Here is a 67,232-nt window from a genome sequence, read left to right as displayed (position 1 = left end):
GGGGTGGCTGTGGCGCCGGTGGGGAGCGACAGAGATCTGGCCTAATTAATTCCTCTCTCCGCCCCCAACACCCCCCCCTTGAACAACCCCTACCTCCAGTGCTCTCTGATAGGCTGGTGGTGACTTTCACCATAGAGTGTGAAGGGCGAAAGGAGAATTCCTCAAATCATAATCCGCCCGACTTTGAAGGAGAAGGGATTAGTCTAGCAGTAGCCACATCAGCCAGGCGAGGCCACATGCATCAGCATCCTGTGCCTTTTTTTAACCCTGTATGTCATCGTAGAGTAAAGACGCCAGAGAGAGAGAGAGAGTAAACACGCAGGTTATGGCAGCGGAGCAGTAAAGGTGACGGCTTCACGGTCCCTGTGAAATGGTGTCAGGCCAGGGAACCACAAATCAAAGCGTCATCTCCCCACTTTCACCCTCAGTGCCATATAATGTGATCTGCTGTTGGCTTTTATGATGCCAGACACTCGGGGTTTACACGCATTTCCTATAAAGTCAACACCCCGTGTTTCCTCAATCGCTCCGACCCAAGTACCAAGTGCATGGGTGAGTGGTGTTTCCCAAGTGGCCTGCACAATTATTGCCCAATCTGTACACCAGTGGTCACGCAGGGAGGAAGGGCCCCGGCATTCAAAACGCATGCTCCGAACGCCATCATCCAAATGACAAATGACTGTGAGTGTTGGTGACGCCGTCATGGAGGCGCTGGGGAGGCGGAGGGCAGGAGAGCGCATGGCTGGGAGGAGTGGGGGGGGGGGGCTCTTGCAGCGACAACACATGCCCCCTCCAGCGCATCGGGCACAGGGCTCGAAGCAAGTGCGAGGTGATTGATGGCGGTGCCGAGACAACATCTCGTCAGGGGCCCGGTGGACGAGTGCAGCCGGCGGAGCAGTGACGGACGAGCCCGTGGACACTAGCTAAAAATCGAACCCGGCATATAGAACACATTCCCAGCTACCTTTCTTAACCTGTAATGTATAGTGATAGAAATTTGTTTCGCAGTCCATTGCCGCGGACAGTGATGGATGCCAAAAAGAGAGAGAGCGCGAGGGGGTGAGAGAGAGAAGAGTGTGTGTGTGTGTGTGTGTGTGTGTGTGTGTGTGTGTGTGTGTGTGTGTGTGTGTGGAAGCGGTGAGAGTCTGCTGTTGAATGATGCACTTTTTGTGTTTGTCACTCATTCTTACAAAGCCTATAAGAAAACAACTAGTGTCAAGCAGTGCCAGGGTGCAACGATCGTTTTAATCTTTCAATATAACTTCTCATTTAAAAACATTTACTGTTGATTAAGTGGGATATAAAAGCATTATCCCGGAGAGAACCATTAACCTTGTATTACCCCATGCACCACATGGTGTTTGCATGTATTTGCATCTTTGTAACGACTCACCAGACAATGTCCACAATGTTTCAAGATGGCACATTTCAGTTCATGTCATAATCTTCTTTAATGTCGCCTTTATGGTACTTACTTTTTACTATGTTATTGTTTTTTAACATGGTTCAAGTGCTCCCGGACGGGGAAAAAGTCAAGTTAACGCACCCACAGCGAGGGCAGGGCAGCTTCATCTGTCAACACTTAAAAGACAGACTTAAAAGCTCAGAATAAAAATTCCAGGAGCAGAGGAGAAGTCTGAGATCACATGATCCACGAGCGCACAGAGGAGTAGAGCAGCTGAAGCTGGGGTGCAGGATGTTTATCCTAGAGACGAAACATCAGAGTGCAAGGGCACAAGCAGAGCAAGTCCAAGCACAGGGAGGGGCTGTTTGAGTGAGAGCGTCACAAGATCGGAACATGAAATCAACAAGACCTGATCTCAAACAGAAAGACCACGCTCTTTAATGAGACATGAGTGATGCTGGTTTAGAAATAGATAACTGGGGGTGTTGTCATGGGTGTGACATACAGGAGTTGGCCATACCTTTACACGGGAAACACATGGTGTACACGTGTGCTGCTACATGACCCATCATCACATGTCATACTCCGCCAAACACACGCATTCCCTTAAAGACTTGAGTAAGCCTTTATGAATTATAAACTGTTCTTTATATTGTGGTAAATTTTAAGCAAATCAATGTGCTTCAAGAAATTAACGACATTTCTGTTTGAAAGGCAAAATGCACATATTGTATTTGCATTTGCTAAATAATGGTTGTAAGCTGTAATTTATACATTCATAGATGTATCATTTATCTTATTCATAGATTTTTTTTTCAAATCAAAATCTGTTTATTGAAGGATTTTCGATATATATAAGTGCAATGCTGAATGGACGTTACAGAGACAGGAGGTAAACATGAGTACAACAATCAACACCAATGTGTCCAGACAGACATGGATTGGGCAATATAACTTCAGGAACAAACCAAACAAACAAAAAAACACAAGGTAACAACAGAAAAAGAAAAACAGAAAAAACAAAACAAATGCAACGTTATACAGAAAAGAAAGAAAATATTTATCAAATAAAATCTTCGTAGATTTTTTTTTAAGTGCTGTATAGATGAATTCAACTCATGGTGCCATCATGCACATGCCCGACCATGTGTGTGCTGCTTACACCTCGTTAATGCGGACTCACACACATGCATGTGCACACAACAACACGGACCCCCTCAGTGCATTGTGGGCCTATCAAATCGACTTGTCCTCGCCCATCTCCCAGTAGCTGATGAATATTAGATGGGAGCGGATAATGCCTCGACAGAGGAGGCCTCCCCCCCACCCGCCCCCCCCTGCCAAGGAGAGCCGGGCTGCACACTCAGCATTGAGGCGCTGCCCACTGAGACCGAACCAAGGCTGCTGAAAGAATCCCTCGCAGTTGTGAGCAGCAGCCTGTGCTATTGTGGGTGGATTCCATGTAACAGCGAGAGGAAAGTGTGTCCATGTGCGAGTGTGAGTCCGTGCTTGTGTGTTGGTGTAACAGAACGAAAGAGAGAGGGGTGGCAGAGAGGAGCGTTCTTCTCCATCTATCTTCATAAACCTCCAATTGGATTTTACAGCTGTTGGTTCTTCATCATGAGCCGCGATGGATTGTATTCCAAAGCCGCGGCAGTGAGAGGAGGATTGCAGGGCTTAGGTTCTTCTTTTTGTTATGTTTGAGAATGTCAAGGAGGAGAGGAAAAGTATGTGTCCGATTCTGAACATACATATTTATGCATGGTAACGGAATAGAATCCATGTGTGTGTTGGGTTGTCTGTACGTGCACATATGCAGTTGTGTGTATGAGGATGAATAATTCCATTTAGAATTACTCAGCATATATTTGTCAGTTGGCATCTTTGTCAGGTTTGCTCATTTCTTAAAGGACTAGTACGTGATGCAACTGTAAAGGAATAGGTGACCCAAGGACGAAGAAGTCAGATATATAAAATGATTAAAAAAGTAAATCTAACTCTTAAAGTTTTCAGATGCTATAAAAGGTCTGATTTCCTGAAGTGTATTTATGAACTTGTGTTGAACAAACCTTTATTTTTTGTCCAGATCACCAGTGAACAGAAAAAGTGTTGGTTTTACATCTGGAACTCAATAATGGATATGAAAATTATTGTATATAGTCCAAGAAATGACTGATTGGGACTTTAAGAGAAGAGTTAAGGATTGAGGTCGTTTTGACAATGTTCCCATTACGTCAAGTCGGTCCTTTTTTTAGAAGCTGACTAAAGCTCTTGCTGGAGATTTAAAGAGCTGGTGGTAAAACTGTCAGAAAACATGGATTGAAACTGAATCTATGCACTCAGTTATTTATTTAACACAGTGTTGCTAAAGTTTGATTTGTTGACATCATTGCTTTAATTTGCATCGAGATCAGGGAGGTTTGGACGCGAGCAACTGACGCTGATACTCTGCAAGAGTGTTTCACTGTATTTGACTGACAGGTTCTGCAAAGTATGATGCAAGCCCCATGTTATTCACCCATGAGGCGAACAACTTGAACCAGTTTCCCCCTTCGCAGAAGGAAGAGGGTGGACTGATCACTACTCTGCACTAATCCACATCAGTCCAACATGACTGTGGCACTCTGAGCAGAGCTGTGATTAAGTTGTGTAAAAAAAATCATTATAGGACTAGTTCAACTTTTGCACATATTAACCATCTTGCTTCCAAACTTGCAAAATGTCACAATATTTCAACCCAATAGATTTTTTAAAAATGTGGATAAAAAGTTTAAATAAATTACATTGTGTTTTTTCTTTCTCTTACTTCTTGGCGTGTGGTCTATTAGGAGCTGTAGAAAATCAGCTTGTTCCTATATTCAGATTAAAACATCCTGGCATCAGATTCAGGGATGCTCCTCTTTTATTATTGTATGGTCCATTGTTTGTTGTGTAGTTTTAATTTCATTTTAAAATAAGGGCAATATTGTTTGTTCACAGGTAGTTTCCAGTCATATAGAGCAAATTTCCTAAGTGAAAGCAACATGAATTTAAGTTTCACATAAACACTAGGCATCCAAAAATGTTGTCACAGGAAACAGCAGAGTGGTGTTACATGTTTGTAGTTCAAAGAAGTAGGTGCTCACCACAGGCATGTTTGTATATCAACTGAAGGCATCTGTAAATCTATCTGTGACATATCAGATCCCCCTATTGTAGATAGACATGATTTCCACAACCCAATTAGCATATCGTTGGATCTACCCAACAGACGGTCTTGGACTATATTCAAGGCTTGGCTCAAATTAGTGCAATGGAAATGTCTGACACAGGAACTGCCTCTCCCTGTGCTCATGGCTACTAGATACATGTCATAATCATGAATAAACACTGATCTGATCTCCATTAAAGGTTTTCTTTGGACAGGCTCCAGTACAGTAAAGTTAATGCTCACATTTTAGTGCACTTGCTATACATTATGTCGTATTTAGCTTTATGTCTCAGAGGGGGATTATGACAGTGGCCGTGCCAAAAATGTTATATGCTTTGATACAGTTCAGACACACGGAACGACTTCATCACGCCTATGTAATGAATCACTGATATCCAACCCTATGCCGGCTATGCCTGAGCAGCCAGGTACATTACCAGTTTAAATCCTATAAAGCCGAAAGCTGGTGACGGGGCCACCAGTGGGTCAGTGGTACAGTAGCTGCTGGAAAATACATTAGCTAATAAGAAGCACAACCTTGTGTAAATGTAATATAACGGCAGAGATTAACAAAATAGTCACCCTTAGTTTCCAGGGTCAACATTAACATGAAAACTGAACCTGCGATCAAACGTGAAAAAGACAAGTACATTTTGACAAGCTAACACAAATCCCTACAGACAGGGAGGAAACTGATGTTATACATCAAATTCCTTATTAAAATGTATAGAAACAACTAGACATTCCTATTTGATGTATCGTGTTAACTTGTGTACTTACAATATTCAGTATGTTCCCAACAATTGTACTTTACGGGGGAAACAACTAGACCAAAGAAAACACACAGCGAGCTATTTAGTCGGTCGGCAGTTGTTTTTTTCCTTCCATCGTTTCCATTAGTCCCTCATAGTGGTATTGTTATTCATTACCGTATTCTTCGTAAAGTGAATACAACTATGATGCATCACTTTATACAGGAACATTATTTGTGCCATCCAAGTAGATTTTTATCTGCAAAGGAGGAAAATAACAACTCCCATGATCCCACGCTGGTTACCGATGTCATCAAACTACGTCTTTTGTCATTGGTTTTATTGAGAGGCTCCTAGTGGCCGAAGTTACTTATTGTACCTTTGAATGTCCAACAACCTCCTGGTAATGAAGCCAATAAGCCGACCCCTCAGTGTTGCAGTAATGGAGTGTCACTGGATTAGTACCTGTAATATAAATACTGCATTTTTCTTGATCCCTTACACTACTCATGCTACTGAAAACAGTAATCACATTACCGTAATGGGATACTGCCCAACGCTGTCCATCCTATTCAATTTTATTATATTATGATTGACAAAACGCAAAAGCTATACTTTCAAAATAACCGGTTTTAAATGAACAGAGTGAATTAAAGTGCAGGGTATTTGCTTTAAAAGATTAACAGGTGGAAGCTCTCCAAGAAGTGTGTCAGAAGCTCAAGATTTCAAAAGTGATTAAAATATTTGCCTCGTATCTTAGGTCAGTAACTTTTTTTTTTAATTTACAAACATTCACACTGATAGAGCGATAAACCACATGAATAGATAATCTGGGCATAGATTCACTGAGGAGCCAGAATGTGGGAGTGAAACCGATCAGACCAGCAGAATTTGACCCCGTGTTTTTACTTGCTGAATAAATGAAAAAGACATGAAACTGAAGCAAAGGAGGAAGTCTGATACTTCAGACTCATTAACATGATGTTGGTCAGGCCCCAAACATCACCTCGTCTGACGCCGAGAGAGAAATACGCTGGCTGACGGAGCTCCTGCATTGTGTATTGATGAGCACGACTGGATAGGATGACAGCGCAAAGTGAAACCAGAGACCCCCCCGCAGAAGGAGGCAGGGAGGGAGGCGGTGACAGTGGCGGCTGCGCTGGTGTGATTTAGCATTTTAACATTATCACTTAACAAGACAGGCCTGGCACTCAGCCCCAGCGGAGGCCCGAGGAGAGCAACAGGTGGAGGAAGGAAGGAAAGAGGGAGGGAAGTGAGAGAAAAGGAAAAAAAGTCCAGCGCTCCCGGGCCAGCTTATACCTTCCTTACTCTCGGGGGGAGCAAGAAAGAAAGACAGGATGATGTGGAGAGAAAAACGGAGAAGGAGAAAAATCAGAGAAATATGGAAGGTGGGCGGGGGGGGAGGGATATACTTCTACACCCAACTTAATTATGCATGGTAGGTTAGCTGGAGCAAAAAAAAAAGAGAGGGAGAGATGGATGGAGTGGGAAAGAGGAGAGTGTCCACCTACACAGAGGAATGAGGCGGCAGGTGGAGAGGAGGGGGAGTCGGGAGGGCAAAGGAGATCAAAATGAGCAGGAGGTGGTGGTGGTTGGGAAGGGGGGGGGGGTATTTCTGTCATGCTTGAGGGTGGATGTAGGCGGTGGAAGTTGCAAGTAAACAAAAGTCGTCCTTTTCGTGGACGGCGCTGCAGGTGGCTCTGCAGTAACTGATCATCTGCTCAGAAAACAGAAGTAGTGATATTGGCTCATTTTCCAGCGTCTGTGATGACGTCAGACATCTTTGCTTTAATAACATAATTTGTATCGTGACTAGGGCTGCAAAGGGGCGGAAAGTTTCCGGTAAATTTCCAGAAACTTTCCAGAAACTTTCCACGGGAATATTAAGCTCGGGAATTTTGGGATTTAAAAAAAATATATATATATGCAAATTAAACGCTGAGCAATAAAAACATCATTCAAAACTCTATTTTAAAGATGTATGGAATGCATCACACGCTGCACATTGAATTTCAACCCTCCACTGTGCATTCTTCCATCACATGCACAGATAACTCCCAGCATCCTTCACACTACAGCAGGGCTGATTGAGGCCTGCTGTAGTGTGCAGGACTAGTCAGGTAAATTTCCATGATATTTCTGGGGAAACAGACTATTCCAATTGTTTGGCTAACTATTTATATCTCTGGCATTGCATTAGGGTTTTTTACAAACTTTTTCTCATCTTATTCTACAGAACAATGCCACGTGCACTATCTCATGTGTGGAGGCATTTCACCCCATCCAATGTAGAAGGAAAGTCTGTGTTCATTTGCAAATACTGTGCAAAGACCTGTGTTAATGACACAACGATGCAGAAGCATATAGTCAAGTGCCCAAAGTTTCCTCAGGGCTCAAATCAGCCTATGACAAAGCAAAATGTCTATATTTATGTCTGTATATGACAAGGTAAATACAGTTAGTATAAATTACCCACAACATTTCCAGTTAATTCCCGTTAATTCCCGTATATTCCCGTTAATTCCTTTTAATTCCCATTAATTCCCATGGAAAGTTTCCAACTGTGCAGATTCCGGGAATTTTGCAACCCTAATCGTGACACGTGAAAGTTTGCAATACATAACATGGTGGAAAAATAACCATGCCCATATGTATTTAAACAAGACTACAACTCACTAACTAACCAAGTGTAAAACTACATATATCCATTAAAGTGCACTTAAGGCTACACTGCCCCCCCATGATTTCCTGTGGTACTGCTTTGTTTTGATTGTATCGTCCATATCTGGAAGCTTTCAGAAGACGTGGATACATATGCAGAGGATTTATTCTTTCTACCAGTGTTTAAATCTTCTGTAAGGCTCAGATTTACAATAATGTGACACAAATGTCAAAAATGGGTCAATAATCAATTTCAGTGGAGCCGCCGTGATCATCGCTTGTTGACATGAAATGCATTTGTGTTGATCTGTTGCACAGTTTCAATGTATTGACCTCTGGCAGTTGAAAATCGTCTTCTCAGTGTTGACCTTTCGGGGAATGGAGAGTCCAACATGGAGGATGCATATTAGTTTTACTGCGTGATTCAGTTTTGTATAACCTGGCTCTATAGAGCTTTCCTCTTCGGATCCATTTAACCACAAAACAAACCAGTTACAACCAACAGGAACCACAGCTTCACCTTTACCAGGCCACTAGTGCCAGATATTTTCACAGTGTGTACAAATTGATTTAACTGTAGTTTTTGAGGATTTAACTTGAAAGCTAAATATGAGACTTGAGACTGATTTAATTGATTTCTGTGAAGGGAACATTTAGCTCCAGTACGCCACCCTCTTGTTTTGGTTCAGGCACATTTGCCACAGAAGAGGCCGAACCCTGAACTATGAAACCTCTGTATTCACTAATGGTTCCACTTACTGGAAGTGACGGAGCAGCTTTTCAATTTCTTAAAAAGCTGCCTAACTGCTGTTGTTCTACTCCTCTGGGCTTAGGTATCCCACTGAGTCACACACACAGACACACACACACACAATGGGAGAGAGAGAGAGAAGCTAACAAGTGTTCTACACAACAACACACATGCTGTGACAGTCTCGACCACACACACACATGCTTTGCCAGGAAACCCGTGCACCCTCTGTCTCCATCACGCACTCGGATGGGGTTGGAGAGCGGGAAGATACACAAGCAGCTCAGCCCTGATTAGGTGAAGTGTATTGAATGGACTGCTCATGTTTTAACAGCAGCCTCCCCCTGAGATGCACCCGACTGATAACAGTGACAGGAATATTGAAGGAGGCAGCGGGCGCCTGTGTGTGTCGAATGTATGCATGTGTGTGTGTTTTGGGGGGACGGAAAAAGGTTTTTCTCATGTTGAAGGGACCGAAAATAAGAAAAATCTGTAAACTTGAAGGTGAAGTAATGGTTTAAGGGGATGATCCTGTTAGCACTATGCCGATGGAGAGGTGGGTGAAGTGTTTGAGTCCACAAAACACTTTTGGAGTTTCAGGGCTAAACAGCCTTGTAGCCAAATCCAATACAATTGAAGTAAATACTGAAAAAAATAGTGACTACGTTTACATGATGGCAGAAACCCGATTTCGGCCGAAATCGGGTTTCTCTATCCATGGGGGGTTAACTGCTCTATCTCAGGGTACATGGCACTGAGAAATCCGACTCTCGTCCGAAAGCATTTCATACCTCGCTACGATAGGTGGCGCTGTTTTCATTACAGCTAGTGGTGATTAGGGCTGGGCGATTTTTCGATCCCGATTCGGGATCGCGATAAAATTTTGATCGATTTCGATTATCTCCTCGTGACATGTATTCGATCTCACGTGGCAAAAGTAAGCGCAACAACAGTGTCGGAGTCTGCCGGCTGCAGTTAGGACACGACACGCCCCCTTCCCATCGTGAGAGCTGCTGCAGTTGCGAGAGAGAGAACAAGAGAGAACGAAGTTGGAAAAAGGAGAAAAAATGAGTGAAACTGAAGTCGGGGACAGCGAAAATAATGCCGAATGTGAGAGCGACATCACTACATCACCCGGAACCGAAGACATTGTCGAAAAAAAGCGTAACGCGACGTCAGTTGTGTGGACGTGGTTTGGATACGGCTAAAAGGATGAGGAGCAGACGAAGCCGGTCTGCAAAATGCCGGCGGTCGGTACCAGCCAGGACGGGAAACACCACAAACCTTTTCAATCACCTGAGACGGCACCATCCCAGTGATTACACAGAGAGTTTGACTCTGGTTTGACTCAAGTTTGCACGACACCAAACAAAGAGACAGGCAAGACCACTACGTCTCCCGTTAGCATCGCTAACGTTAGCGATGCTATGTTAGCAAAACAACAGTCCATCCAGTCGTGTTTTGCAGCCATTGCCCCATATGAAAACAATCGAAGCGGGGAAAAAATATAACGAGCGCTATTACTTATAGCTTAGCTACAGATATGATGCCCCTGAGCACAGTGGAGAGGGACGGCTTCAGGAAACTGATCAAAAACTACATATCGTGATAAGAATCGAGATCGATCAATATGGAAAAACATATCGTGATAACATTTTTTCCCATATCGCCCAGCCCTAGTGGTGATACAGCCATTTCCGCTTGACCTCGTCACCACTAGCAACCATAAACAACAACAGCCTTCAACTCAGCATGCGAGAAAGATGACGAACGGAGAGCAAGGTGAAGCTACGTCCCTCTACATGATGTTGTGCATGTTTACTCTAGGAGTACTGCGAATGCGAACGGCGCATTTGATTAGAATGGTAATGGCGAGTGCCGGCTGGCACCAGTCAGCGACATTTTATCTACGTGTCGACTTCCGGGTCACGGCCAGGGAGGGAGGGGGGGCAGGATCTCAAGCATGCGCAAAGACGTCATCTCCAGTTGTTGTCTAGCTTCCAGAGTTACATGCGCGCGTTGTCCGATATACGGCCAAATCCGATCTACTTATCTGGGGGTGGTTATCCGACTTCAGTCGGACACAAGAAATCTAGATTTGTGGAGTTACATGACATAGATCTTCGATTGAAACCGGACAACGCCAGAAATCGGGTTTCAATCGGACACATGTAACCGCAGTGAATGTGATGTCCTCTGAAGCCTTGGAAACCAAGAAGAGTGTGACCCCGTCTGTCTGTACTCGCAGCATAAACACCTTGTCAGGACCAAAGCCCAGTCCTAATGAGACAAAACATCATTGGTTGAGGGTTAGATGTGAATAGGTTAGGTTGAAATGTATGAATTGGTGATGGTTAAAGTGGAATGAGGCTTTGGATGAAAATCAGTGCAGTGTCCTAACAAGGATGGCTACACAAACGTGTGTGTATTTTCCTCCTCACTTGCATGAGCCATGAATATGTTTGATTTCACTTTACAATATTTATTGGGAGTGTCAAACTAAATAAACCTTTTTGAAATGTGTGACACATGAAACAGAAAGTGATGGGTGTATCAATAAACACAGTAAATCCTCCACAACATCATTTAACTAACAATGTTTTGCCATCACATCAAATGGAATCCTCCCCTACATCTTCACAGCAGCGTCTCCAAAGTGCCAGCTACAAGCAGCCCAGTCACACATGAGAGTGGAGGGGAGAGATGGAGGGGAGAGATGGAGGGAGTGATCGACGGAGAGAAAGAGTTGCGACGGCGCAATTTGGAGCAGCTGTGAAAGAGCAGCTGGAGTAATCGTTTTTCTGGACCTGCCCACTGCTGTCTCTGCACCGTCTAGTTTTTCTCCTCTGCGCTTTTTCACCCACACCCACTCCCACCCACACCATCTTTATCAATTCCCCCTCATTTTTAAATACACTAGCTTTCTGTTTCATTATTAATAGTAATGTTGTCAACTAAAAATGTGATATTTCTTCCCACGATGCAGATGAGACAAAATCAGGACAGTGACCAAATATTTAGATTTGCAGATGAGAAAGTAGAATAAAATGCATGAATGTAAAACATTATAGGAAAGACACATTCTCTCGTTCATTTAGCGATCAAGTAGCTTGTAGTGGCTTGTATGTAAAATAGTTCCAAATATTCTCTTCCAAAATCTATTTCAATTGTAGTGTGTGAGCCAATATACACACTAACTGTATGACACAGTCTAGAACTAAGCCGCTACTACGGGCTCAAAAGTTTCAGAATGAAATCAACACCTTTCTGGCACAATCCGGACTAAACTGAACACGGGCAGCATCACAGGGGAAGTGTCATCACATCCCAAATATGATGTTACACATAAAGAGGTGCTGGAGACATGAAACCATCTAAAAAGTTAAAAGTGCGATGTAAGTTTTCAGCCTCTGGCTAAACACAGTGACAAATATTTGTCAAATCTGAATAGTCATAAAAAAAAGGCTCCAGAGTTACTCAGGTCAGCAGAAGTTGAGAAAGAAAAGATGCAAAAATCTGATTTTACCTCTCTGTCAGCAATTAATGCTGAAGTTTAACTAATCTGGATTTTCATTTATATGGTTGGGAAGAGGTAAAACAGCAGGAGCAGAAAAATATGCATTTACATTATATTGACATTATCTTGAGTCTAATCTAGAAGGTACAAACTCACACACAACCAGTTGTGTAAAGGTGACATCTTGCCTCATCTCAATAATAAACGTTATTATATTGAAATCAAGCCATCATTAATCAAAATAAGAAACATAGAGCTAAAAATGTAATCATTCATGATGATTAAGGGCAAATCCTTGAACACAAATTATGGGATGTGCCTGTTTATTGAAGGTTATCAAATTCGTAATATCAAAAATACACCTTGGACTAAAAGCCAGTTCTTTGCTCTGATTAAAATAAAATGTTCGCTTTTTGAAAACAGTGTTTTCAAAAATTTTCGATGGAGTACAATAAATGCAGTGTGGTTCAAACACAAACAAGTTAAAAGCTGTATCTTGGTAAAAGTTAACTGCAATTAAAACATTTTCCAAATATCCTCATAACCGTCGAGAAAATCCAACAAAACAGTCTCAGAAAATGCATCAAACTTTAGATTCTCCATAATTTAACACAACCATCCTCAGATTTGGCCGTAAGCAGCAGAACAGAGCGTCACATTACTTGCGCTGCTCGGAGGCCTCGAGCTCTGCAGCTGCAGAACACTCGCCTGTGGTGGGTGGAGCTGCTGCTGCCACACTGCCCTCTACCAGCTCAGCTCTATTAGTTCAGCTCCACCACCTCCCAGTGGCCCAGATGTTGTGACAAAGTGATACTTAATGTTTGTGTGTGTGCTGCTTGCGTGCATGTTTTTATTCTTTCACTGGACAAAGGAAGTAGATATAAGAACATGCACGATGAACGGTATGGGGCAGAAAAGTAATTAAGAGAAACCAACAGCTATGTTCAGTCTGCAGACATTTCAGTTTTAGTCCAACTAAGGAAAAAAACTGCAGTAGAGGACAAACATTTCAAAGTGCCACATATGTATCATACAAAGTGACAAGAGTGTCGTGTTTTGTGTTTCTGGCAGAACAGGTTGGTGTGGAAATAAATGCAAATAAGCAAACTAAAAGTCCCATAATAGAGCAGAGTGTCACTCAGCAGAGAAGATACCTCGGCCAAGGCCCAACAGTCCACCATGAAAATACATTTAAATTCACTGGTTCTAGATTTGAATTAGATCTGCAACAAATAGCGCACTCACAGAAATCTGTCCCCTAAATGTGCTTTTTCCACATGAATTGTTCTCTGTGAATTTAAAACTGTTGAAAAATGTCACCTCATTATGTTAAAGAAAGTGTATAGGTGTCCTGGATCAGCCTCCCGATCCTGATCTACACAGCAATTTGTATTAAATCTTCCTCGGGTCATGTCTCACCCTTGCACATAGTGAAATAAATGCTAACTAATAAACACGGATGAAAACATAACCTGCTTGCTGAAGATAAAAACAACTACAGATGGCAACAAACCAGCAATTCAGGGAGAAAGAACTGAAACATAAGGAAAGAGAAGGAGAAGAAAACCAACCAGCAAAACTGCAGCACGTGGAAATCCAGGGAAGTTAATGCACCAACTGACAGAGGAGAGTGGAGACTGGAGAGTGAGAGGAAGCAGGAGTTACTGAGCTCAGGTGAGAGACATGGAGTCAGGTGATGACAATCACAGGTAAGGAAATGACACACAGACAGGAAGTAAAGTTAGAGAGACACAGGAGGAAAGAAGCTTCAAAGTAAAACATGACCATCTCAAAGTACACACAAAGATATAAATCCTAAAATCCAAATATACAAAGTCAAATCACAAGGAGATTATAAATCCAATCCAATTGAACTATTAGTCCAGCACAAAGGTTCACAAAAATACATCAAAAGTCCAAAGACAAATCTAAATCAATCAATAAGACTCAATAATATAAACAAAATATAACCCTAATGTAACACCCAATTGAAAAAGACTCAATAAAACCAGGAGCCAAGGAAACTTTATCCTATTTCCACATAAGCAACTGAAGAGAGACCTGAAAAGAGACCTCCCCCTCCCCAGCCGACCAGCTCAGGCCCGAGCCCTCCAAACAGGAAGTGAAAATCCTAAGTGTCTATTCAAAAGCACAACAAGGAGCCGAACCATAACAAAAACTACTGTAAAATGGCAGAATAATTAAACTAATGGGCCAATCACTGAAGAGAAAAGGGATAAAGTAAAAAGTCATCTGTACACTGTGGCCACAGTATCTTTTTTATTAAACACAAGACACACAGTACAGAGCTTTTATATATGGCTGTAATACAGATTTATTCTAATAATATAATTTAAGAGTCTCCATAAATTGCGGTTTCTCCTGGCAGCCGCTAATCTATTAGATAATATAGTATGCTTTTAAAGTAATGACTGTCTCTCACAAAGTGTTTTCAGTCACTGCATGGCTGGAATACAGACATCTGCAAAAATAGGATTAAATATGTTGTAGACGATTTTTTTAAAACAAATAGTCATGGTGCTAAAGATAGCGAGCGGCTAATTCCAGCCATGCAGCTTCATGATGAGAGGAGATCAAAGCACGGGAGGAGACAACAAGAGAGAGAGCTCCTTTGGAACTTCTGTCTTCCTCCTCCTCTTCCTCTTCCTTCTCCTCTTCCCCTGGGAGCAGCATCTAAGCACACAATGCTCCTGAAGCTGTCACTGCTGGTCAGAACGCCTGCATGTTGTGGAGCACAGACAAGGACAGACTCCTCACGTCACACTGGGAGATGCTGCAGATGGAAAGATGCAACAATATAAACAGGATCATGTCAGGAGACGGTTTACTAGATCTGGATAAAGAACGTTCAATCTGAGGTGTGATGTTTTATTGAGTCGAAATGAGCTCATGGCGTGCCCACGTGTGGTTAATGTGAAGATCTGGAGTCACTCTTGAATAATGGAAGCAGATATCCCTGGCCCCTTGTAAAGCTGGTGCGCCAGCCGGAGGGATTCCTCACAGCCATCAATATTCTAGAAGTTATCCATCCATCCTTTATACCATTATTCAACATATAGAGAAAAGCAAACATCCACACTCACATGTAACCTGCATGTCTTTGGACTGGTGGAGGAAGTTGTGTGTTGTTTTTTGATATAAGAGAAAATAGATTGATGTTAGCTTTTCTTATAGTTGAAGACATTTTTGAAGATGACAGAGGATCAATAGAGATCAATATTATATTAGAAACATGCCATCTCTACAGAAACTACATGAACATTATTGACCAAACAAACAGTGCAGCAGCAATCCACTCTGCCTCCCTCTGGCTGCACTTTGAAAGAGCACCAGGTGATTCCCAAACACTTGTATTTGTCACCAACCACTTGAAAACGTACGATAAATCACATTCCCAGCGTGAAACTTAAGAAGGAAAAAGGTAAGGAAGTAAATACAGTTTATTTGTATTTTGTATTTGTATTTTTGTTGTTTAGGCCCAGATTTTGCCCACACTGTCACACTGTCACATACCAGCACCGACAGTAACAGACACACAGAAACACACATCCTCATCATCACTTCTGCTGCCATATGCACATGTAAAGATCCCCTGAAGTGTACACCCACTAAATAATAAGTTAATAAGTTAACCAATTATATAGTGGGAAGGAGATAAAGAAGTTGTGCACACAGAGTTAATATCTGCTTAGTTAAGACATGACTGGCCGATGCTTTGCAGACAACAGTATGTTACATTTGTAGCTATTGAGAATTTGATAATTTCTCAAGTATTGTGTTTAAAACCTGAAATCCCAAAAGATGATAATTTTTTTTTATCTTGGTGGGGACAAGTTATTATGTTGTGGGAACCCCAAAGAAATCCCCTTTCAGGACTTCAGGGATTCTGTACCCATGTGCTCACTGGTTGATAAAGTAAAACCTATAATCAGTTTTGACTTCAGATGGGTTTCCCAGTGTTGCACGCCCACACACACACACCATTTATGTAGTACGCATGCACACAGCACTCTGTATTGTACAGTAGAGTGTAGAGTGTACAGAGTGTAGAGTGTACACATGAAAACATGAAGCACACACACATGCATACACCAAATATAGCATCTTTAGCCTTGATACTTTTACTGTTGGAGACCAGCTCTGAGAGCCATTTAATTTACATGCAAATTGACACCCACCAGTCCACTCTCCTCTCTCTCTCTCTCTCTCTGCTGCCCTGCATGTGTGTGTGTGTGTGTGTTTGTGCGTGTGTGTGTCCGTGTGTGTGTTCCCAGTGTTTGTTTACGTGTGTTCCTGCATGTGTGTGTAGCCGCTCTGCTGGCACTCAGCGAAGGTGCCATTCTGTCCTGCTGCTTTCCTGCGAACTGGAACTAACCACAAAGAGATAGAAAGACAGATAGCAGCTCTGATTTGGTTTTCATTATTCGCTTTAGCAGCTTTTCAGTTGAAACAAAACAGGCACAAGGAGGAGAGGCCCATCAAAGAGGCCTTGTCTTGTCATCTGGTGTCGGGACTGAATTATGATGGGCTGAGGCCTGGAAGTGTCCTCTGATCGAATGTCTCTTGTCACGGGGAGGTAAAGGATCAGTGAACGTGATTGAGCATTTTACAGTAATGAGCTTTGAGAGAGTGATCATCACGGCAGGAGACAAACGTGGAAGACATAATAACTGGAACGACTGAACTTGGTACAGAAGCAGTGAAACCTCCCGTGTTGGCAGGAGGAACCAGCTCCTCAGTGGTAGGTACAGTAAGTGCTACTGTCATTTAAAATCAACTATCTGTCACTCTCTGCTGGTCTTTATGAGATATTGCATCAAATGTCTAGATCTACATTTTGTCTATTGCATGAGCATGGCTTTAATGGTTTTTATCATGTACAATATTATATTTGATTTATTCTGCAAGTGTTTCATTTTAGCATTATTTGAATTTTTTTCTTGGAAGTATTGATGTAATTTGGCTCAAATAGAGGAAAACATGTTGCTGTGAATATAAATCATAGAGGATTTGTTGCTACTGAAGGAATTACCTGGAAACAAATGCTGAATATTAAGATTTGACAGTTTCATAAGGTCGTCTGACTAAAAAAGTTTGAATTTCAGAGGTTTTCGAGGGAGAGACATGAGGGGGTGTGAAGTGTCTGGGACGGATACAAAAACCAAATTATAACAAAACCAAAATAACCCTGAATTTCAATCCAGAACCATACTCCTTACACATATTCTTATAATCAGTGTGACTTACTTTACATCTGATAATATTGTTTTCTCCAAATACTCTTCACTAAATACTTAACTTGTCTTTTTTTTTACTGCAAATTCCTATTTGTTTTAAATATAACTAACTAATAAATAAATAAAGGGCTCAAGTTGTACATTGGACTGTAAAACCCTTGTCTATTTTACACTACAGCATGTAACTTAATAATTATTAGTATTGTTGTTGTTGTTGTTGTTCTTCTTCTTCTTTTTCTTCTACTTCTTCTTCTTATTATTATTATTATCAATTAACTGATTACCACTATACAGAATGAATGGACCAGGGACAGATGTGAAGTGTGTATAAAACCTGTTTCCTGTTTCAGTTTTCCGACTGTTGTATTCTCCAAGTATCTGTAGTTAAAAAACATCTAAACAGAATGTTCTATTTACGCCCTGATCTAAATTCATCTTGAGGGCTTTGTGTCTGATGATGCAGCAAAATAAAAGCAATATAACCAATCAGTCACTGTGGGCTGATTGACTTCTGCCATTAGGAGTCATTTAGGAACGTCTGCAGCGTAGAGATGAAGATAATCAGCAACACATTTGATTATCCATTGAGAGAATTATTCAGCCCTCTGCTGGCCGGGCTACAGAGATCATTTCAGAGCTGAACGACTCAGCCAATGGCCTCAATCCGATTTAGTGCAACATAGAGCGGTAAACTGCACTCACACTGTCCCATCATTCAAGTGTGTGTCTTTAAAAGCACTGTTTATACCTCTGTGTGTGTGTGTGTGTGTGTGTGTTACATATGTGTTTCCATGTGTTCATGCTTGAAAGTGTAATTTAGTTTGATTAGGCCATTTGCTGTTTCAAGGTTAATTTCTCTGCAGCTTTAATTATACAAGTTGACACTGAAATATCAAAACATTATTGATAAGTATTGATTTTTAGCAGAATTGATGTTGATTGGTTCTGTGTTGGCGGATGTGTGCGGACAAGAGGCCCCAGAGATGATGGATGTAACCTACGACTAAACTGTAAAGTTCATTTGGATTCAGGTACATTTCACACAGTATGAGCACTGACAACTTGCCAATGTGTACATCGTTGTCGTAAGCACATAGTGCAATGTGATCATTATCTAATCACCGTCTTTGAGGTAGTCGTAGTGAATGAGAAATCCTTTATCATGAAGGTAATGGACTGAAATATTATGACCTATTGAAACAAAAGTTACTGGTTTCTTCCCCGACTCATACGGCATCCTTCCAGCGAGTATCCCAGAAATCCCTCCTGTAGTTTTTGTGTAACGCTGCTCACTAACAGACGAACACTGATGAAATCCATAAAATGCAGATAAATCACAGAGAGCCGATAAGATTTCATAAATAATCATCAAAAGCTTTATTGCAGTCTAGTGTGAGAGCAACACATATTTTGTTCTACTGTGATGAAGAGAGAATAAATTATTTTATTACAAAATAAACAGAAATTTCAATTTGACAGTCTTGCCATGAAATCTGTATACATTGCAATTTTATCTTTTGCCCTGGGATGAAAATAAGTATAAGTTTCAGCACAGACCACAACATTTTAGGAATTCTAGTGTGTGACAGGTCAGAATCCGAATCTAGCAGAACTGTATCAGCTCTTTCAGGCTGCATCCTTTCTCGCAGCAGATCTCGGATATTGTCCCAGCAGTCCGTCTGATCCGGGAGGACAGGGGGTACCAGTGAGGGGCCAGGGAGAGGACGTCTCTCTTCTCGTCAGCCTCTGGGGGGGTGTGGACGGCCTCTGCAGCCCAGAGCTCCTCAGGGGCCGCATCATGGTTCCCTGTGTGGATGAGAAGCAGCGGTATGTGGAGAGCAGAGAGGAAACAGACAACAAATGAAAAGATTAATCAGAAACGTATTGTCTAGGGTTAAAAACCTTGAGGTGTATGTTTCTGAGTGGTCCCAAACAAAGTTGCAGGCACACCGGTCAACTTTTACTTAATTTTAAATTTTCCACTCCTGTTATTATACAGCAATTTGTATTTTAAAGACATTTTATTCTGGGTAATGAAGTTGTCTTCTCATGTTTCATGTATTATATTATTTTGTGTGTGCTAAACCAACTGAAGATACATTTTCAATAGCGTCTTCATTATTTGATAATATTCTTCAATCTTGAAGTTGGAGTGAACTGAAAGTAGAGAGATGTAACCTAAAGTACTCACCGGGAGGAGTGATGGTCTGATGCTGGCCCGGCTCCGAGTCCAGGAGGCTTCTCCTCAGACGTGAGTTACCACAGGTGGAGACGGCCAGACGGATCAGCTCCCGCCCGCACATCTTAATCCTCTCCTGTGCGTGAACGGCACACTCTGCGGCCACGAGCACGACCAGCAGAGACACCAAGAACTTCCCAGCAGCCATTGCAAAGCGAGTCACTTCTCCTTGAGTTGGTCAGGAAATGAGTGTGGTGAGCTGTGGTGTGAGGACAGGATCCGTGATGACTTATGAGGTGAACTCGAGGGGGTTTATATAGTGAACCAGCATTGCCCATTGTGGCAATTTTTAAAACGCAGAGGCCGCAGGTTCCTCTAAGCATGTATTCGGCCTTGACGAGGGAAAAGTTTGTCCTGATCCAGAGCTCGGCATGACAGTGATGAGAAGTCTGCTCAAGGATGAAACTCTCGTAAAAAATCTGCTCTTACAGTCACTAGAGCTTGTTTAAAAACATAATAGGCAACATTATGGGCAAAGAAATACTCATTAGAGCCTCGTATAAACATCTGGATCCCAACAGAAGTTTGAGTTTGGGCCTTTACGAACAAATGCCGATTTTGGGTTGTTAATTTAATATTTCATTCCATATTTCAGAATCTACGTGTATTTGTGTAAGAGTGGTCATAAATCATTTGGTTATGGAGAACTCTTTCCCTTGAATGTGAGTGGCTTTAGCACCTTATCAGGACACATCTTGAGGGATGGGAGCGAACAGAACAGCGTGCGACTGGCGAGAAGATGTCAAGGATATTGACGCAACACTTGACACAAACTTGCTCACCCCGGATAATACAGAAGTATCATAAACAGGCCAAACAAGAGCAGTTTAATATGCCCGACACCCACGTAAAAAACATAAACGGTGGCACTTTCATGTCCTAAATGTTCCTGTGGCGATGCCTGGCTTTTTAACCTGCTGAGTAGTGTTTGGTTTATTGCTCTCAGCTGCTTTGTGCTTAAAGCAAGATAAAGAGGTGAAAATGTCTCTCACGCTTCTCTTATTTATTTAGGGAGTTAATATTTATGCTGTTTATTAGCATTAGCATAATATTCAAGATAGTGCATTTGCATATTATTTACAGATGTTGAATTACATACACTTATGGCTCATCTGAGTCCAGGAAAATACTGGACAGATTATCATGAGACTGGATGGATGAATGTGGAATGGATCAGGGAATAACTCAGTGGCAGGAAGCACCTTCTTTTTCATTAAGAGGTAGTTTTCAACATTTTTGTTGATTTCCCAGAGAATAACTCCTTGATATTGATGAAAAAAAGGGGACTGTTTATTTATTTTCGTTTTCAAATAAAAACCCAAAAATCAAGTGAATTCAGAGGTGGTTTCATGGGAGGGGGGGGACTGTTGGGCCTTGGCGCAGGTATGCATTCAGGGCCATTCTGTTAAAGATGGTAAAGGTTAAAGCGGCACTTCTCGGTTTATGTGTATAAAGAATGGATCAAGTGGCTGTAATGTGGACGAGGCCTGGTCAAATCAGAGTATTATCACCCGACTGTGCAGTTTAAGGCTCTTTTATACAGATCCTGCTGTATTCTCGTGAAGAAGATTTCTTGTTGCCCCGTCCTCGCTTGTTAACACTGAACTAAACCAACTGGCATATTGTCGCCTCCATGTGTGATACTCCATAAGAAACACACTGGATGTGTAAGATTACAGCATCTGTCCCGCTGTAACGGCTCAGCCTTTTTACACAGACTTGCATTTGGCTTTTTGACTTTCTCCTCTGTCGAAGAACGAGAACGTCCTGTAATCACAATAGAGCAGCTAAAGTGCTACACATAGAGGTTCTGGCTCTCAAATCTGTATAGTTAATAGTGCAGACATTCCTACAGCCTGTGTATACAACATCAGGTCTGTTATATGCAATATTCTCTCTCTCTTCTCTCTTTCTCTCTCCCTCTATATATACATATGTGTTTGTGTGTGTGTGTGTGTGTGTGTGTGTGTGTGTGTGTGTGTGTGTGTGTGTGTGTGTGTGTATGCATGTCCCTGATCTTTCCCTGAGGTTTCTTAAGTGCATATATTCCTGTCCACTCAGTCCTGCCTGAGTCACATGAAACAGCCAGAACTTCTCAGTACTGTTGAGTTTTAAAAGACTCTGACGACACAATTAATCCACTGGCATCTCTCCCATAGACCTTATCCTGTAACACTATTAGACAGGCAGCGTCCTCCATCAGACAAATGAGACAAGTGTCTGTTACTATACACACCGACAAGTCTCTTTGTATTCAAAAGGAAAGAACAATAAAGAGTGTTATGAGGAGATTGTTTTTATTATTCAGAAGGAAATTCATTTTTGAGAATGCATTTCAATGCATAATAAAGATCAGTGTTCAAACTCCTGTCCAGACTGTGATGTATTTGTGTGTGCTTATGCACAATAAATAAAAAATAATGACACATTTTACAGCATTATTTACTTACATAGTTACTGTAATACACAGATTTCAACTCTGATAACCAAAATGGGATAAATAATACAAGATTTGCCTATAAAATAAAATATATATCATTAAATGTCTTTCTTTTGACACCTTTTGTTTGCCCATGGCAGCTTTTACCACCGTCATACATTTACACCCACCCATGTAGGAGGGTGAAAATGATCCACAGATTTCACTCTGTGACACTCGGTTGCATCAGAGGAAATGTAGATAGAAATCAGACAAATATATCACTGTGAGGAAAGCAAGGAAGCATTTGTAATGTATTGGGAATTTGTACAAACATTAATTGAACATACATAACTGCTTTTAATTATGTTTCATATGGGTGAAATAATGTCTTTGACCCGATGCATTGAGAGGTCAACACAACACTTAAACACCTTAAATTTGTCTGGTCTCTAAAGAACTGTTCTGGGACTTGTTTAAAGGGGCCAAATATGACAAATACACTTTTTGTAAATAAGAGACATGTTGAGAGGAACTCAGAGATCTATATAAACTTAATAACAAGGTGAAAAGTATGGGATCTGTAATGAACGTAGCAATAGACCCAGCAGTCAGAGACAGACCATGACTGATCCAACACCATGGAGCTCTATTCTCACTCCCTGCAGGTATTGTGCCACACTTACATGCTCAATGACAGTTATAAGCCCCACTGTCTCTTATCTCCATTTCCTTGCTTGTGAGACTTATATAATAAACAAATGGCTGTCATTCATTCATGAGAGTGACTTGTAAGCACGTTGGATGCGTTGGATGAAAATAGCCCCGGACATGATCTGCTTCTGTTCCTGTCGGACCAGGCAGGAGGCGCAAGTGCAAATCCTGGTAATCCCTCACAACAGAATTACACTCATGCTCTTGACACGCCCACAGCTTCATCTCTGCTCCCACTGAGGGACAGTCAAGGAAACACTTAAGTGACCGAAAATAATAAGAATGACTCAGGAATGACACTTTTCAGACATATAACTTTGCAAATGGGGTCTTTGCATGTTGGTGCATGTAGATCGGAGACATTGTCATTGCTTGTACACTTATATTTCCTTAGTTTACAGAAAGTGGGAGATGGTAACTCACAGTCCAGCTATTTGCCAGAATCTTAAACAAGCCTACTAATCAGAATTGTCCTATGTATGTATCAGGCATTGTCCACAACAGTTCATGAATAGCACTTTGAATAAAAATATTTCTTCCCAAGCATCTTGCCCCTTCGAAGTGATCAGTACAACATTGCTTCCTTAATAATGTTACTGCTTGACCTCCTTATGTCAAACATCTATTCCGGTCGGGTCAGAATTAAGCTCAGCCACTTCCTTTTCTTAGAAACATATCACAAGCTGTCCTGTGGCAGCATCATGTCTCATCCGTCAGAGTCATCTCCCATGGCGTGCAAACAGCAACCTACTGTAAAGTCAAGGCTTAAAGCTTATCTCAACTTTAATGCTGCTGCCTCCATTCACTCCGCTTAGACTCTTTATCTTGAATCACGCCCACTCAGAGTTGGAGGCAGATGGGGTCTTACACTTTCCGGACCCATGAATGATAAGGCCATTTAGGGTTAGAGCGTACGCAACACTGCAGCTCCTCTCACTTTTCGCTCTCATGGGTCCCTTGCCTTTCGCAGGGCCGGTAGTGGACCTCGTCCTCCGAGTCCTCTGGCTGTGGTTCATAGCAGTTGTCAAATTTGCGCCTCAGACGTTTCTTGAGCTGGAAGGTGCGCTCCGTGTGGGAATACGTGTACTCCTGCTCCTTCAGTTTGGCGTAGTAGTCGGAAAACTTGTTGAAGAGGATGGAGATGGGCATGCCGTTGAGGATGATGCCGAACGAGATGCAGCCAAATGCCACACAGCGGCCAAGATAGGAGATGGGGACGACATCTCCGTAGCCCACAGTGGAGATGCTCACCTGCAGGAAGAAAGAGAGGAACAGGAGCCATGTTGAATGAGTGATCTGTACTCTGCTGCTGCTTTACTGTTTGAATAAAACAAGTTGGCACAACAAACTTTAAACTCCTGTGCTCACTTTGGATTTTTAACATAAATAAATATGGAACACGATGGAAAATTTCATTGGAATTTCTCATCCTCGTGGAACTTTTCATCCTGCCCCAAAAACTTCCTCTGGCTTCAAGACAATCTGATGATCAAAATACGTTGTTAACTGATCATTGGGAGAGTTGCAAGTTGAGAATGAGCCAGATTAAAGAAACTCCCAGGAATGTACTGCAACACTCTGACGATCTCTCGAATGCAATCACTGTGTTTGGCCGAGAACGAGACGCATTAGTGGAATTATAGAGGATTAGACACATATCAGTTGACAGCTGCTGCCAGATAAATAAAAAAAACAAATGTCCTTAAATGAGAGTGAAAAGAAACAGAGAAATGCTGATGATGTATAGTAGCACTGAGGCCAAAATGAAGAAAGTCAAATGATGTAAAAGCTTTGTGGGAAAGAACACATTTGACTATGGACATAAATTACTGAAACACTTACTGTTAGATGGGTAATAATCATGTGTTCACCTTTTGAGAGACTTATGTTAAACTCTGTTTCGCCAACTATTCATTCACAAAGTAAGATTACACAATGACTCTTTATAATTCTATCATCAATGCCTGAATTGGAAGATCCACAGAAATAGCCCAGGACATGACTCTGTGCTGTCCTGTGCACTCTTGTCTTGGTCTGACTAGGCAGACAGCAGCGAATCCCGGTAGGCCTAATCCTTGACACCTGAAATCCACCGCACTGCCTAATCATGCTCACACACCCCCGTGAGTCTCTGCTCAGTCCCTGCAGCCCATTCAGGTGTTACCAGGCATTATATGAATATGTAGTTTAGTGCACATTAAATTGGACTGTGTTATATCAACCATGGCGTAATCCCATTTGTACATATTCAAGGTTAAGGGAAAATGTAAAAAATGAAATAAATTATATTGATTATTTAATATTTGGATCCAGTTCATTAAAAAGTGACTAAAATCACAGGTCTGAGGTCTGACCACAGTCCTGATACCATCACATTCCTGTTACTTAGAATTTAGGAGAAAAATGGTGAAGTTTCTGGCTCTCACCGCAGCCCACCACCAGGCGTCTGGTATGCTGCTGAATGGTGTCCCAGGCTGATCCATCTCCACAGAGTGCATCAGAGCAGAGAAGGTGAAGATGCCCATAGCAATGAACAGGAACAGACAGCATACCTGAATAAGAACAGAGGAGTACATGTCAACAACAGTGCACATCAATATATTTATAAATCTTGCACCACCAATCAGGTCATGTGATGATTTTACGGTTTATCACAGCAAGTTGGTTAAAGGAAAAAGAGCAAAGCATCTGGAGTTCTCACATTAGTAAATTAAATCACATATTTGATAAATATGCTTAAAATGAGTACTCATCCACTCAGATGAACATCTAACATGAGTTTCCATAAATCTTTGAAGGTTACTGTTCAGCCAAGTTGCCAATGTGAACACCAAACCTGCATTAACTGATTTTTGGCCACAGTGGCAACGAGTTAAAAACACAACATCCTTTTACAAAGTTGATATGGTGAACCTGTTAAATTATATCCACTTAGAGAACACGAGCAGATGTGGAACAAAAGACGTATTCATTTTAGAGTAATTTTTTAGGGCATTTGGGGCAGCTTATTATCTTTACCAACTGAGTGAAATATCAAAATAATTTTTCTTGTTATATTGCGACTTCATCCTTATAATATTACAAATTCATTATTAAAATCTAAAGATATTTTTTCTTTAACATGGCCCTAATAACACGTCATAAATATCTGTCTCTTTAGCTGCTAAATGCTAAATTTATCAGCTAGCCAATAACTAACTAATAATATTTCTATGAAAATGCTAAGGAAAAAAAATGTATACAGAGAAGGAAATTTGTAGTTTAGACACACAGTCATCAGTGTCCACTTTCATACACAATTAATCCTGTGTTAATATAAAATCCAAATTTGTTCCACTGTTTTGTGTGTGTCTTAATTATCCAGTGAGTATTTTTCATGTATCTGTGTGCTGTTCCTCTGTACCTGCTCAGAGCACTGGCGGATGGTGAAACCAAAGGCCCTCATGCCGGTGGAGTGACGGGCGAGCTTCAAGATACGGAAGATGCGCATCAGCTTGACAACCTTGAGCACCTTGCTGACTTTACTGACCCTTGCCATGGTCTTCAAATCTTCCTGTGCGCTCATGTCCTCTGCATCTATAAAAAACGTTTCGAACATGAGCTGTAAGAAGTAGGGCATGACAGCCACAATGTCCACAAAGTTGAGGGCACTCTTCACGAAACGCTTGATGTCGGATGTGGTGAATAGTCGCAAAAAGTACTCAGCCGTGAAGAACAGGATTGAACTAATCTCCACCCACTCCATGTAGGTTCTGCCGCCGAGCTTGTACTCCCTGAGTTCTTTCACTGTGTTCATTGTCATGGCAACAATGGAGATAAGTACAAAGAGGCTGGAAAACACAGCAAATGCTTTGGCTGAAAGCGAGGAGTAGGGATTCTCCATCAAGTCCCAGAGGGCCTTCCGAAAGTTTCCAAGAAACATGACCTTGTAACCTACTTCGTCCTGGTGAGGTTTAATCTCATCAATAAGCTCCTGGTTGACCTTGAGTTGATCTCGAATGTCATCCACCTTCTCCTCAAACAAAATACGGCAGCACCTGAGCAGAGGAGGGGCAGATATAAGAAAAATTCTCAAAAATCACATTTGAAATACACAAACAGTAACAGACAACGCTAAACAATCAGCCTAGTGAGTACTTAATCATGGATCTGCAGCACACCTTGGAGTGTCCTTCAGTTTCAGGCCCCAGAATGACATCTCTTGCTCAAAGTTGATAGGACAAAGGCTATCCATCACCCACAGGACATTACTGCAGTAGAAGTGGAAAATGTAGTGGAAAAACCTGGGGTCCCTGTCAAAAAAGAACTCGTTGTTCTGAACATTGTAATCGTCACACAGCGTCAGTCGCTTGACTGGATCATCACACAGGGCAAGGACACCTATCCTGGTTTTTGGGTGTCGGAGGACCAAATGTTTCGGGATTTGAAACACCCTTCCACCCACGTTAAGCTTGACGAAGTTTGATTTCCTTGGGTTCTGAGCCTCTTTTTTCGGTTCTTTTTTTGGTTCTTGTTTCTCATCAGGAGCATCAAGGTTGTCCATAGACGTCCATGGTTTCACCGAGCTGTCCTGCGAAAAAGGGAACTCGCACTCCTGATCTTCAATGCTTTGAGAAAAACTAATTTCCCGCTTTATGGTTGCAAAAAGGCTCGAGCGGCGCTTTTTCAGCACCTTCAACTTTGGCTTTATAGTCGCCATTGTGTCTGCTTCTCAGAACACAAAGCAAGAAAAAAGTTCTGTGTCAAGTTCAGATCAAGTCAGAGAAAAACGACCACAACAGCATCCCCCAAGATCTCCATTTACCCGTGTCCTTTAAAACGTGCTGCTTGCAGGTTGAAATGAAGATAAAGTCAAAGCTCTGGTGCTTGTCTGTCAGCATGCAAGAAGATCAACTGCATGAGTTAGGGATTCAGCCTCCTCACTGATTCTCTAATCCTATTGCTGTTCTTTCAGTCCAAACGCAAGTTAAAAATACTGTTCACAAGGATTAGTGTTGCGATTTAAGGCTTTGCGTTCGGAGAGGAGGAAAGGCAGAAGGGGTGGTGTGATGTCTGTGTTGTATTGCTAACCAGGCTGAGGAGAGATTTCTTCACAGGGAGGAAGCACTAATGGTGCAGGTAGATTACACAAGCTAGCCTTGTGCAGCTCAGTCCTTCTGTGCATGTGCCGAACAGTAAAATAAAGACTGAATCAAGTGAATTCTATATTTGTTTGAACTATTTTTCTTTATATTCTAACAAAAGCCTTTGAGCGTTTCGATATCATGAATATTTTAATACAAAATAAAGTAAAGCCAAATCAAAATAACTTCTAATTTTGATGAAATAATAATAGGTAAGGAAAAAATTACATTTTATTGTATAGGTTAAATTCTAGTTCACAGAATCTTTATAACAAAATTGGTAGTAAACAATGGCAAAAATGTGACTGATGCAAAATGGAAAGAGATAAGACCATTGATCACTAACTGTGATCCACAGGGAGAAATGCAAGGATTTTAATACAGTGAAGACTGATGTGCATGTAGCCTACTTTTTTAGAGTTTATATATTTTGTAGAAAACATTAAGAATAAATATTTATATAACTATACTATGACGGTGTTATTATATTAATATGTACATATACACATATATAAACATACATAAATATATATACATATATTAATATATATATAAATTATAAAGGGAAGAAAACCATGCATAGATTGCATTAATCTAGATCTATTTATTCAAAATATAATATAATATAATATAATATAATATAATATAATATAATATAATATAATATAATATAATATAATATAATATAATATAATATAACATAATATAATATAATATAATATAATATAATATAATATAATATAAGAGAGAGGAAATAATGGTATGGCCCAGGTTTCCACCCATGGATGATTTTATCAATGGTATTGCCCAACCTAGCGGAAACGGAAGTACGCACTAAAATTTAACAAATAAACTTTTTGTTCAAAAATGTTTAATTATTAATTGAATTAACACCATTAACCATTTTATCCATGCGTTGCCTTAAAGTTACGTCTAATACAATTTTTATTTTTACAAAACATGATCAAACTCTAATAAATTAAAAGATTTAACTCTGGATATAGACCGTCGCCGCAGCACGTGACGTCCTTTCCGGTCTAACCTGACAACATGGACGCCAGCCGCGTGCAGCCGATCAAGCTCGCCAGAGTAAGAAAACCATTAATATTGAGTAAATGAAGGAAAGCAGACGGATAGATAGTTACATAAAGTATTGATAACTCAAACGGTGCAGAAACATCGAAGCTAAGTGACGTTTAAAGCTGAGATTAGCGCAGCGCGGCTGTCGAGCCTCCGTCATGGCGGCCTGTCCATGCTCCGGTCGGATCCTCCACCTCCGGCTGCAGCTCACTGCTCTGCACCGTGTTCGCTCACGACTTGAGACATTCACCACTAATGCTGCCGTGTCCCTAACATGTACGTTTCGTTCTCAGGTCACCAAGGTGCTCGGAAGAACTGGATCCCAGGGACAATGTACACAGGTATGCTAATGCTAACACGCTAAAGGCTACGTTCATCAATGAAACGTCACGATTCTGCTGCTTTTCTCTTTTTTGTATTATTAGTCAACCGAGCAGCTCTTACAATAACATCTGTATCATTGGTCTAAGCCTGTTAAAATGTTTTCATGTTGCTGTATTGTAGGTTCACTATTTTAATGGCCTTAACTGCAGAGTGCTATAATGGTTCTTATATTACATCATTGGCTTTATAAAGTTTAAATAAATCAACAGCTGGTTAATCAATAGGCATTGATCTTGACGTCAGACTAAATTTATATTTGGACCTTAAGGTTAATGTATTTTCGAATCCATTCATTTAGGTTCAATATTTAGCTCGCGTGTTCGTTGATCAACAAGATAATTGTGAATTATTTGTGTGCAAAGCTGTGAAGTTTTGACCAAAATTAGAAACGTTTGTAATTTCATCAATTTCCTAATTGTTAAATTCCACCTCAGTATCAAAATCTGATGGTAAACTTGATAAATCCCTGTAGAAATGCTGCTGTTTATGTATCAGTAGTTCTTAAAACATTGAAGCAGACCATCATGTGTCAGATTTCCCCACAGGAAGTCTTGTATTTAATATGATCCGTGTGCACCTGCAGGTCCGTGTTGAGTTCATGGACGACAGCAACCGCTCCATCATCAGGAACGTGAAGGGCCCAGTCCGAGAGGGAGATGTGCTCACACTCCTGGAGTCTGAAAGAGAGGCCAGGAGGCTGCGATAGGTGAGAGCACATGGACCAGGCCCAGTTCACTTGTGTGGGTTTGACTAAAATAGTGTTTGTCCACACTTGTGGTTTCACAATTCTATACTTATCCAAACTTGCTATTTCATTATTGAATAAAACATTGTATTGTAAGTCTCTTAACAAGACACATTATAAACCCCTGAACAATGTAATGGTACAACACTGAGGGAATTTTCACCACTGTTGTATTGGACTGTTTTAAACATAGTCGAATTAGAAGCTCTTTGACACAATATCCACAAGAAGTGAAAGCCTCACAAGTGTGACTATTGCTGGGTCCTTAAATTGTTATGCGTTTGTATCATCTTTGTCTTACTGAATGACAAAGGTTTGTTCACCACTGATTTTAAATATACACTTGTGACTCAAATGTATTGCTGCTGTGTACTTCAGCCATGTGTAGTGTTCTGTGGTTCTCTTGGCTGATCACAAGACTGTTACTCCTGAAACACCAAACAGGAGATGACTGATTGAGTTAAACAGAGCAGCACTTGATCACAATAAGACAACACTAGCATTGATTCACAATATTAAAGGGATAGTTCACCCTTAAAATAAAAATTGACATTATCTACTCAGCACTATGCTGACGGCGGGGTGGATGTAGTCCACAAAACATTTTTCGAATTTCAGGGGTTAACGGTGTTGTAGCCAAATCCAATACAATTGCAGTAACTGGTTACTAAATGTAAAAAGCCTCCATGCTGTACCTGTGTTGTCATCCAACAGCGGACATTTAGGCTAAAAACTAAGTTTTGTTTTTACATTTGAAGAAGTCAACATTTCTTTCAATTAGATTTGACTGCAACACTGGTAATCCCTGAAACTCAGTTTAAAGCTACATTTTTGGATGAACTGTACTTTTAGATCTGGTACTTTAAATCAGATTTCATCCCTGAAATAGATCACATATCCATGTTCTGTGTTTGTATTGTCTTGTTTATACCGAATCTTTTGAAGCCAGTTAGTTGTGTGGGATGTTAATATTTCTGAGATGAGTTGTAACTTAACCCTTGTCTTCTTTCACAGTGCCCGCTGAAGATGTGAGGTGCCATCCAGCGATGTGAAGTACAAGACGCCATCAGCTTTGCTTGCAATGGCAAACACCTCACTCTTTCAGATTGTTTTGAAATAAATTTCGTTATCAAGATGAAAGCGTGGAAGTCAAGTTTTTTTTTTTTCAGTAGAAGATTAACTTTATTTTCCTCCACTATAATTAACACATATTAGGGGTTCAACAGTTAGTTGACAAATTCAACAGTTCTTCGGCTCTTGGTAGGGGTCAAGGTATACAGGCGTAAACGGGTAACCTCCTTGCACCCACTAGGTGATCTACTAAAACCCATACTTTATAGTGGAACTATGGTCCAGAGAATTGTTCTGTTGGAAAAACTTTAAAATATCTGCTAAATGAAGTAATCCAAGTTAGCTGTGTTCCCTTGAAACATCCACAGAGGTGATTTGATCTTGTTGTGTAGATTTTTCTCATATCTCCAGTTCAAGTTGAATTACTTGATGTCATTATCATAATTATATTTCCACAAACCAAATTTACTGTTTGTGGTGGTTGAAAATAACTAAAGAAAATAATATTTATTACTGGATTCAAGCTGTGCCGTATACATTCTGTCCAGCAGAGGGCAGCGCCACTAAAGTTTTTAGAAATACTTTGGCCTTCACAATTCCTATCCCCACTTAAACTCTGACGAGGAATACAAGTATTTCTAGACAAAACCATGGCTCTGGCCCGTAATGATATACCCTAACCCTGCTGCATGTTTACTGTAGGTTTAATGATTTTACATTTTCAACCTTACTTTGCTCTACTAGCCGACAGCTTCGAACTGATATACTTGTGTAGTAGGTGAATTTATTTTTGCTGTTTGCAATACACAATGAGCGAACGGCTATCGCACACTGCCATGATATTTGATATATTTTTTTAGCACCATGTCCTAACCATTATTAAGTTGATTGATCAAACATTAATCAATTTAATCAACCAAAGTTAAACAAGACCTAGAGTCTTATCTTTTAGTGAGTTTATCATGCGGTGGAAAATACTGACTTATTTAATTGTTTTGTTCCAGAAAATGTCATTTTATAAAAATGCCTGATTTTACAAGTTCAAACATGGTAAGTCATGTGTCATAACTTAACGCCTTCTCTTCTTTCTGGTATGAGAATGCATCCTAACAGTTTTTACAGTATCAGCTTACAACCCAATAACACACCATGATTTGAAAGGGCTTCTTAAAGGAGTTACAGGATGATTAAAAAAAAAAACTTTAGTGGAATGTGCTTCTTTCTGTTGGCACAATTATTGTATGCATATCTTTGCCAAAATCAACACAGGTGAAGTTCCTCTCACAGTCCAGATTATTCACCATTACGTATTCCACAGCCCAGGATCCGAAGCTGCAGTTTAAGATCTTAACTGCAGTTTCAACCGGCAAAGGCATCGACCAGTAACATGAAGCGCAACTGACACAGAGACACAAATTCAATCCTGCCAGCCGTCCATTGGGTTAAAGCCAGACAGGCAGAACCAAGTGGGGCTGCACGATGGCACTTGACACCCGGAAATAAGTGAAGAGCAAGCAAGAGGGAGACAGGAAAACAGTTTTTCAGGATATACGTCTTGCTAATCTGTCTTGCAGTAAACTAGTGCGTACACTCTGGTTCACTGAGCGAGCAATATACCCCCGGAGCCACATGTGAGCATATACAAATGAACAAGCTTCCCAGCACTCTGTGGTCATCACACCGCATCCTGAAGCAAATTAGAAAACATCTCCCTCAGCCTGAATCTGAATGTTTAACAAACTGCAGAGGCTTTATTCTCACGTTGACCTAGTATTTACAGACATGAATCTGGGAACTGCAAGGGTTGGTATGAAATGATCGCTACTTTCCAAAAGTAGACAAAATTTGTTGTGTCTCCACTTTCATTCATCGGAACCATATAAGTGAGAATTCTCATCGAATCTTGCCTCTGTTCTGAGCATTTTGGCATCTTTCAGCTTGTTGCTTTGGTTTATCTGACCTTGTTTTTCTTCACTTATTTTTCTCATCCCATCTCAAGTCACAACAAAACCACAAAAAAAAAATCCACTGTACACAACCTGCTCTGCACAAAACCACATACAAACGCAGGTAGCAACTAGCAAGTGGAATCAGATCTTGATGAAGGAATTATTCAGGTTAAAACCAAAACCATCAACCCATTGAGGGCTGGATTCAAAACGACACCAAAAATCTAAGTAAATAATTGAAATCACAGGCTGATCTAACTTGCTTGAATTTAATCATTTCAACTCATAATATGTCCCAGTAGTGTGTATGGTCCCTGTGTGCCTGTATGCACTCCCAACAACGTCTGGGCATGCTCCTGATGAGTCTGCCGTTGGTGTCCTTGGGGATCTCCTCCCAGACCTGGATCAGGCCATCAGTGAGCTCCTGGACAGTCTGTGGTGGTACTTGGCGACGTCTGATACACCAATACATAACATCCCATAGGTGGTCAATGGGATTTAGGCCAGTCAATGCCATCAATGCTTTAGTTATCTAGGCACTGTCTACACACTCTGGCCACATGAGGCTGGTCATTGTCCTGCACCAGGAGGAACACCCAGGGCCCACTGCACCAGTGTAAGGTCTGACAACCCCCCCGATGATTTCATCCTGGGTACCGTTGGCCATGACATGCAGGTCCGTGCGACCCTCCCAGGACCCACCGGCAACCTGGTCATGCTGGATGAAGTTACAGGCAGCAAAAAGTTCACCACAGCGTCTCCAGACTGCTCTCACGCTTGTCCCTCGGGTCCAGTGTGAACCTGCTCTCATCGGAGAAGAGCACAGGGAGCCGGTGGCTGACCTGCATATCCAGGTGTTCTCTGGTGAATGTTAATCCAGCTGCTGGCTGCTGGGCTGTGAGCACTGGTCCCACTAGAGCAGGGGTGTCCAAACTACGGCCCGTGGGCCAACTGCGGCCCGCCATCCATTTTTAATTGGCCCGCATCAATGTCTAAATATATAATGTATAAAAAAAATTAAAAAATTTTTTTTTTTTTTTTTGAAACTCAAAATTTAGTAGCGCTCAAATGGCACTTACTTAAAGCACTTTGTTTTGCTGTATGGGGCCAGGCTTCTTCGACAGGGGAGAGGCCGGTGCAGGCTTTTTGTAACTATACGACAAAGCTACGCAAGCCTCATGCAGCCCGCAAGGCTGTGATTGGTTCGCTTACTACATCCTTTCCAGAGTCATATTTCCGGTTTCATGCCCCATAATACCGGCAGAAACCAAGGAAGATTTAGAAGAACGGATATGGACCAAATAGAAGAGGACACGCAGATGACCTGCATTCCTGGAAGGAGATCTCGGCTGACGTCGGTTTGCAGGTCGACGAGTGTACGAAGCTGTGAAAAGGATCAGGGACAAATTTGTCCTCCAGAAAAACTAATAAACAGTCGACAAAGACTGCCACACACAAAGAAGGTGTCTCTAAGGTTGTCTTCGACAAAAAACGTTACTCCACCTAGTGGTCTGGCGGTGAAGTGCTTTGCTGACTTGCTAGCTGTCCCTCAGAACGCCACGCCGCCACGCCCCCCCGCCCTGAGCGACGCGACTGTCAACAGTCCACTCCAGGGCAGGGGGGCGTGGCGGCGTTAGTGGCCCAGTCCTTGGTATTTTTTTCTGTATGTGGCCCTCCGGACAAAAAGTTTGGACACCCCTGGACTAGAGGATGTCTGGCCCTCATGCCACCCTCATGGAGTCTGTTTCTGACAGTTTGGTCCTGCATCACCAGTCTTTCATTAGTACAGAATTATTTTCAGAAAACTAAATAAGTTCAAAGTACTCATTATGCAGAGAATTGTCCCTTTTGCGTGTTTGATACCATGATGTATAAAACATCATGGTATTAATACTGATGCATGATTAAACGGGTTGATCTGTGTTTTCTCTTTGTAATAGTATATACAATAGCTTTCAAATAAATGCAGTAAATATAAAGTATCATACATTTGAAATACTCAAAATTGCACATTGAGACATTTCTTAAGTGGTCTGACAAAGTTTACCTTTGGGAATGGCTACTGACGTTCTGCACTGATTACGATTCCTGTAACAAATGTACTGCACAGGGACACAAGTTGAAACTGGAGACCCCGTCTCGTCGTGCGGGTTTAAAAAAGGGTCGCTGGAAATGGAGGAACTTGGCAGGAAGCTTCGGGCTGTGTTTATCCCATGCTGGTTAACAGGATGTGCAGCAGGGAGGTCACAGAGCCTCCATGGGGGAAGAGGCCTCTGATTTACAAACTCTGATCCCTGGGTCACAGCCATCAAGTCTAGTAATGGGGCCCAAAGGACGCAAGGAGGGGATGAAGAGAAAACAATTTCCCCAGAGGTAACTAGAAGACATTCCCTGCCCCTCTCTTTATCTCCCTCTGCTGATTCCTTTCCCTCTTTCTCACACTCTCCAGCCCTATTGACCACTGAACTTTAGTAAACCATGCCTCTCCACAGACTGTCCTTGTTTCCTGCCTATAACTGCAGGAGATGAGGCCGCAAAAGGTGAAGCTGCTGTAATTGGGCTTCGTTTTTACAGCCCACAGTAATGAGCAGAGATTTAGAGAGGAAACAAGGCTGAAAGAGATGGATAAAGAATAAAAACTTGGCATGCAAAGCGCATCTCACACTCGAAACATGCTTATCAAGTTCATCTGTTTGCATAAGCACTGGGCTCTAACTCCTGAAATCTGTTCTCAAGGAAATACATTTAATCGAGGATACTCAAATGACACCAGATGGGTTAAAAGCAGAGGTTAAATTACCCTCCTTGCATGAGTGTGCTTGTGCATGTCTGTGCATGTGTTTGGGACAAATAAATGTATCTTAATCTTAATCTTAATCAAAAAAGAGGAGTTTTTTTGCAAATATCTTAACAGGCATGTAAATAAACTGTTGAATATCTGTAAGAGCAACACTGATGAACCACAGAAACAAAAAAAGGTATATATAGAAGACCAGGAAGGATGAAATGAGGAGAGGACAGCTTGAATGATGACAACAACAAGCCAAACACAGCTTGGACATGTTCGATTCACTTTTATGTGAGCGAAAGTGCACAAGGGGGAGACTCCATGGTGTGAAGGTCAGAAAAACAAGCCATCCATTTATTTTCCCGAAGGCTCCGTCCCGTCCCCCGCATTGCATGTAGCTTGTGGAATATCTGTCCCTGCACCACAATGTCACAGCCCAAATGGCAGGTGCACAGACAGACACTGAAACACAGGGTCACACGCTCGGCTGCTGATAATAATGAAGCTCGCTGTGGAGGTGACAGGGCAGGGTTGACAAAGGGCTGTTTTGAATCTCTCTGTGGCGTACGACCTTTAGCAAACACTGTCAAAACAAACCTCCGCGAACTCTGTCCCCTCGACTGACACAAACACTGACACTGTGTTCTGGCTGCACACAGACAGGTGGCGCTGCAGAGGCACAAGTGCTTGTGCAGCACCGAGGGCAAACCTGATGTGATCAGGCTTGTTTTATGGCTGCGATACATGAGGCCAGTTTTAGGTGAGAGGTTGAACTTCACCTGAGGGATAAAGTAAGTATTTACTTTTAAGCCTCATAACAGCGGGATCAGTTTCCTCCTTGATATGGTCCGAAAGGAGCAGTTCATTTTTGATGATATGTCCACTCATGTTGCTGGGAAGTAAATGAGAAGATTGATGTGACAGAGATGTTGTATCCATATTCTGTAGCTGTTGTATCTACCTGTTGACAAGAAACGCTCCCATTTCCCATCATCCTTTCACATGTCTATGTGAACCATCTATTATCTCCTGGTGAGTAACAGGTTTGTAGTGCAGACGTTAATTGTGTACCCAGCAGGACTTGTATGACTGCTTCTAAATATTGTGACATATAATCTACGTATTAGTCATCTTAAATAAAGATTTACATAAATCCATGAGTAAACAACATCTGGGTTAAAGGTTGAACTGATGTCACTTTTTTTATTTCTGAGTGTTTTGGTCTGTTCTCTCTGATAAAGTTTGAATCATTGGCCGTATTTAAAGATGGATTAACAAACGAATTAACCAATTTTACAGGATGAATGAACTACCATAAATGACAGAAAACATTTATTCATCATGTATTTTGACTATCTACGTCTATCTACGTCCCAACCCACTAAAATGGTTGAGGTGGGCATGATAACCTTTACTGCAGGCAGCCACCAGGTGGCAAAAGAGACACCTTGGCTTAACTTTTAGGGAGCTTTCATGTTGTCCATCTTTATATACAGCCTGTGGTTTAAATACAAGAAAAGTAGCCAGAAACAAAAACAAAGTTGATAGCATTCAAGTTCCAGTGGTGTCACACTCTGATACATTGAATGAGAGATAAGAATACACATAGCTGGGTCAATATTGAGAAGGAGTCAACTTGAAATTTGAGGAGTTGAATTCCAAGTTTGAGAAGAAGAAATAGGTTAGTGTAACCTGGCAATATTTCGTGCTGCCGGTAACTGCCGGTTCAGCAATTAGGGATTCAGTATCGAAATGGGGAGACATGGGATCCAAACCACCGCCCTTCTAGTAAGTGGACAACCTGCTCTACCTCCAAAGAGAAATAAAATAACACAAAATACCACCACAAGTTATTTCAGCTTGACGAAAAGTGCTGTGCATGCTAAACAAAAAAAGGATTCGATGTTTTACCTCCAAAGCTCCAAAACAAACAAAGCACTTGGTGGGACAACTCAATCTCAATTAGATTTCGGGATTTGAGATTAGCGTGGGTCAGAGATCAGTCATTGGAGATTATAGTGGTTTAAAGGGAGTGGCTAAACAGATGGTTAGTCATGGACTCAACCTGTGAGATTGTTATTCTTGAAGTGAATTGGTGGCATTTCAATTAAATGTTTCCTTCACAAACCTGCACCTCCTCTTGACTCATTTAAAACTGTTAATCTAAACCAAGGCGACAAAACAAACTAACACTTCACTAAAGGTAACATTAAAAGCATGGTTTTCTAATTTCTGTAAAGTACATTTGAAGCTACTATTAGCAGTTGGTTAACTTATTTTAGCATAAAGGCTGGAAACTGATGGAAACAGCTGGCCCGGCTTTGTCCAAACAGAATTGACCATCATCCTAAAATCTCAAATATTAACATATTTCATGTATTTTCTTTTAATCTGCACGATTTATGGGATTTATGGGCAGTTTTGCAGGGATTTGTCATCTTCATCATCATAAACTAATCTGTAACGAGCAAGATTTTGTTATATTTGGAAAAACACTTCTGTAATCCAAGCCCTCTTTCCTTCCACTTCTCCAAACCACCAGCTGCTTCACACTCGACAGTAAGAGGCTCTCTGCCATGATACCCACATCTCTCCCAAAACAGACCTCATTCACATTTAAACCTGTCTGTCTTCACTTCAAGCGTCTCCTCAGACCAATTGCTTCCACTTCCACTCCTGATCAAATTAATGGGGCAATAAATTGGCATCATTGTGACCGATACCCATCAACCTCAAGTGCTCCTCACTCTGTGCTAAACATAGTCTGTGTGCTCAAGTGTTTCACATTAGTTCATGGGAATCGAGCTTGGGGCACATCGGCAGGGGGCTGATTTTTGGACCATCAGGGGAGACCTCTTTTTTAACCATGGGGGACGCTAAACAGCTATCTGCATCACATCTGAGGCTATGAGTCCAAAATGTAAGAGATGTGTTCTGGAGAGCTCGTTCAGCACCCGCAGCTGCCCCATTCGAGCACAATCCCCAGACAATGTGAATATGTGTTTGAGTTATTTACAGTTACTGCATTTAGAATGGAATTCATCCTTGACCTTAGGGTTGTTTTGGTCTCCAGCTGGATTCTTTTTCTGAGTAAAGAGTATATTATAGAACCAGGATTTGTAAACAAACATGTGATTTTGATATAGTTCAGTAACAACTGCCAGGGAGTATAGGATTTCACCTATGTTGTTTGTTGGCATTGACCTACTCATTTTTCAGCAGGATTGCCAAAAGTAGGAGGCCAATCTGCACCAAACTTGGTAGCGAGAAGGGGTATGAGCCAAGGAGGAGTTTTGGTGCAGATTTGGTTAAAGGATCCAATGTGTGTGAGGTGGGATATTTTTGTGATCTCATGAAATAATAAATGCATCTTGAAAAAATCATTAATATTTAGGTTTGTTTGGCTGTGGCAGAGGGATACACTCGATGCCATATTCGCTCATAGTGCTGCATGTATCCCTTAGTGTATCCATTTGTGCACTTTAGAATGAACATAGTGACATGTTAAGAACCCCTAGATGAAATGACAGATGAGATGTGAATATTGAAGTTCTCATTTAAGTCTTCGCAAAAAAGCAACTTTCCACCGAGGGGAAAATGTCCCAAAGTTTTCCAAATTGTGGAATTCTTATTTAAGCATGAAAAATATTCTCAGAACTAAACTCAGAGAGTCAAGTTGGGGCTTTATTTTACAGCAGTTGTGAAACTCTGGACTTTCCAATATGGAAGTAAAGAAAGATCAAGGCTAGAAAGCAGAGATGACTTTGAATCTTTGCTGCAATCTTTCACCTAACTTCCAGGCACACTTCCTTGCATTTAGCCTAAGGATCAAGTCTTATACTGTCTGCAATCTTACAGGAGAGCCCTTGTTTGTTTGGTGTACAGGGCCAGAGCCTAACCCCAAAATACTGTAAACCAGTGCAGATTTCCTGCACCATTAAGAACTGACTGCATACACAGCTGCTGAGGTTAACTGCAGAATATAAGTATTTGCATTATCCAAAATGGCATAGGTGTACATTCTGTACTTTTCTGCTTCCTGCCAGCTGGGACGCTCATTTAGTCCATGAAGGATGGAAGAACTGAGGGGGGAGAGCATGAAGGGACTGTAGAAGTACAGATGTGCTCAGGGACGTCTGTCAGCAGGACCTCGTTTCTCAGGCCCAGTCTGAGAAGTAGAAGTATCTCATGGCAAACAAATACCAACCCAGTCAAGCAGAAGGAGCAATAACAAAAACACATTCATTTGTATCATGTAGCACAAGTCTGTGCATGTGTAAGCCGAGCATGCGACGTAAGGAATGCGAGAGGAGACGACTTTCTGTGTGTGTGCGTGTGTGTGTGCAAGTAGGCTACATGGATAAATGAAATGTGTGCATGTGTTGATTAAAGTCTATGGTCAGCTGCAAAAACAGGGAGAACACGGCCAGCAGTTTTGTGTTCTTTTGCCTTATGTAACGTGTCTTATGTCACAATGTGTTTGACCCCAAAGTGACAAAAAACTGAAACACTCATCGTTCCCAGGATGTTCTAAAAGTGAATCAAATGCAGATATTTAAAGATTTAAAGATGTCAAAAATGTGTGTGGGAACTGGAGTCTCTTGATACATGCGGATGCAAAATGGACACTATCTTTGTCCAAAGACAGAATTTTAACAGTCCACAAGGGAAGTCTATGATATCCTCTGATTGCACGCTGTCCCTGCCTGCACAGGCCTATTCGTGCAAAACCCAACCAGAGGTGAAGAGTCACAAATCATCTCTCCAGACGGCTGGTGGCTAAAAATGGGGAAAAAAGGCAGGTATTCATACGTTCCTGTGCCATGTTCAGCATGCAGTTCCTGAGGCAACAATGTAGAGCAGTCACCAAAGGGGCCCAACTGGATAAATGAGCAAGGGTCAGGGCTGAGTAAATAGGTAACGGTATGCACTCGCTCTTCGCCACTTGGAGGCAGTAGTGTGTCTCACCTGGCCGTCTGCTGTTCTCAACACAGAGAGAGAAGTGCAAAATGGGTTTAGGGCAAACGTTTCCCCCTGCACGTCCGTGTGGTGCAGGAGTGCGTGTGTGTAAATGAGGACACACACGTCGGTCAGCAGGTTTGTCTGTCCTTACTGAAAATGTTACTCATCTCCCATGATGAGGAGAAATTGTGGTTTAAAAGGTCACTTGTTTCTAAAGGTGATGTCATTCCCTCTGAGTGGAGAGAGCAAAACGTTTGAGTTTGAAACTTTGAAGTTTGCAGCAGAAGCACGATCTAAACTGATGACATTAATTAGGGACACTTTCTATTTAGGTTTACCACCATGAGGGTATCCCACTGTGCAGGCTGAATCATCTGGACACTTACATTAATGATACTAGTGACACTTTGATGCTGTTAGAGTGAAGACGTCCACCTGTAGATCAGGATTTGAAAGAGGAAAAAAACGATCTTGCACATTGTAACACTGATCTTTGATGAGATATGTCATTGGGTACAGAAAACAAATACTGTCCAGAAATAAAACGCAAAACAAAGAAGGCAACTGTTTACTTTAAGATAATCCCTGAGCCAAAGCTAATACACTTGTGTATAATTCTTAATCGTTCCTGTTCCACTTTTCCTTTTTTTAATCACTCTCTCTCTCTATTCGTTCACTCGTTTCCTTTTGGTTTATTCTTCTTCTCATTATTTGTATTATTGTTTTTATTGATTTTCTCATGTCACCTTCATTTTAAAATCAGATGTATAATAATAATGACAGTGTTTTCTCTTTTAATGTTATGCATTTGGCAGGTTGGGGTAGGATGGGATGTGAGGTCATACAGATCCCTTTTTCTCTCCCCTTTGGAGAACAAACTACAGTAAGGGATCATATACTAAGAACGATAGGGAATAGAACATTATTCAATCAATTTAACAACCTGTACATTCCTCACCACACCCCTATCAAACATATGAAACTATGTTTTTATATATGATTTATGATTGTGCTGCACCTAAGCAGCAGCATCATCAGACTTGCCCCTGCTTATCATCAACCTTTACTTCCTGCCTCACTTTCCTACTCAATCACAGCACCAGTCATGAGCTGCGTTCACCAGCCCTGAACCCCAGTGGACAGGTAGACAGATAAAAAAGGTCACTGCAGGTCAGCTGCTCGGGAATATCTCATGATGTAAGAAATGAGGAACATCAGTCAGATGATATGTAATTGCCCCTTCGCTGACTAAGAGGTGTGACACATCCATTGGCGTGTCTTAAAGAATGCGTGTCAAACTGAGAGCCTGATTCTATAATTAAGTTTTGCGGAGATCTCATCGGTCTGAACAGGAGCACGTGAGGGGAAAATGTAGTTTGTGTTCCTCACAATTTACTTCAGTTTCAAAGCTGGTCTTCATCTTTACTTCTGTGTGTTTAAATCAATGAAATAAATTCAGATATGTTTTTCTGGCTAACAGAAGTGGAAAAAGCAGAAAATATTAAAAACCTCAAAACCCTAATAAAATGGGAAATGGAAAAAAATCAAAGTTTATCCATGGGAACCAGAGGTTTACTGCTTTAACAGGATCCAGCACCTGTTTTTTTTATTTTGACTTCCTCTCTCTCTTTCCATCCCTCTCCTACATGACTAAGTCTGGGGGCGGCACTGGGATTTACAGATGTTCTGTGTTTGGAATCTGGGTAAAAGGTTAGCATGCCGGCTGAACATGGGAGCGGACATTTTGGGGAAATTGAATAAGCAGCTGTGAGGGGCCGTGGATCTGGAGGTGATCAGTAACATATGACTCTGTGGTTTTAAAAGTATAAATGACAGGACTGATTCTTGCGAACCGCGTACATCACGGCAGATATTAAACAAATAAAACAGATATTTGTTGAAACCGTTTGGTCTGAAGTTAGTATATTAGTGGCAACCTGATGATAAGTCTGCTGGTTCTTCTTGTCTGAACTGGTTGCAGTCGTCTCAGGATGGAATTCAGTGGTGGAAAATAACTGAACACATTCATCCTAAGTACAATTTAGAAGTACTTGTAATATACTTTACTTTAAGTTAGTCTCACTACATTTCGATATAATTTATTATACTTTATCCAGTGGGATAACTTGGTACTAACTTGGTTATTATTAAATAAGCTTCCTCACAACATGATTCAATCAGAGCTGCACCAAATTTCACAGATTTATAAATAAACCTGATTTTTTAAATCCAGATCCATAAAGTATTTTCTGGGGAAATGGTGAAAATGTTGAAAAATGGCCAATCTACGCAGTGTTAAAGAAATTCCTGGATCAGCCCCATGAGCCTGATCCACACCAAAGGGAAATGGGTTCTTCCTCGACCCACAACGCATCCTTCCACTAAGTTTCGTGAAAATCTGTCCTTCTAATTGACAGACAAACCAACTTACAAACAGACAGGGTTGAAAACCTTACTTTGATCCAATATCCAATATCATATATTTAATGAAATGGCTATCTGAAATAGATTATACTACATAATTAGGAGCCTAATGTTGACACAATTTTTGATCATACTGATGTACATTAAGGCCAATTTTGAATGCAGCACTTTTACAGATAACGCAATGTTGTATTACTTCATTTGACTGAGTAAGACCATAATGTTTCCTCCACAACTATATTACGATGAAATTATCTGGAAGGCTATGACTGAAACAAGTGAGTCATTTGATACGTCACACTTCAACATTGAGATCTATCCAAATTTCCCATTTTCCTGCACAGCTGGAATTGATCTCAACCACCACACTCAGCCATATTTATCAGAATGTGATCAGGGGGACGTTTAATTTGCATTTAGATAAAGAAACAAATATCCTTAAGCCTTATAAAACCCAGACATCGTCCCGCAAGGCCAAGAAAAACAAAGGCCTGCAGTTCATCTTTCATGTCATCACTGCACACCCCACTCACATCCCTGCCAAGTGCTCTAATGTCCCAGTAGAATGTAATAAGGCACGTAGGTTGTTCACTTGTACATGACGATTGTGTAGCACACGTTCATTAGACTCAGCTATTGTCTTTTCCATTTGTCATGGTTCTGCTTGTACCTGCTCCTTCCTTTATCCTGTGAAAAATACTTCTAATTCAGGGTTAATCCTGATGTAGCTGAAAGGATATGAAGGAACACAGGTTGGTCCATTTGAACAAAGAGAATCTGTCCGCCTTGACCTCAGCATCACTCAAAATTGAATAAGAAAAGCCAATTTTTTACTATTTTTAACTGTAACCCAGCAGATTTTCGTCATCCATGTGGAAACCTCCTCTCTGCTGAGGCTCTTAGGAGACATAATGCATGTTTGTTACATTCCAGACACTTAGGTGAGGGCTGTAATACCCTCAGCACCGTCAGCAGTCTCCCAGTTACCTTTCACCTACTTAGTCCTGGCTGCAGACAGGAGAGGGTTAAACCAGCGCCTTCTTTGTGGTGTGGCCCCAGATCACGTATGGCCTTGCGATCTCACCGGCGGTGTCTTGTTAAAAGAAAAAAAAAAAAAAAACTACGGCCCATGATCAGGGCATTCTCTGTGCTGTGAACTTTCCCCTAATTCTCACAGTCCTCACAGAACGAATCATTACTAAGGAGCTAGCACCTCAGGCCATATCGCTACTATGCTCCTCTCCCTGACGTGCCCGGCGTGACTTCATTCATTCCTTGTGGTATCAAAAAAGTGATAATTAGTGTTTGTTCCACAATAGCTGCCTCTCTGGGCTTTGAAGAGTGTTTCGTTGAGTGGAGTGCAATTTAGATTTTTAAGGTTGTTGGACTGTTGTGAAGGCCAACGATTGAATGTTTCAGAGAAATTAGGGATTACATTTTTTTTTTTTTTTTTATCATCAGTCAAATATCTGTTTTTAAAGCCAGATCATTTTATATATTAGTATCTACTGAATACCAAATAATCTGTTTGTGTTGCAGATCAACTCATGTTCCCTAATTCTGCCTGAATTCTTTATCAGTTATGTAAAAAAAATTGTTGCTAAAAAGAATTTGAATTGCACTAAACTAACCTACAAAGTACACGACAGAACATGCACCTGAGAGGCAGGGAAACAAGTAAGAGACTGAATAACTGATATAATGGAGGGAGGTTACAGGACATGGAAAACAAATTATGACGGGAAAGCGGGGGCTCAAATGGTGACAAGTTCACTTCAGGTCGGGGGGGTCATCTTTCAGCGTGGGTGGCCCAGATTGACATTCACAACTTTTTACTTTCATAATCCAGCAGAGTACATTTATTTTGACCCATCACTGTTTATATATCTTAAAAATTGCATACCCATGCTCTGCACAGAAAATGTATATAGAAATAACTATGCAAACAGACGCATTCTATTTTTATGAGCATTATCATGGTTCTGATATCATTATCGACCACTTCTGGGAAGTTCTTGAGCAGATGAATAGATTAGCTGGCTTCTTCAGGAATGAAACATGGTGTTAATTCAACAATAGGAGTTGTTTCACTGGTGGGGATATCAAATCTTCAGTTTCCTCCTGAGAGAAGGTCCCTCTCCCACAGTGCAGGGATGAAAGACAATCTTTTTGTTATATCATGTCCCTCCTCTGCCTCTAACATGAATAGTTAACAGGGAGCGGGAGGAGGGACAGAAACCTGAGATTAACTGCACCCCTCCCTCTCCGCGGCTGGCCAATCGCAGGCGGCTCAGAGTTGAGGGCTGTGAAACTATATAACAGTGGTGCTGTGGCTGTTCAGACAGGAGCCTGAGCCCTGAACTCATCCAACTCACCAAGACAGGAGCAGGACACTGCACACCTCTGCAACAAGAACCCACATTTCACAGCAAGACGTCATGTTCAGGACAAGAGGAGAAATGAAGACGACACTGGCAACTCTGACTCTCTGCCTGGTGGTGCTCATGGCCACAGGTTTCCCTTTGGAGAAGAAAGGCGGCTCAGCATCCGGCAGTGCTGCCAAGGAGAAGCGTGTACAGTACGCAGCGTGGGATGACGTGAATGTCATCGCCCACGGCCTGCTGCAACTGGGCCAGGGGCTGAAGGAGCATGTGGACAAAACCAAAGTCCAGATGAGGGACATTTCCACCAAGCTGAAGGTCTTCAATCGCACAGTGGCCGAGCTGGGCAAGGAAAGCCAGAAGCTGCGCGTGGAGGGGGAAGCCCTGAAGGTTCAGGCCCGGGGGCTGGAGGACAGAGAGGGGCAGCTGCTGAACGTCACCGCCGAGCTCAGGGAGAAGGCGGAGGAGATGCAGCAGGAGAGGAGGACGATGAGCGAGAGGATGAACCGGCTGGAGGAGAAGGTGGACAGCATGCTGCAGGGAGAGCCAGGGCTGTCTGACACGAATGCTGGTGCCAAGAACAAGAGTGATGCTCACAACATCCAGGTGAGAATAGAAGCTTTTCTGTCTTTGGGTGTTGATGAAGATAATTTGGTTAAGAAGGCAGAAATATGTTAGAATAGGAGTAGTTACATTGGTCAGTTTGGCTGTAAATGAGCCTTTCCACCATGTGCAAGGTGTTCTTTTTACAAAATATGACCCTGAAACGTCCTAAAGTAATAATTGTTTTTGCATTTCTGAACTATTCTTCAAGTTAATGAATGTACAGCATGCGGGGGCTATGGGTGAGGCTTTTTTTCTCTCAGCTCAAAGGCAAGTGTGCAGCGGGTGAGTGAGGGGTGGGTGTAGTGGAGTGGAGGGGGTTGCTCAGCATGGAGGAAGCATGTGCAGTACGTGGAGGGGAACAGTAAAGCTGCCAGACAAAGGAATCTGCACGCACACAGCTCCAACAAGGTGTGAATAAGTTTACACAGCTGTCACATTTTTACAACCTGCGGAATATTCGGCCTTATGAGACACAGTGGAACAATACTTGTTGTTCTCTTTTGGAATCTCAACCTTTACAAAGCAGTATGTGAGCCTGAAAGACTTTATAATGGGGTGGAAACTCCCGCGCTGCGAGTGAGTTACATAACCAAACCACAGCCGGCTGGAAAGGACGAATGCTCGTCATAGAAGGATGTGAATGTCTGTGTCTCAGGATTTTCATGTGGCCCTTTTTTTTTTTCTGGTGCTTCTCTTGTAAAAGTTACTGTGCCATGATTTTATGCACAGGCACAGAGTGGAATGAAGTTAATAAAATACTTAAAAATGTGTTTTATTTCTCTGTCAGCTGATGCTGGAGGCTCAGAACGGACGCATTGACGACCTGATGGAGAGGATCAGACTTCAACAGGAGAAGCTTGACAAGCAGAATGTGCGGATCAGGACCCTGCAGAGTCATGTGAGCATGTGTTCCAACCAGCAAACCAACATGTCCCCATTCCACATCCAAGCAAGTTTTGCTACATATATTTATTATTTTCATCACTGATTCATAACTTATTTTTTACAGATCCAGCAATCAAAGCAGAGACCCTCCCCAAGGAACAGCAACACAGAGCGCAGTGGCCTCGTGGAGCAAGGCGACTCACCAGTTGGTAAGTAAAGCCAGGAAGCGTCTGAAATCCCCTGTTGACACCGTCTTAAGTCGGCTGGACAAATGTGACGCCAAATGTAGCAGACCATCTGTTTAGTTTAAGGCCTCAAAGAAGCTTAAATCACTGGCAATTAAAATCAAGGCACTGAATCAATTTGGGACACGCTCCTCTGCTCAGCATGATGCCAGTAAGCAGCCACCATCAACTGGTGGACTTATAGCACACAGACCAACTCTGTGTCTTTGAGCTCTTAAAATCCCAATTACATTGTTCAGTTAATTCAGGATAACGTTAACACAACAACACGTGTAAAGCAAGTGAAGATAAGTTGGATAAAAAATGAATTAGGCCAAAGAAACACAACATACTTTATAGATTAATTTCAAATGACCACAGACAAAGAAAATCCATTGGGATAAACGTCAGTAGAGAATCTAAAATGGGACATGAACACTGACAGAGCAAGTCTCTATTTTGCCTGTGCCCTTCTCACTGTGGCGTACAGTAATTGTAAGAGGCGGTAAATGATGCCCACAGCGTGCAGCCACGCCAAGCAGCTGCTGCTCCCATCTGAAGTGAACTGCGACTGGACCAGTGGTCACAATGACTTCTTTCATCCGGACTGCACCAGACTGCATGCAAACCGAAATGTGCAAGAGCTGAGAGACAGCCACAGTTTTTTGGTCTCACTTTAGGATAAATCACTCTTCACACAGGATGAGGAGGACGAATAGGTACTCTATAATAATGAACCAGAGTGATATTGAACTTGCGTCCCTGTTTCTAGTGGCGACAGATGAGAAGTGGGTGAAAAGTGAACAGGGCTGAGGCAACAATTGAGTTCAGCCAGCCAATCACAATAATACCTCAGAGCTGTGACATCAGCAGGATTTTAAGGAATGAGGAAAAAAGGAACAAGTTCCTCTGGCGAGGTTTCAACTGGGGGAAAGTTCACCAGTCTCTGGGAGTGTTCAGCCAGGGTCACACAGCTCAATGGGATTACTCACACTGATCATTTCTTTGGTGTGTGTGTGTTGGGGGGGGTAGTAGAGGGAAGCCAAGAAACAGCGAAGGCTTTGAAGAAATCTCGCATGCAATGTTCCTCAGATTACTGCCCTTGTGCCTGAGCCAAGAAAATCAGGGGGAAACAGCGGGGATTGAGGAAAGGTGGTCTATATTTATCTGTGCACTTTGTACAGATATATGTCAGTGTTTTGAAGACCCCTCCCACCCACTGCTTGTACAGACATCCACCCCCTTTGTGTAAAACAAACATTTGTAGATCCCGAAAGAATGAGCAACCTTTCCCCTAGATCTGTCAGGGAGTCAGACGTCCCCCTCCTCCACTTCGGTCATCCTCTCCTGTCCTCTCCTCCCCCATCCCTTCATGCAAAACTCCTCACCTCCAGCTCCCATCTCCTCCTTTTCCCTATTGTAAGGCAGAAAGAAGTGTGCCAAAGTTCAGGAGAACCTCTAACCCCCCCGAGGCTGACTACAGCCACGAGAGTTCATACCTCTGGAGGAGAGGTCATCCCACACACACTGGGAAACCTGAAGCTGAAACAATAACCAGGCAAATACTCAGCAAACAATGAAAACAATTACTTGTGTAAATATATCATGTGACAATGCCATCCGTGAGGAGACAGGGATTACTAGAGGGGTGCTATTAGTCTTTAGCCACATGATCCACAGGACAGCCTCAGCTGGAGTCGCCTGCTTTGTATTCCTGCTGTCTCTGATTCCCCCTTTAAAGCAGCCGCCCCCCCTCCGCCCCACTTCCCCCCCCCGATCACTCGCTGTGCATGCAGCAGCCATGCACGCCTGCATCCCTGACTGGCTGAGGCGCACGTGAGGGAGGCGTGCTGAGTGCCGAGGCAAGGGGGGGGATGGACTCTGAGAGGGGTGTAAAAGCGTAGTAGTCTGCAACTCAATAGATTGGAGCACCAGGCAGCTGTAAAAGAGGGAAGTCTGCTTTGTAACTTGGAGAAGGGTCATATTTATAAACAAGAAATCCGTTCTCACTCACTCTCTCTGTTGTTGAGGCTGGGTCAAAGGTTCTGTCGGCTGCACGCTCATATCTCCAGACTCACAGATACGCTCACATGCAGCGATAGTCTCATTTTCAAAACACTCTTGCTCTCACAGGAGCAAAGAAACCTGCCGCTGAGAGGTTCCCTATGATGATTGACCTACAAACAGAACAAAAGCTGGGTAGAGTTAAGAAGCTCTGATTCATGAATGCCCCCTTTAACATAACACACTTCTGTGTTTCACAGTAACAGCACAAAGTTCAGGGTTGTGTGAAGCTTAAGAAAAATACACAAGTTCAAGGTGTCATGTATAAATAGCATTCCCAGCAGCGTAGGCGAAAGGTAATCATGCTGTTTAGACTTGTTGCAGTGATACTGGAGCCGTTGGTCCTAACAGTGAGTTTTTTCCCTGTTTGTCTTGCAGAGGTGGCATCAGACTGCCATGAGCTGTTCCTCAGAGGAGAGACCACCAGCGGGGTCTACACCATCAAGCCAATCAACGCAGAGCCCTTTAAAGTCTTCTGTGAGATGACAGCCGGTACGTGGAGTTGAACTTTTGCCCATTTTGTTTTGTGATTGAGTGCTTGGTCAAGATTCACTAACCACTCAGACATTAAGTCTCTGTTTGTTTTGACCAATGAGACCTTTTCTGATCGACCTCTTTTTGTATTTCTAACTAGATGGCGGATGGACGGTGATCCAAAGACGCCAAGACGGCTCAGTGGACTTTGACCAGCAGTGGCACGCCTACCGGAACGGCTTTGGCAACCTGAATGGTAAATGCTCTTTTCACTTTGTCGTCACTGACCCTACCTAAACCTGCCAGGTGCTCGCTGGCCAGGCCAGGGCCGGATTAGTTCACGCAGCATAACAGTGTTTAGAGCCAGGGCATCGAGAGGCAGGAGGCGGCCTCTCAAATGCATCTAATCATAGATCAGCTTGAAAAACGGAAGCAGGAGACAGTACTTCGGCTGAGGACAGTTTTTTAACTCCCTCTACCTTTCTTTGTCTTCTCCAGGAGAGTTCTGGTTGGGTCTTGAAAAGATCCACACCATCGCTAAAGATGGCAGCTACATCCTCAACATCAAGCTCTCCGACTGGGGTGATGACTCGGCATCCGTCCGCCTGCCCTTCCATCTGGGTGGAGAGGAAACAAAGTACTCGCTCCAGACTCAGGAGGTCGGCACGTTCAGTACCTTGGAGACTTCCCTGGGGACAGACGCCACCAGTGGCCTGCCTTTCTCCACCAGTGACCAAGACAACGACCAGAAAAACGACCTCAACTGCGCCAAGCACCTTTCTGGTGAGTTGCAAATGACAATCACACTGATAAAGACCACTCTATTGGTTTGGGCTTAATGGCAGAATCTAACGTGATATTCTTCCTTGTCTTTACAGGTGGTTGGTGGTTCAGTAACTGTGGTCGCTCCAACCTCAACGGCAGATACTTCCAGAGTCCTCCTCCCAAGCAGCGACACCAGAGGAAGCAGGGCATCTTTTGGAAGACCTGGAGAGGCCGCTACTATCCCCTGAAGACCAGCATGATTATGATCGCCCCCGCTGCCATTGAGAACAAGTCATAAAGAGTAGCAAGGGACAAAGAGAAAAAGGTCAAGACACAGAGACGATGGGGGGGGGGGAGGGAAGAAGTCGATTTTGGACTGTTCTTTCCTTTCTTTTAGCTTGGTTGATGAGATAGAGGTTTCCATTTCCCTGGTTGTGTCCCAGTGAGGAAGACTTAACATACCAGATCCAAGGTCCTCAAAATAGAAGCAAAAGAGAACCCACTTTTAAGGAGTTCCACGTTTCCAGTGCTATTTTCTCTGAGAGACAAGCAGATTCCTGCTCTGCACCTAAAGCCACAGACAAATTGCATTTCTATCGTTCAACCATTCAACCATTGTGGTTGACTCCATCTGTTGGCACGGGCCCCTAGTCAGGCGAGCTGCAGAGCGAGTGTAGGCCTGTCTACTGTGCTGTGAGCCACAGAACATCTCCAGCATGTCGCGACTCGTCACCAGAGTGGTGTGGACCGCTGTTGAGTTTGAATGTGACTTCATAGCAAGTAAACAGTGTCTGCTCCGCTCTTATTTTGTAGAGGATTCACGTAGGAGTGAAATACAGGCCAGTTAAGTGGGCCTTTTAAACCCAATGGTGCGGACCAAATGGTGACTTAATTCAAACAAAGCGTCATGTTCCTGAGATTAGTTTTTTCAAAGCATTATGTTAAGTTATAAAATCACTGTAAACTAGGATTACGATGCAGAGACTGGGTTAAGACGTCAGAAAGCAGAACACGGGGCACTGAAACCATTCCAGCCTTTTGTATATCCTGCTTCAAAATACGCATTTTCTTCACTATCTTAAACTTTTCTGTGGAGATTTAGTTGATGTCAAGTCATATTGACTGCTTTAAAGAGGAGAAGGCATGTTTTTTGTAAATAGTGTACGCAGACATGTCGTCTGTGTTTTCAGAAATGTAAATGTTTTCTGTTTTCATGTTGTGACACTATCCGTTTTCTCGTTACTTGAGAGTCTGTTGTTGTAGAGGTCCCATTTTCTTATTTAAATTATTGTAAAGAATCAATATATATATATTTCTGGTGCTGCCTGTTTGTAATTTATATTTTATGTGTTTAACAGATGTAAGATTGTTTTTTTAAGAGAAAATACCAATCGTTTGGCCAAAATGAGCCAATAAAATTGATTTAAACTAATATTGCATATTTGTCTGTGTATTGTGTGCCACTTAAAGTAGTACCCTCACATATTATAGTTACCTGATAAAAGAACTAAATCACAAATATTTCACAAACATTACATCATACCAGGGCCATGTTTAGATGCATTTTTACTTCAGCCAAGGATGCTTTGTTTTCATTGCTGTAAGTATATCTTTTAGCAGGATTTAAAAAACTACTGAACTGATTTTATTTAAATATGGTGGCAGGTAGGGGTATGAGCCATTAACTTTCAGGACAGATCCAGACAGATGTTTATTTGAAATAAATCAGACATATATAATGAGCTGATATCTATGAGTGTGTGAAATGTTGGCCCTTGATGGAGGAATCCAGTACAAGCTAATTATTCCAAAATGGCACTTTGCAGTTGCCCCACTTGGTCGTCAATTAATTCAAATCTGAGAACAAAAATCTTAATGTTTTGTGGGTTTTTTTTTTATTAATCCTCTGAACATTTCTGGATGCAGAGATTTTCTTTGGGACCTGACTTCAGGCCCCATCACACGGAGTAGAACTAATCTAACCTCCACATTCTATTGAGCCACACGTGGCAGAACGTAATGACGTTACCAGCTTGGTCATATTTTAGAAGCAGTAGCTTTAAGGTGTCACTTTGAATTTTCAGCTCACCACTTTCTCCCTCCGTGTCGGGCTTACTGTTAATGCTTCATCCGAAGTGATCCTCAAGGCACTGACAAGTGGTTAAGGATCAACCTCTGTAACAGCTGATCTGATGAGGTTTGATCTCATCTGACCTCCAAGGTCGGCTATAGCGTGTTGTATCCCCCAGCACTCGATACCTGCAGAGAACAACCAAAAGCCCATTAGGAGACACACTCACAGAAAACACTCCAACTAATGCACCGATCGTCACCATCAGCAGATACATATACACAGTAAACGCATACCATAAAAGTACTCAGGTCTTATAATACCACACCGTAAATTACTAGTAAGTAATTATATTCATGACCATGTGCTCAAAATATTACTAGTAAAAGCACTGCAGTAAAATGGTCACTGCTCATGGTTCGCCATATGCATTATACTGATGTTTTATTATTGCTGGTGTTTTAAACACACATTTTATTTGTAAAGGCGGTATTCACTGCTACAGTTGGTTAAGGTGGAAATAAAATAAACAAGATCTCACATTTGAAAAGCAGAAATCGTGAAAAGACTTGATGATACAATCAGTTAATCTACTGGTTCAGCTGTGCTCTACTGTTAGAAGGTTGAATTTAAAACAAGAATCATAGTTTACAAGATCTTATGCTTTGCACATAAAAAAAACTTCCTCTGTACAACAAAAGAAGTTGTCAAAACGTGGCAAAGTAAAACTTATGGCCATAAAAATGTATCTTTGAACTGTGGAGGAGCAGATGTTTAAAGTGATTTGAATAGAACAGTTTGATGAAGAGGTAGCACTTGTGGACTTGTACTGAACCTGAGTACATGTTGGCTTCATCCCAGTACTCCCAACATGTGATCCACATATACCACATCATACCTCATAAGTGGTGTTTAAAGAATGGAGTCCACATTTAACTAGCTAGCAAACATGAGAACATTGGAAAAAAAAATCTGTCATGCTCATATCTGTTAGGCGGCTAAATATGAAATAGTCAAGAAATGAACCTGTAGAAACACCACAAACTTTACTTTAACTATTTGTTCTTACGTGAGATTTAGAGGTGCTGGTAGGAAGAGTATGTTACCTTTGACCTGGGGGCTAGTTAGCTTAGCTTAAGTGGGTGTAAACAGGACAAGCTAAGCTAACTAGCTTCAAACTCAACTTCTACTTTGGATATCCATCACGTCTAGCCCTGGTGCTACCAGCTGCTAGTCGCTGTTAGCAGCAGATCACGACGGAGCATCACTCACCTGTTAAGAGCCCTCCACTCCGCAGGTTACCATGGCAACCGTCCCCACAGGAGGAGGACAGAAGGACCGACAAGCATCTGCTGCTTCCCTGGTGAAAGATGTGAAGTGTTTGATGAGCTCTCACCAGGGCAGCAGTGGTGCAGCTCTGAGTGGATAGCACAGGGAGTGGGGGGGGGGGGGGGCACTGTTGAAGCTTGAAGTGGAATATTAATGCATGAAAACACTTGAGATGAGTGGTTTCCAGTTAGGCAGCCTGGTTGTCTACTGCAAAACTTTGAACAGAACACGTGCTGCAACCACAGTGTCCAAAGCCTGCAACACGGTGAACTTCCTCCAGCAAGGCCCAACAAGTCCCTGAGTAAACCACACTAAAATTACCTAGATCTGGATTTTTAATTTGATCTGTAAGAAATTACACACACTTATAAAACACTTTTTTTCTCATCAGGATCAATAAATGCTTCTCTGAGAAATCTCTGAAAACTTTGCAAAACCCCCTTTCTTGCAATGTTAATATGAAAAATGATTTCCTGGATCTGCCCCCAAGAAGATTTAAAGGTTTCTTTTCTGCTCCAGACCACATCCGTCCACCAAGTTTCAACGTCACCTGTCCAGCGGTTTACAACAGACAGACACACAATAGAACACAACACACTACAGAGGTAATTTAGAGAATTTGTACCATCACCAAGGCCGATTAGTGCCATTAAAACCAAACAAGCTTTACAGGTAAGAGCACATTACGTTTCTCAGCTACACACTGGTGTTAGTGACAGGTCTCAAGCCCAATGTGTGACCATACAGTGGCTGAAAGAGCTACACCTTTGTGAAACCCCATTCAGATCAGGATTTTTATTTATGTACAAGAAGTGTCAAAAGATTTCCACCAAGTTTAGTGGAAATTAGTTTAAGACGCTTTCTTTCTCCCTTGTCCTGCAGACTAACCAACCAACCAACAAACAAACAAACAAAGATAATAAGAGGACTGCAGTAAAAGAAAGCGTGTGATTGATTCATACATTTATTCATAATCATGTACAAATAGTATTCCGGTGGTACAAAGCTGTTGTAAGACTCCAGTGCTCACCCTCCTGTTGTCTTTATTGCAGTAAAAAAAGGAAATACCAACATGATCAAGAGTCAAGAGGTACTTTGGCAAATATAAATTATGTGATAAGAAGGCAAGCAGACATCTTGAGCAATGAAATGTGAGGGGAGAAATCGGCGTAAAAAATTGCAATGAGCAGCACTCATTAAAAAAAAACAAAAAAAAGAATAAAAATCCATAAAAATATTTTGTTTTAAACCACACACACTTAAAACAAGAGGGCAGAGGAAGCCTCTCGGTTTTTCTTCTTTTCTTCATGATTACACAAACTGCAAATACAGACTCACAGTATGTACGGATATATGTACTGTGTGTGTGTGCAAGTGTGTTAGTGAGTGTCATGATTTATGTATGAAATAAACGGCATTTCACATATAGTGTGTGAGCTCATGTCTGAAAATATGTTTATAGATTCCATTTCGTATCTGTGGACTGTGACCCTCTTTTCTAACACGGACTCGGGTGAGCGGGTGGGTCAAGGGGGGGGGGGGGGGGGGGGGGACGACACCATGATATTTGGCAAAGAAACCATTTGTGTGTTTTCAGCGGAGGAGGCGAGTGAGCGATGAGTCAATGTGACACAGCCTACGAATATTTCTCCATACTTCCTTGTCTTTGTTCAGCTTTCAGGGTGAGACACCAAATCTCTGTGCTCGTAAACCATACCCCAGACTGTACACGGGCGGGCGGGAGGGGAGGGGTTGGAAGGAGACAGGGCGAGCGAGCGAGTAACGGAACAAGAGACAGTGGGAGCTAAAGTGGGGAGTTTGGTGGGGGAGTGAGACGACTACTTCATGGGAGACAAAGAGGGGCTTGTGGCTGCAGTGTCTGATAGTCTCTGGATGATGGGGTGAACAGTTGGGGGACGGGGACGGGCTGGGGAGGTCAGGGAGAGTAAGGTGGGCTAGAGGGAGTAAAGGAGTGCAGAGGGGGCGCCGGACTCCACTTCTCCCCTGTTGTCTCATTTCAGAGGTATTGTTGTAGAAAGTGCAGCAGCATTATCTCGTAGTGCTCTCCAGACTCAGGGCAGCGGATACTGTGTCGCTCATTGGGGTAGACCTGGAAAATGGAAACAGGAAGAACAAATTATTTATTTGTGTGTCCGGTGACAATCTGCTGTGAAAAATATCTTCTCAAAAGCACTAAAGACTGCACTACAGTTACTCTTAATGCATAATCCTGAAATTGATTAATTTATTGTATTTAATCATAAATGTAGAAAATGTAACTTCTCTTGCTAGGGTCTCAATCAAAACAATAACAGAAGACCTAGTTAGATGGCTTGTGACTTAACGTGAAATCGTGGGACATTGCAGATGAAAATCAAACTAACTGACTCAGGTAAAAAAATTCATGTTTACGGATGAGGTAATGTATTTAAGTTTTATTCAAATTACATTGCAAATGGTGATCAACAAAACACATTTGGAGTCTCAGGGGTAAATGGTGTAGCAGCCAAATCCAATACACTTGAAGACATTAGTGACCTATCTTTAGACTTATAAAACAAAAAAAACACGACATGCCTCCATACTGCTTGTGTGGTGTCATCCAAGTGTCCACAAGCCCCGACAGTCATATTCGACAAGTAACAAGATCATTTACACCAAGTTTTTAGCCTAAATGTCCTCTGATATCTTCCGACGAGGTGCATTCAGGGACCGTCGGAAATGCTATGTCCACTAGCCTACCCACTTCTGGTGGACTTTTAGGGGCAGTTGTCTGGGGCTTCAGGACACTTGGATGACACCACACAAGCAGTTTTGAGGTATGTTGTATTTTTTCTTTTGATTTATTACGTCTGAAGAAGGACTTACCATTGACCTCAAATGTATAAGATTCTGCTCTAACAAGGTTTAACCTGTTAAGAGGCAAGTTGAAATTCGCCTTGTACGCCTGTCTGAGGAATAGCCAAAGTAAATTGAAAGCTGTTCTTGAAACATTTGGACTACATGCATGGTCTTGGTCTCTTTTGAAAGGTAACATTCTGAACATTTTCCCCCCGACAGTCAGCATCACTCTAAGTGCTACTGGCATTGAGTAATAGCAGTTGGAACCCACTGAATAAGAAGGTTTATATTTCCCTGAGACTCCAGAATAATTTGTGGACTCAAACACTTCACCGACCCCCCCAATCGGTATAGTTGTGTGTACATAATGAGTGAATTTACATTTCTGGGTGAACTATCCCTTTAAACATTACAATGGTATAAGCCAATAAATAAAAAACATTTACTGCTGAGTGCTTCTTGAACGCTGACATTCATCTGGAAGGGTTACGTTAATTGCAACTACAACTGCAATTAACTACAAGAGTGATTTCTATTAGTGAGTATTAGTGATTGGAATAAGGTTTGTGGGGCTCACCTGAAGCTGGTAGGGCTTCCCAGCACGGATTATCTGTGACACTAGGAAATTGGTGTGGAAAAAGTGCACATTCTCGTCTAAAAATCCGTGAAGAATCAGCAAACGATTAGGCCTGTAACGACAAAGGATTACACTGTTACAAAAAGATGCACAACAATATGATGGGCTTTCATACAACACAAAGATAAAGATATGCAGTTTGAGAGTGAAGAGTAAGACTCCACATTCCGTTGTGAAGGAAAATGGTCACAAATCCAAAGATATGTATAGAAATCTTGATATATTGCAGCTGCAGCTCTGGAGTTTGAATTTAGTGTCCAGGAGCATTGCTCCAACATGCAGTTTGTCAGGCCCTCAGGGGCTACTTGATCCCTAAAAACCAAGGCTTGCTTTGGCCTGACAACTCAAACATTGAATTCCTGGCACAATTTATCAACCGCTGCAGGAAATCTGTACCTGTTGTTTACCACATTTAAGAGTTTCAAAGCACATGAGTCACCTGTTAGTCTGTTGTTTGTTGGCTTCACTACGTGTAAAAACAAAATTAACTTGGTGAACAAGCCAGACTGACTTACCAAGAATTTGAATCACAACGTCACAAGAAATAGGAGCGAAGTGTGCAACAATCTATGCAGTTAAAACACACACAGTCACAGGCACACAAACTCATTAAAAGGTGTGTGTACTGACTCGCTGGGCAGCTTGTCCACATGCAAGGCTACAGATCCTTCCTCGTAGCCCTGCTGGTTGTTCTCAGGCACGTCCATGTAGCGCTCTGTGTAGCCGGTGTCGTAGGCCATCCACACAGTCACTGGGGCACCTGCGATGGCCAGCTGGTGACAGACACAACGTAGTTAGATTAAAAAGTAAAGAAAAGTGTAATTTTATGGGGCAGGAGGAAGGTAGCACTTTCGATTTAGTGTTTATATTGTAGGTTAATGTTAAATTAAAGTATGTATATGAGTTGGAAAAACATTCAAGCAAAATAGCACTATGTCTATCTTTTTGCAGATGTATCCAAAGATATCCTTGCTGAATTCAGGATGTTAGTACCCCACTGTAACATTGTCCAACACAGACACCATGTGGATGTAAGTGGCAACTGCACCTCCAGTTCAGCTCTGTCAATTCATACAAACAAGTTAAGAACTAAAGTCAGTCTCAGTGTATTTAAAGTACATTACTTGTTGATACAAACTGCTGTAAACTCTGTTTCTGCGTAAAGGAGGCAGCAGAGCACATCACTGATGGAAACGTCTATCGATGAAAGGAGGCTCCTCACCTTGAAGACATTGGGTCGTTGGATGAGGCCCATGAGAGACAGGAAGCCGCCGTACGACCAGCCGTGGATAGCGACGCGGCTCAGGTCCACAAAGTTAAACTTCTCTGCCACGTACTGCAGCCCCTCCACCTGGTCCTCGATCTCCACCTGACCCTGGAGAGACAGAGGTCATTTGTGTTATTAAACCTTCATGTGTGTTTACTGACAATTCACTTCTTGAGTTATCTGACCCTCACGTTACCATTTTGTTTTTCAGTGCTCCTTCAAATTCAAGGCCCCTCTGACAGGAACCTCTCCCATCGATGACGACCACAGCGTAGCCCAGAGAGGCGAGCGTGTTCAGACGGAGGTATTTCATCCCCTTGAAGGAGTTGTTTACAAGCTGCACCTGAAATCACACATGTTTTTTTCCCTTTTAAACAGTCATACAGGTTTTAGTAATATTTAGCAAATAGTGTTTAAAGTATATGAGCCATGCCTATTGTGTCATAATGCTGATCAGATCACATACTCAGGCCAGGAGAGAGAGGGTTAAGTTATGTACCTGTGGGCCTCCATACACAAAGAGAACAGTCGGGTGTTTCCTGCCGGGCAGCAGGTTATGAGGCTTGTATACCATCCCATAAAGTTGGAAACCAGACTTTCCTGGAAAGTCAAAAATCTCAGGTGGATTGTAATCTCCCGGGCAACCTGGAAGACACATTAACAGATGGGGACATTAAGTTAGAAAATTGAGGTCAGTGTCTTTAAAAAAATTTGTTTTAGTTATAAACAGTAAATATTACTAACCACACATATTTGGTTTGATATTAGATTGTGATACATTTTCATCTGAAAACTGATCACATCACCGTGTGACACTCAAGGGACAAGTTCCTTTTTTCTTTTCAGAAATATTTTAATTTGACTTCCTCGTACTTCAGTTGAACTCTTCTGTACCATTCATCTACCTCCAAATTAAGGTGTTTCATGCCTGTGACTCCTTCACTTCAGACAAAGTTCGAAAACAACACAGAATAGGATTGTCTTCTCACGCCTGATCACACTCTTTGTCTGGACGAGGGCATTGTGGTTTGAATTCGCCGTCCTTGATCTAATCAAAGCCAGACCTCAACTTTCCCCTACAGACTCTGCTCTATTGATGCTTCCAGAAATAAAGCCTCAGATAGGTGACCAACCTTCACACTTGGCCACACTGCTCTCTTAAACCAAATTAAATTAGTTGTGTGAACTCAACCATTGCATACTGTACAAGAATGGCACCAAGTGGAGAGCATAATTTCACCAAGGGCAAACAAAGCCCTTACGAAATAACATTTAAATTGTCTAGATCCCGATTTTTATTTGGATCTGCAACAAATTGCACAAACTCATGACTATCAGTCCACTAAACATTTGACGTGTAATTTTATATAAACATCCACAAATTGTTCTGAGAATCCTCTCCTTGTCTACAAAGAGGAGTTGGTGTTTGACACCATCTGTGTCTCTCTATAGAAAAGGTAATTTATTTCTGTTCGGGAAAATACAAACACAGTAAAGTAGTTGTTTACATCACATCCTGTTTACCTGGTGATTCCATCATGCTGGCCCAGAACTCAGGTGCCATGTGTAGTGGGTCACCTTCTGAACCGGTCAGCTTGTAGACGTGAACACATGGGGGCGTACTCACGTTACTGTAGTGGCTGACAAAAAAGTCGAAGTTCTGCAGAGTGGAAAGAGGTGCAGAGAAATCACAAGTGTACAAATGTTTGCTTTGCTCAAAATAAACCACAACCTGCACAGTGTTACCCCCCAGTGGTCAGACAGCTGTAACAAAAACTTTTCTTTTTAAGTTCTACTCATCTACATTAAACTAGGAAAAATACATTTAAATACGTCACTGCTTTTTTGACATATTTTTGCCCGAAAGCAAAATGAAAAACTCTTCAACATAGGACTGAAACTGAAGAATTTTTGCACCTAAGGTAAACATATCATTTTTTTTACCTTACTAACAGAGCAGCTATGAGAGAAGCCAGGCTTGGTTAGTCTGACTACGTCTCCCGGAGAGTCGTAACTGACCACGTAGAGGTGGTGCTCCAGAGGAGTGTCTCTAGTTCCCTGGAAGTAAACCAACTTTGTCGCCTCATTCACCCAGATCTACAAACAGAGAGAACATAGAACAAATTATGGAAAAATTTAGAGGCACCAACAAAGCATCTTCATATCAACTGACGTCATCAATTCTGTTTTATGTTGTAATGCTGAACCCTTATGAAAGAACATAACATAATATTTTTTTTCCTTAGTTCCCCAATTTTCAGACAAAGCAGAAAACAATCAGAGAGAGAAGGTCGCTGCAGGAGAAGCCTCGCAAAACGTCCTCAAGGAAAATTTTCTGAGTCAGCAGATGTCGATCAGCTGCAGACCTTAGACACTGAAGGCCAAGCCCTTCGTCTGATGCACTGTCAGAATTTAAATGTCACGTACACCATTTTATCTAAAAAAAAAAAATGATGGAATACAGAGGCAAATATACGTCACACCTGTGTGAACATTTTAGGTATCCAACAGAGGGATTTAATCTGACCTTGGAACCATGCCTTGCCAGGACTTCCCATTCTCCACTGGTCAATGTCATCTCCTCCTTGATTGCACATTTGAAGTCTCCTGAAAAAAAAACAGATAATGGAATCCACATGCTCCTCAACATAAACACTGACAGCTGAGGTCAGATGAGATAAAACAGACAGCCACATGATTTGTTTGACAGACATCGAGTCAAATAAACGAAAACAGCATCTCCTCATCTCTTACCCTCTACGTGGTGGTAGTCCTCTGTCCAGAGGTTGCAGCCCGGTTGTAACAGAGACGTGATTTTATACAGGTGGCTGAAACCCGTTTTAGACTCATTTACCCAAATAAAAGTGAACTCATCTTCTGTCGTTTGAACAAAGGGGTAGTATATATCATGAACCTGCGGGGGGGGGGGGGAACAACCAGTTACACTCACAGCAGAAAAAAACAAGTGACATAGAAGTGTTCATGTGGAATGTGAGGAGACCTACATTAATCCAGACATCGGTGGTCTCTTCATAGATTATGTACGGCTGTGTGTCACTGGGCATCGCATCCCGACTCTCCTGCCTCTGAGCTGGGTCATCTGTGACAGGGATGAAGAGAGCAGGAGGCAGCAGGACCAGCTGGAGTTTCCTCTGGCTGCGGTCCAGAAGCACCGCCAGGCCACTGAGTGGAAGAGGAAACAAAGTCAAGTGATTGCTTTTTACTTTAAGAGTAATTGATTATTGAAACAACAGCTTCATTAAAAATTAAAGATACAAACATCTTCCATTAACATAAAAGTTGCCAAAGAGAATATAATCTATAGGTGTCCCTGTTCATGTCATAGCATCAAATATCCTAATATCAGGTTGTACAGCTTCTCATGATTCATGTCGAGAATGACAGTATCTCAGTTCTGAGTGGGGCAACTCACTATTTGCCGTCACTCGTCCATCCCACTCTGGCGATGTATTCTGTTCCAGGAAACAAGGAGGCGAAGGGGACGGCCAGTTCTTTATCCTGTGTGCTCACAATCTGTAAGTACAAGCACACACGCACATTAGGAACGTCCGATTATCATGTTGACGATAAAACGATTGTTAATAAAAAGACTCACTCTTCCTTGATGGTCTGTCTTGATCTCTGCTAGTTTAAGTGTAGCCTGGGGATTTTTGCTACCTGTAAAAAAGGCAAAAGGAAATGATAGAAATAGTCAATAAACGATATTCACGGCTCCGAGGCACAAGTGTACATGGCTCCACTAACCTGTGCGAGGATATCTGTACGCGTCTGCTTTCCGCTCCTCCAGAGCTGGAGATGGAACATGAATAATCTCTACTTCCGTCTCATCCACCTCTTCATACAGAAGATACACTGTTTTACCTCCATTAGGGTCTGAGAGGGGAGATAATGACCAATATAAGTTTATACAGGAAACAGTGTACGAACAGCCATAGAACTATTAATATATGAGATCATTGGCTGTCAATTTGTCATTTGTATTTGAAGACAGAAAAACTGGAGTATCTGAAACTGCTTTCAGTCATGCACTGAACTTCAGACATCTCCATGAAATTTTCAAGAGGGGGCTGTATGTGAGAACGGAAACGTCTGAGTCAGTTCCTCCAGACATTTTCAAAAATAGTTCCTACCTTCGACTGCTGAGGGACTCCACCAGTAGCCAGTGAAACGGTCAAACTCTTCCTGGATGACAAATGTTGCTACACCTGCAGACTTTGGGTCCTCCTTCACATTATCCAAACCTAAAAGATATTAAATATATTAGGACAAAGGAGGTTTACATCCATGGGGATTTATTGGTATGATTGTATATGGTATAAAATATATAATTCTTTGCAATTACACCTTGATATTAAAAATATGTGGCATGTCCATTTATTGCATTATAATATAAAATAAAATCGTCAACTAGCAAATTAAATTAGTTGTTTTGCAACTGAATGCATGAATTAAAGAAGTTATTCAATTCAGAGCAAGCAAAGCTGATCAACACATTGTATTTCATTGCCTTTTTAAATTACTCAAATAAAAGCCAGTGGACTCAGACCTTTGTGGCAGAAAGTGAGTCTCCTCTCCTCGCCCGTCTTAATGTTGGCTATCCACAGGTCATTGTTGTTGATGAAGGCTATGAAGTCCGGGTCTCCGGGGCAGACCTTGGGGTCCATACGTGTCCCTGAGCACTGGGTCTTGATCTCCACAGGCTTCAATGAAGCAGACTGCTAAACCCAAAAGACACAATCTTAGTCATGGGGGAGACAGAAGTGGGACATTGGATCCAAAGGTATAGGTGGGAAAGCATCCTTAATGGAGACAGATTCACTGACATGAAAAGGTCCACAGAGTACAGTCATTGAGAATATTGGACGAGATGTTGAATATTCCTTACAATACAATTGTATAATTTGTAAGATGATTTGAAATTATGGCTTTGTTTGCTGTAATGCAGAACCATGGGAAAGAGGCTATAAACCAGGGGTATTCAACTTAAGTTTAAAGAGGTCCAGTTAGAGAAAATTTCTTGAAGCAAAGGTCCGGAAGATCATAATATTTAACTATTTAGTGTGATATATGTTTAAGTAGCCTAGTAGTTGTATCAACATCTGCATATACTCACTACCTGACTGTTAAATCAACTGAATTCAGTACGATTCAAAAACTTTTTGACGATATTTATTGTCACGTGACATAGAACTGAACATATATGTATGATTGCAGATATGTATAATGTTCTCGCATGAACTAAATAAAAGTAGGGCTGCATTTCAAAATAAGAGAAAATAAATGAATGGGAAAATTGTGCATGGTCAAATAAAGGGCGCAACTTCAGAAAAATAAAATAAAGGGAGCAAAAGCTATGATTTAAATTTTTCTGATTCACATCTTGACTCAAAAGTCACAACCAATTTTACAGATAATAAATCTCAACACATCTTAACAATTGAACAGTTTTAGAATCACTTTTTTTCCCCTCTTATATCCCACTCCCTCACTTTTTTCGTCTTTTCCTCTCCCTTTCTCCGTCTCACTCCTCTGTTTCTCTCCTTTTCTCCGTCTCACTCCTCTGTTTCTCTTCTTTTCTCCATCTCACTCCTCTGTTTCTCTCCCTTTCTCCGTCTCACTCCTCTATTTCTCTGCTTTTCTCCGTCTCACTCCTCTGTTTCTCTTCTTTTCTCCATCTCACTCCTCTGTTTCTCTCCCTTTCTCCGTCTCACTCCTCTGTTTCTCTCCCTTTCTCCATCTCACTCCTCTGTCCGCCTGTTAGTGACCCCTGCTATAAACTATCTACGGTGTCTACCTATACTACTTTTTTGTGCACAGTGGAGGTCTGAGCTTCCAGACCTTTACCTCGCTCTTAATAAAATCTGTCCTGAGAATCTAGGGGTTCACAAACTGAGGGAAAAACACAAAATAACAGTGTACTCACAATGAAGCCATTGTTGCCTCCATCCTGACAGTAGAAGAGGCTATTGCTGGCCTGGAAGAGGAACAGGCCCGTCTGAGCATGGTAGTCATAGGAGGTTATACCAAATGCTCCCAAACGTTTACGCTCTCTCAGCAACTCCTCCTCTCGAGAGTAGGCCCCCTGGTGAGGTGTAGCCTTAAATGTCCGACATGAGAGAAGAAGATTTAAAATATTACTATTACATTTTTTACAAGATACATGTGTTTTAAAATGCATATATAAACAGGAATTTACTGTGAACTATAGTTGCAAAAGGACATTCAACTGACCCATCCCTCCAGATAAAACTATTGTGTAATGGTTGTGCAGTGCATGCATTCTTCTCATAGTTTCTACCATAGTCGCTTAATCTTTTGAGCTTCAAAACATATTTCAGATAGTCAAAAACATTAAGTGCTTATCGCGCCCATTTCTCAGACACATCACCCTGTGCCATTTGTTACAAACAGGAAGAGTGGAGGAATTCACCTGGAAGTGATCCAGCATCTGTTTCCAGGACAACACTAAGAGGGCCTCTTTACGGATCTTCTTGGGGATTTCAGAGTAGAGTAACGAATTCTCTCTGCTCCCATAAGGCATTCCTAGTAAGTACATAGAAAAGCAGCTCAGACAACCGATCAAAAAATGCTTGTGTGAACTGAATGAGGAGGAATTTAACACAGTGGTTGTTTTAATGTCATGAGGAAATCACATTGTGCTGACTAGAGCAGAAAAACATGACTATGGTCAAGTTAAAGGAGAACAAAGAAACAGCAGATAAAGAGGATTGTATGCAGCATCGTCAATCAGCTTACCAAGGTAGTACAACCGGTGGGAGTGAGGTCCATTCTCATCCTTCTTCTGCACAAACTGGAAGTCATGGGGGGCCTTGTTAGCGATCATGCCCGAGTACTTCCTGCTACAGTGGATAATGTCCCGAAGGCCCTCCCAAGAGTGTTTCTCCACAAAGAACTGAGATGGCACGTCCTCCATCTCCACCACCTCTGTACTGTCCGAAAGGCCGTCCACAGCCATCATGCTCACAGTCACACAGCTGGATGTTGACATTGGAAACAACTGGTAAGAGTTGCAGACACCCACACACTCCTGCATCCATGCATTGCTTCAATAGAATTGGTCAAAACATGTGACATGGACCCACGGTGTGGTACGGTACCTTTTCCAGATACCCTCTTTATTGTCAACAAGTTTGACCCTCTTGACTCTATGCATTCACCGGTCAACGTGCCTCCCTCTGATTCGGTAACCTATGAACAAAGAACAGAGCTAAAATCATTCACATTTTCCAAAGAGAAAATGAACAAGCAAAATACAACCAGCTCTGCTCCCAGAACAATAACAATCTGAACAATAAACTGCAATTAAATCCTATTACACTGCATATATTCTGTTTACAAGGTATACAAGGTATACAAGGATTATGTTGCCTGTTTACTTATTATTAATTTTACTGATGACTATTTTCGACTGTGCTCTTTGCTGGAATGAATAAAGGATTATCTTATTTTATAGTTAAGCATTGTAACAATAGGTGGACAGCAATTTGTTAATAAGACAGCTTGGAAAGACCATACTTTTGAATGCACCAGTCTTCTTGAGGTTTTACTTTTCAGTTTTGTTTGAAACCAGTCCTCACACTACAACACAATCAAATCCTTCATAGAGCCCCACCTCAAACAAACATGGAGCGACAGACCAGGGAGCCAGGAAAGAATGGTATTCCCTGTTTAATCCCTCGTGTGAATCGAGTGATATTTCCAGCTGAGCAGCAGGTGAGGTCCAGGGTTTAGGGAATACCCCGCATGCCTTCCTTTCTAATCCATGACGGCTGAGGGATCAGTGTGATGTAAACAGCAGTGGGGGGGAAATATATAGGCTGTAAACTGAAGTTGGTTCCTAATCATAGACTGTATATATAAGGTTCCTGATGTTTGTGTTAGGAAGGTGTGTGATACTTAAATCTGTGTTTGAGAAACACTGATTTGACAACAAACACAAGTAAACACAGTAGTTGAGCGAACCTGTGTACAAGGCGTGGACCGATGGAAGAGTATTTATGAATGGAGATCTCCCAAATCTAGATCGTACTTTAAATCTGCGTGTTCTAGAGGAATTGTAACAGAAACGAATCCTGAACATCAACATTACACTCACATTGGTCTCTGTGTTGTCAAGTAGAATGTGTGAAAATGGAAATAATTGCAACAACAACTTGTAACGTTATACAAGGAAAAGGCCCAGTTTGCTCCAGC

At 41.9% G+C, this 67,232-nt stretch overlaps 5 protein-coding genes across 8 annotated transcripts in view; 2 read left to right on the top strand and 3 right to left on the bottom strand.

Annotated features, from left to right (window-relative positions):
- Positions 1 to 19,158: 19,158 nt before the first annotated feature.
- Positions 19,159 to 19,942, bottom strand: insl3 (insulin-like 3 (Leydig cell)). Its single transcript, XM_061083711.1, has 2 exons — positions 19,747 to 19,942; positions 19,159 to 19,361 (listed from the first exon to the last, which is right to left on the bottom strand). Exons 1-2 carry the CDS (start codon positions 19,940 to 19,942, stop codon positions 19,159 to 19,161), a joined length of 399 nt encoding a protein of 132 aa, XP_060939694.1.
- A 3,918-nt stretch (positions 19,943 to 23,860) lies between these two features.
- si:rp71-39b20.4 (potassium voltage-gated channel subfamily V member 2) lies at positions 23,861 to 27,626 on the bottom strand. The gene is made up of 4 exons (XM_061083628.1): positions 27,088 to 27,626; positions 26,331 to 26,964; positions 25,354 to 25,479; positions 23,861 to 24,178 (listed from the first exon to the last, which is right to left on the bottom strand). The coding sequence occupies exons 1-4, from the start codon at positions 27,624 to 27,626 to the stop codon at positions 23,861 to 23,863; spliced, it is 1,617 nt and encodes a 538-aa protein (XP_060939611.1).
- A 1,447-nt stretch (positions 27,627 to 29,073) lies between these two features.
- On the top strand, positions 29,074 to 31,399 carry rps28 (ribosomal protein S28). The gene is made up of 4 exons (XM_061084332.1): positions 29,074 to 29,139; positions 29,424 to 29,471; positions 30,098 to 30,220; positions 31,274 to 31,399. Exons 1-3 carry the CDS (start codon positions 29,101 to 29,103, stop codon positions 30,218 to 30,220), a joined length of 210 nt encoding a protein of 69 aa, XP_060940315.1. The 5' UTR covers positions 29,074 to 29,100; the 3' UTR covers positions 31,274 to 31,399.
- Positions 31,400 to 45,818: 14,419 nt separating this feature from the next.
- Positions 45,819 to 52,270, top strand: angptl4 (angiopoietin-like 4). Its single transcript, XM_061084653.1, has 7 exons — positions 45,819 to 46,440; positions 47,228 to 47,338; positions 47,450 to 47,534; positions 49,992 to 50,105; positions 50,248 to 50,343; positions 50,586 to 50,870; positions 50,966 to 52,270. The coding sequence occupies exons 1-7, from the start codon at positions 45,892 to 45,894 to the stop codon at positions 51,148 to 51,150; spliced, it is 1,425 nt and encodes a 474-aa protein (XP_060940636.1). The 5' UTR covers positions 45,819 to 45,891; the 3' UTR covers positions 51,151 to 52,270.
- A 3,540-nt stretch (positions 52,271 to 55,810) lies between these two features.
- LOC133017755 (dipeptidyl peptidase 9-like) overlaps positions 55,811 to 67,232 on the bottom strand; it is an 11,994-nt gene continuing 572 nt past the window's right edge. For 2 of the 4 annotated variants that reach the window (XM_061083923.1, XM_061083924.1), the window contains exons 2-21: positions 66,137 to 66,227; positions 65,775 to 66,013; positions 65,449 to 65,561; positions 64,942 to 65,115; positions 63,565 to 63,736; positions 63,149 to 63,259; positions 62,763 to 62,891; positions 62,614 to 62,675; positions 62,431 to 62,531; positions 62,003 to 62,180; positions 61,752 to 61,911; positions 61,525 to 61,604; positions 60,942 to 61,094; positions 60,522 to 60,657; positions 59,497 to 59,642; positions 59,194 to 59,340; positions 58,953 to 59,105; positions 58,361 to 58,503; positions 57,671 to 57,782; positions 55,811 to 56,362 (exon numbers count right to left, since the gene is read on the bottom strand). In XM_061083923.1, coding sequence (XP_060939906.1) covers positions 56,270 to 56,362; positions 57,671 to 57,782; positions 58,361 to 58,503; positions 58,953 to 59,105; positions 59,194 to 59,340; positions 59,497 to 59,642; positions 60,522 to 60,657; positions 60,942 to 61,094; positions 61,525 to 61,604; positions 61,752 to 61,911; positions 62,003 to 62,180; positions 62,431 to 62,531; positions 62,614 to 62,675; positions 62,763 to 62,891; positions 63,149 to 63,259; positions 63,565 to 63,736; positions 64,942 to 65,115; positions 65,449 to 65,561; positions 65,775 to 66,013; positions 66,137 to 66,192 — 2,658 coding nt within the window. In that variant the 5' untranslated portion in view covers positions 66,193 to 66,227 and the 3' untranslated portion in view covers positions 55,811 to 56,269. Of the gene's footprint in view, positions 56,363 to 57,670; positions 57,783 to 58,360; positions 58,504 to 58,952; positions 59,106 to 59,193; positions 59,341 to 59,496; positions 59,643 to 60,521; positions 60,658 to 60,941; positions 61,095 to 61,524; positions 61,605 to 61,751; positions 61,912 to 62,002; positions 62,181 to 62,429; positions 62,532 to 62,613; positions 62,676 to 62,762; positions 62,892 to 63,148; positions 63,260 to 63,564; positions 63,737 to 64,941; positions 65,116 to 65,448; positions 65,562 to 65,774; positions 66,014 to 66,136; positions 66,228 to 67,232 lie in introns of those variants that run through there. The other 2 variants (XM_061083925.1, XM_061083926.1) reach the window with 2 other exon arrangements.

Source organism: Limanda limanda, chromosome 13 (genome assembly GCF_963576545.1).
Source record: "Limanda limanda chromosome 13, fLimLim1.1, whole genome shotgun sequence".
Classification (NCBI taxonomy): Eukaryota; Metazoa; Chordata; class Actinopteri; order Pleuronectiformes; family Pleuronectidae; genus Limanda; species Limanda limanda.
Note: the sequence above shows the minus strand (reverse complement) of the source record. Positions and strands in the feature narration are given on the sequence as shown.

Bases quoted from the DNA above. Each gene is read 5' to 3' on its own strand.
- insl3 (XM_061083711.1), bottom strand. From the start codon at position 19,942: ATGGCTGCTGGGAAGTTCTTGGTGTCTCTGCTGGTCGTGCTCGTGGCC. The intron at 19,362-19,746 runs GTGAGTACTTTA...TCATCCACACAG, and splicing joins TCAGACCATCACTCCTCCCG to GGAACCATGATGCGGCCCCT.
- angptl4 (XM_061084653.1), top strand. From the start codon at position 45,892: ATGTTCAGGACAAGAGGAGAAATGAAGACGACACTGGCAACTCTGACT. The intron at 47,339-47,449 runs GTGAGCATGTGT...TATTTTTTACAG, and splicing joins TCAGGACCCTGCAGAGTCAT to ATCCAGCAATCAAAGCAGAG. The intron at 50,106-50,247 runs GTACGTGGAGTT...ATTTCTAACTAG, and splicing joins CTTCTGTGAGATGACAGCCG to ATGGCGGATGGACGGTGATC.
- rps28 (XM_061084332.1), top strand. From the start codon at position 29,101: ATGGACGCCAGCCGCGTGCAGCCGATCAAGCTCGCCAGA. The intron at 29,140-29,423 runs GTAAGAAAACCA...TTTCGTTCTCAG, and splicing joins AGCCGATCAAGCTCGCCAGA to GTCACCAAGGTGCTCGGAAG. The intron at 29,472-30,097 runs GTATGCTAATGC...GTGCACCTGCAG, and splicing joins CCCAGGGACAATGTACACAG to GTCCGTGTTGAGTTCATGGA.
- si:rp71-39b20.4 (XM_061083628.1), bottom strand. From the start codon at position 27,626: ATGGCGACTATAAAGCCAAAGTTGAAGGTGCTGAAAAAGCGCCGCTCG. The intron at 25,480-26,330 runs GTACAGAGGAAC...GTTCTTATTCAG, and splicing joins TCCGCCAGTGCTCTGAGCAG to GTATGCTGTCTGTTCCTGTT. The intron at 24,179-25,353 runs GTGAGAGCCAGA...TTCTTCCTGCAG, and splicing joins ACGCCTGGTGGTGGGCTGCG to GTGAGCATCTCCACTGTGGG.